The sequence below is a fragment of the Chenopodium album genome, chromosome 3, assembly GCF_948465745.1.
Source record: "Chenopodium album chromosome 3, dcCheAlbu1.1, whole genome shotgun sequence".
NCBI classification, from domain to species: domain Eukaryota; kingdom Viridiplantae; phylum Streptophyta; class Magnoliopsida; order Caryophyllales; family Amaranthaceae; genus Chenopodium; species Chenopodium album.
In genome coordinates this window covers 85,184,207-85,256,295 of record NC_137836.1, presented here as the reverse complement: position 1 = coordinate 85,256,295, position 72,089 = coordinate 85,184,207, and the positions used below count along the sequence as shown (strand labels likewise).

Below are 72,089 nucleotides of genomic sequence, written 5' to 3'. Positions count from 1 at the left end.
ATAAAATAAAAAATAGTGGGACTTCTGTTTTTGAATGCTTGTGCAAACGTGCCTCCATCAAATGATTTGAAAAGAAGAGGTAATTATTTTTTATAAAAAAAAAAATAAATAATAAAAAAAAAATTATCCATCTCAGGTATCTTAGACATAACTTTCATTATCTATCTCATGTAATAGAAGTATAGAAGCAAAATAATAAATAATTTAATATAAAAAAAAAAAAAGAAAGAAAGAAAGAATAAAAAGGGTGCTTTCTCAATCAATTGCTTATTTTTGTCAGTGATCTCAACAAAATAAGATCTCCTCATAGAAATAATAATAATAATAATAATAAGGGGAAGCCATCTCTCTATCTTTGTCAGAAACTCCATTTTATAGTCTCTTTCTCTTTCTCTCTCTAATCTACATAGGAATAGGAAGAGAGTTGTTTAGTATATTTCCCCAAATCACTTGGAGAGAAGTTGCTGCACATCAATTTCTTTCTGACAGAATCATCTGATCCCCTTCAATTCCTTCTTCTTACCTTTTTAAGGCATGTCACTCTTCTATTCTCCTTCTTTCTTCCTCTATTCTCTTTCTCTTTACATATATATATATATATGTACATACTATTTTTATTTTCTTTATTTGTAATTCCACCAATATAATTACAATTCTTTTTTACACTAGATAGATCCATATATATCTTCATGTATATTTTCATATTCACATACTAATATTCTTATATCTTTTGATCTACCCTCTCATTGCATATGTATACAAATATAATCATGTATTATTGTATACTTGTATGTTTTTTAGATTATTGAATTATTATAAATATTATGAGCTAATATGTTATATGGAATGGAATTTGGAATCATAATGCATACAATTTGCTCTTTTTTGTTCTGATTTTTTCATCCAAACTTTTTTTTTTTTTATATATTTTTACAGGATATATAGCTCACAATTCACAAAGAAAAGGGGGGCCAGTAATTTGTTTCAGCATCAAATTATTCCAAATCAAATAAACGACATGGGAATAAGTTATCCAGCTTTTTCATGTTACTATACACTTTTGATATTATAACTTATAAATAAACAGATAGATATAGCTAGAATTGATATTTTCAAACAAGATTTGATTTTTTTTTTAAGAATAAAATTATATTGTATACTCAAGAGTTCAATGATGGCAACATACTTTCATGGAGGTCCAGAAATCCAAGCAGCAGCAGCAGCAGCAGCAGCAGCAGCAGCAGGAGATCATAACCTTCAAACACTTTACCTAATGAACCCTAACTTTATAACCACTGCTTATTCTGAAGGCCAAACTCCTCCTAACATGCTCTTTCTCAACCCTGCCAACTCGCTCTCTCAGGGTAACCTCCCTCACGCGCCCCCACCGCAGCAGCAGCAGTTTATCGGGATCCCGCTTAGTGGTTCCGGTGGCCCACACCCTTCTCAGGATCATGGCCGTCCATCACCAACCTCCTCAGGCTCCCAACATCAGATCCCTGCTGCTTTGCATGGGTTATCAGTATCTAGAGTCCATCCCAACCTCTGGAGCCCGGCAGCTAACCCGGGTTCTAATCAGCCTGGCCCAGACATGGCGGACCAGATGGGGTTCCGCAGGCCCATGGCTGCTCAACATCAGGGTCTATCCTTGAGCCTCTCTCCAGGTCAGCAGCAGCAGAATCAAAGTCAGCAGGTGACAGTAGCTGGAGTAGGAGGGTCATCGCCGGCCTCGAATGGTGTGATAATTGGATCCAAGTACTTGAAACCGGCCCAGGAGTTGCTTGAGGAAGTGGTGAATGTTGGAAGTAATAATAGTACGAACTTCAATGATAAGGCCAATAGTGGGGGTGATAATACTACTACTACTAATAATAATAATGGTGACAACCGCATTGGGGACTCAAGTGGGGCCCACAAGGATAAGTCGAAAGCGGCTGCCAGAGATCATTCGAGTGTCGGCGAGGGTACGAGTCGCGGTGGTAGTGGTGGTGGGGAGAGTAGTAGTGGGGGTACTAAGAAGGCGGCAGCAGCAGAGATATCTACTGCTCAGAGACAAGAACTACAGATGAAGAAGGCCAAGTTGCTTAACATGTTGGATGAGGTACATACAAATTAACTATTGCTATTATTATTATTATTACTCCATTTACTACTCCCACTTTAATTACTTCTACTCCTTAAATTTAGAGAATTTTGGTTTCGATTTAATTAATTACATCATATCAAATTGATTATTATTCATACAAAGTACATACTTGTCAATAATTTAGTAACTGTAATATTAATTAATTTAAGCTATAGATTAAACCTAACGTAGCTACTATAGGATTACAAGGGGATGTTTTCTTTCTTTTTACCTTACTCGTTTGACTTGTTTTCCACCATGCAAAGGATAACTATTACACATACACTCTGCTTTTTTGAATTAATTGGAACTACTGCATGTTTAACTAGTAACGGTTCCTTGTGACTAGTGTACCACCAATTATTATATTCACATAATACAATTCCTATTTCATCCATTTTGAAATATTAAATCCACACAATTATTAATTAAAATTTCATACTATTTATATACGATCGATTATCTTTAACACAAATTAACAAATTATTATCACCTGATTACAGTACTTAATTTTTTTGGCTTGTCAAATTGTTTATTTTTTTAAAATAAATGTTTTCTAAATTTGTGGATATAGGTGGAGCAAAGATACAGGCAATACAACAGCCAGATACAAGTAGTGGTATCATCCTTTGAGCAGGCAGCAGGAATTGGATCAGCAAAACTGTACACATCTCTAGCCTTGAAGACCATCTCAAAACAATTCAGATGTCTTAAAGACGCGATTATGTCTCAAATCAAGGCCACAAGTAAGAGCTTAGGTGAAGAGGAAAGCAATAGTAATGCTCTAGGGGTGAAGCTCGAGGGAGGAGCCGGTTCGAGGCTGAGATTTGTTGATCACCAGCTAAGGCAGCAGCGTGCCTTACAGCAGCTAGGTATGATGCAACACAACGCTTGGCGTCCTCAGCGAGGCTTGCCTGAGCGTGCTGTCTCCGTTCTTCGTGCTTGGCTCTTCGAACACTTCCTTCACCCGTATGTTCATTTCTTGTACTATATAAAAAGATACTTACTTATGTTGTCTCCTCTTGCCTAAATATGTTTAAATGTATTTTAGTACATACATAATGAAAGTGTGTTTGTTTAATTTATACAATTTCGTATTTGCATGGATAGGTACCCGAAGGATTCAGATAAACACATGTTGGCTAAACAGACAGGGCTTACAAGAAGTCAGGTACTTATAACAATTCATCATTTATTCTTCATTAACAACTAACTTTACACATTATATTCTCATCATTGATTATCATGCATGCATATATGTAGTACACTGTCTAGAAATGCTTAATTAGATGTGTTTATTAATCAAGCATGCATGCATGCATGCTACATTGATTAAACAATTGGGAATCTCTTAGCTAGCTTGAATTTCATCTTAAATTTAAGCGTGTAACAAAATAGTGTTAGCTTATGTGTTGCTAATGTACATATTTTAGGTTATTACCTTAAGTAATTATTTATAGTCCATTTAAAAAAAAATAAAAAAAATTCCAAACATATTAATTAGACTAGTGTATACTTACATGCATGTCTTAGGTGTTTAGTACTTTAATTATGCTCAATTGATACATTGTTATATGCAAAAATCAAGAGCAAGCTATTGATGATCTATTACATTTATATAATTGGTTCATTACAATAACTAATGATGGCAAAGACACTGTTACGTGAGGCGGCTAATGGGTAGGTTTATATATATTACTCTATAAAGTGCATATATATTATATCATCACCCTTGAATCACAAAACTAGCTACTAATACTTATATTTTTCGTCATATGTTAGACTATAGTGGTGGATAAATTTATTTAGTGCGTATATTTATTATATTTTTTTTAATAAGGGGTTTTCTATGACAAACTATTATAGGTGTCAAATTGGTTTATTAATGCTCGTGTCCGCCTATGGAAGCCAATGGTGGAGGAAATGTACTTGGAGGAGGTGAAGACACAAGAGCAAAACAGTGGTAATTCGGAGGACAACACTACAAACGCAAACAAAAATGGCAAGTCATCAAAGAATGACGATCACACCACAAGTAAAGAAACAGGAGCGGGACAACAACATGAACAACAAGATCACGGAGGTGCAGTGATCCAACCCCACCAACAACAGGCTGACCACACCACCAACGACATGATATCCAACTTATCAGCAATGTCGGCGACCTCATCCCAAGGCTTTACTCTAATTGGATCATCCTCAGACATGGAGTCTCTTATGGCGCGAAGCCCAAAGAAACAAAGAAGCAACTCTGACATACAAAACTCCCCAAGTAGCATCCTTTCCATGGACATGGAAATGAAACCGGTTGATCATCATCAGAGACACTCTTTCCTGATGACTAATCATGGGGATGCCGCCGCACCCACTGGATTTAACCCTTACCTAGTGAATGACATGACTGGGAGGTTTAACCCGGACCAAATGACCGCGCACCCATACCATGGGAACGCGGTCTCCCTTACCCTAGGCCTTCCTCATTGTGAGAACCTATCACTTGGGAATCATCAGCAGAATTTCCTTCCAAACCAATTGGGAAGGCACCTCGATATCGGACCTGGAGAGGCTGATTTTTGTGGGATAAGCATGGCTCAACCTTCTCACCCTAACAATGGGTATGAAAGTATTGACATTCAAAATCGTAAGAGGTTTGCTGCTCATCAACTCTTACATGATTTCGTTGCTTGACGATATATATACTTTGGATTTCCTATGTAACACCAAAAAAAAAAAAAAAATCCAGCATAATTAAAGCCGGCCCTCATGATACTAGCGTCTATCTTTACTTTTTTTTTTTTTTTTTCTTGATGAAGAAAAAATAATTAAAAAAAAGGATAAACAAATTTAAACAAGGGGGATTTGGTATAGGTTTATACTTAGGATTTAAGTATATTATTATTCTTGGTACGTAAGTTTGTAGCTTACAGGAGAAGTAGGGATTGTTAATGCATATGCAATTGGAATAGGTGGATATCGAATTATCGATAATGATTATATATGTTGTAAGGGTTCGTAGACACAATAAACTTGAATTTGTATATATGATGGGTTGTATAATATATAATTTTGGTGAAATTAAATCTTTTGAATTTATGTATGATGTTTTGTATACTTTCTCTTTTTATTATTTACTGATACGTTTTTAGTTAGACACAATTCATATAAATTACTTTGGCTAATTCCTTTGAAGAGTGTAATTAATAATAGGAAAATTTTCCATGACTAATCCCAACTTTGCCCCATCCGCCAATTTTAATCCTAACTTTCATTTCTTTTTTATTAATCCCAACTTTGTACCCAATCCGCTCTCATTACACCCAAATGACTTGCAACCGGTTAAGCAAGTTAACATTTGTGTGTTGGTTTATTTTTGCACACGTGTCAATATTTTTAACTGGTTGAAAAAAAAAGAGAAAATAAAAAAATGCAAAAAAATAAATTAAAATCCCTAAAACTAACCCAGCCACCACACCACCAGGCCATCACTGGCAGCGCAGCACAACTCAGCCCTTGCCCCACCTCCGACACACTAGCCCACGACTATCGAAAAACCTACCCCAGCCCAAAATGGTCGTTTCCCGACCAAAAAACAACCCCCTTTCCCCAAAAGTGACCACCAAAATTGGCCATAAATGGCCGAAATTGGCCGGTTTTGGGGTTGAATGGTTGATTTCAACCCTTCAACGGCCGATTTCGTGGCCGTTGAAGGGAAAGGCGTTTCGTTTTGATCGGTTTAGGAGGTATTGGAGGTGGGTGTGTTTCGGTGTTCGGGGTTGGGGAGAGAGGACGGGTTGCGTTGTTTGGGGTTGGGGTCAAGGAGAGCCGGAGAGGGGATGTATAACTAACCATTACAGTGGTGGTCGCAGCCGTAACATGAAATCGAATAGCAACTAGTAGTGGCCGCATAAATCGTCCACCAGAGGCAGGATAAGGAGCGGAGAATGGTGGTCGAAAATGGACAGCGAAGGGGGAAGAGAAGGGGGCCGGAGGAGGTAGGGGCAGGGGCTGCCACTTGCTGGGGGAGGGGTTAGGGTTTTAATATTTTTTAATTTAATTATTTTATTTTTTTAAGAAAAATATTTCGCACCTATCACGCGATGACACGTATCTGGTAACCTCCTACATTAGGTTGGATGACCAGTTGGGGGTGATAAAAATTAATAGGGTGCAAAGTTGGGAGTGATGGGGAATAAAATGAATAAGTTGGGATTTTTTGGATGGATCAAAGTTGGGATTAATTGTGACAATTTTTCCTTTATATTTTTTTTGAAAAACATATTTATCATGGTCACATTGAATTCTTTTCAATGTATATTTTTTAAATACCAATTTTATATTACCTTTGCATATTTATAAACGAATAAATTAGTGTTTGAAATGTCTAAGGAAATGTACCAATAAATTGAAAGAGAAAATACATACATGAACACACTACTAATTTAATGACATTGAGATGTGAAATGGAGAACACAAATTCTCCAAAAAAAGCAAGTATACATTAATTTATTATAAGACAAATCAAAGTTATCTTAAAAGTATTTAAAGTTACCCCTTATACTACAAAAGTTATTATTTTTCTAATAATAAATTGTATCTTACAAAAAAAAACTTATTATGTATTATAGATTAATTAGATTAGCTTTAATAGTATGTATTCATGAATTTATAATAAAATACACCTTAAAACATAAAATAATTACTTTAAAATTATAAATAAATTAATCGAGAACCAAAATCATAGGTTTAGACATTTAAATTTATGGGTATATAGTGAATAAAAAAATTATTCAGGGGTATATGATGAAAAATATATATTAAAACTTATGTAATTTATTTTTGTTATTGTTGAAATAAAATAATAAATAAGATATGAAAAGTTAAATAAAATACATAATATTTAAATTATTTATATATCAATAAATTAAGTGAAATTATTTATAAATTACATGAAGTTACTTAAAGACTTGTTTAACATCAATTTTGGTTTTCAATTTCATATTTTTTTAAACCAAAAAACAAAAACATGAAACAAGAAAAAGACATTTTCACTTTTTTTTTTTTACAAGTGTTATCATCATCATCACCATCTTTTTCTTCATCATTCCCAATCGCCTTCTCTCAGCTCGTAAAAAGCCCAGGATGAGGATTGTATAAATAATTTAATACTAAATTTGATAATAATAAATAAATTAATAAAAAAATCAAAAACTATCTTCATATTTGATGCTGCAGTAAAATTTTTATCTTTGTCTTTAAAAAGATAATCGGGCATGTAATACTCCGTCAAATAATACGCTGATGATGTTTCTAACGTATCTTCACCACTAGTAGTAACTTATTTTTATCTTCAAAAGCTGGAGGCGTACCGCAAACGCTAAATTGGATGTCAAGATAAACTAAGGGTAGTTATTAGGTTTGCAATCAACGATCTTAATAAACATCATGGTTTGACAAACATTATGCCTTTTGTTGAACCATAATGTTTTCTAAGATCGCCGATTGCTAACCAATTAAAATTTATTGCCCTTATCCGATTTGGTGTTTTCGGTATGTCTCAAGTTTTTGAAGGTAAAAATATGAAGAATGGTTATATCGATTATACTTGTATGTACTAACAGGTCTATCTGATTTTTCATAGGGGAGGAGAATGGGGGTACAATTATTGTACCTCTATATATCATTGATCCACCACTTATAATATAAAATAAGTGTGTGGTCCGGGCGATGCCCTGGGTTGCTAGTTTGTACTTGTTTAATTTGCTAATCAAATTTGACTGCTTAGTTAGTAAGACTTGTTGGTTTTGAGTTTAAGTCTTGCTATAAACATTTTTTAGTTGTCAAACTCAATCATTACATAATGGAAACAAATAATATAATAAGACTCTAAGTTACCTATAATAGATAAAAAATATACAATTAATAAATGATCTGACTAGGTAAGACTCTTAACTTAAGACTTGTTGGTCTTGATATAGATATTATTATTTTATTAAAAATATAATTCTAAACCAAAAGTTTTATCTTACAAATCTATTCAATTTTATTGAAAATAAAATTGTAAAATGATTTTTTTTTTATCTAGATATTAGCATTTATTGAAAATAGAATTCTAATTAAACCAAAAGTTTTATCTTAAAAATCTATTCAATTTTATTGAAAATAAAATTGTAAAATGATTTTTTTTATCCTACAAAATCGGGTCCGAATCCTTTATCCCACTCATATGTCCCATTCCATGTCCCATTCGTTTTGATTGGTCCACGTCACTTTAAATATCAATATTAATATTAAAAAAATTTAATGGCAAATTAAATAAAATAAATTTTACATAATTTATATTTTAGTCCTTATCTTTTTTTTGTTTCTCCTTTACACAATTACGTTTAATTCAATCGCATCATTTTTTTTCCTGTATACTACCTCTATAACTCTAGAAGAATCCTTGATAGACATGATAAAACAATCCGAGCATATCAATCATTATTATAAAAATTCATAATTGATTAAAGATACAACTTCATTGTAAATTCAAAACCTTTAGGAAATTGAAAATGCAGAAAACACACACACAAAAATAAAACTGATTTACTTAACCGGATTCCGAATCCAATAGCTCTAGAATATCTGTTGTAGAAATCATAAGCTATATTCTCTTATGCAAACTCCATCCCTATCATTGGAATGGCTTCATTGGGCAGCTTTGAGTGAATTTCATTCATATTTGGCAGAAAATTATCTTCTTCAACTTTATTATCTTCAAAGTTATTTTTAGAGTTATTGACCACATCATCATTATCATTCAATTGCTCATGCTCCTCAAAAGATAATCTACGACTAGTTTGTAATGACCCAATTTCTTTATCAAAATGACAATTCTGTACCACCAAAAATCGCATATAAAAATCAATAAAAATACAATCATCCATAACCTAAACAACTATATACGCAGTATAATTTTGACAATGCTATGGCTTATACTAATAGTAATTATAAATATGCGCTCTAATAGCTACCCTAATGACCAAAAACAAACAAAACATATGCATATAGTATTTTAGATACGTAATTCAATAAGAATCATACCTCGTATGGTAAATTGTCGAAATCGCTTGTCAATACTTCTCGTGGAGTATCCATTAAAGTGAATTGTAGTGCTTTAGTATTTATGGATGCAATTAGAGAAAGAATAAATTGAGGTAACTTTTTTAAAAAAAATTAGGGTTCTTCTAGAGTTATAGAGGTAGTATACAGGAAAAAAATGATGCAATTGAATTAAACGTAATTGTGTAAAGGAGAAACAAAAAAAAAAAAAAAAAAAGATAAGGACTAAAATATAAATTATGTAAAATTTATTTAATTTAATTTGCTATTAAATTTTTTTAATATTAATATTGATATTTAAAGTGACGTGGACCAATCAAAACGAATGAGACATGAAATGGGACATATGAGTGGGATAGAGGATTCGGACCCTACAAAATCTATCTAATTCTATCCAACTTTTTTCTATCCTACAAAATCGATCTAAATCTATCCAACTTTTATCCTATTCTACAAAAAAATACATTTATATTAATCCTACACGTCATACTAATCATTAAATTAATTGCGCCTACATGGCGCGACACTTGACAAAAAGTTAAAACGCCAAGTGTCGTTGTCTCATGGTTTGACTTAAAATTTAGCTTTATATATTAGTTATTAGTTTTGTGCCCGGCCGACGTCCAGATTGCTGATAAAAGTTTAGGATAAACTTTATAGATTGAATATTAAATATTGTCATATAATCCTACTTAAGTTATACTTCCTCCGTTTTTTTAGGTGACATCGTTTGACTTTTACACTATTCATACAACACGCTTTTGACTTGCTTTTGTAGTTTTAGATACAATAAAACATATTCATGTGGAATCTTGTTTGAATCGTTTCAATGTATATTTTATTAATATTCACTTTTTATAATTTTAATTACAATGTTGATAATTAGAGATGTTAATCATTAAAAACATGCGTTGGCAAGCGTGATAATAGAAATATGTCAATAAAAAAAAACAGAGGAAGTATTTTATTGAACTGATTAAAACTTATTTTCACTAATTCTCTATTATTTTTGTAAATAAATTAAATATATTATAAATGAATCTTATTTTAAAAAACTTTTTGGAATAAATGTTATGATGGAAATAGATTTGAGTTATAGGAAATTTATTAAAAGTTATGATTAATTTAGTATATATGAAATATTAGAATTCTATCGATATTAAAACTCTATATAACAATTTTATCTCAAAAAATCTATCCAAAAATCGCTTACTTAGCAACATGTGTCATAATAATACATGTGAATGACCTATGTGGCGTGACATTTAGCGAAAAATTAGAATGACAAGTGTCGCTGTTCCGCGTCTTGGCTAAAAGTTTAGCTATAATCCATAGTTGGGATTATTTTAAACGAATGGACAAAATTGATATTATTTTTATCAATTTTTTCTAAGTAAAATAGTCCACCTAACTTACTAGTTATCCTTCTAACATGTAGATATTAGCTTAATATTGAAGCATTCCTATAAGTATATATTAAAAACTGACCCGACTTAATTCAAACTAACTTCAAAATGACTCATTACATATTTCAACATGCATGGACACCATGATAATTTACCTAACAGAAACTTGAACTAGACCCCGCCCGATTAGATCTAAGGGGGCGTTGTTTCAAACCCATACCTCAAACCCCAAAGGTATGGGGTTTAGAAACCTTGGGGAGGAGGTGGGTTTGGCTCATTCCCATACTTTTAGGTATCAAATAAAAGAAAAAATTGCATTCCATGAACATACCAAACATATGATATTAAGAATCAAGTTCCAAACCCATATCACTATGATTTCATTCTTGATTCCAACCTCATACCAGTTTGCGAACCAAACACCCCCTAAGTCATCTAACCAAACCTGACCCAGCAGTCACCTCAATTGGCTTTTTTTTTTTTTTTTGGTTGAACGGAGTCACCTCAATTGCCTTAGTCCTAAATATTTTGCACATTGGTCCAGTTTAAGAAAATCAAATAAGGGAAATTCTCACTGGTAACCACTAACTTTTATTTTTTCTCAGTGGTAAATTGTAAAACTTTTGATTATTAATGGTAATCACCAATTAATAATACTAAACAAATGGTAACATTAATGATAATAAAACATCATTAAACAATTAACTGTGGTTAATCTTAGATTAAGTTACAATAGATTTACATTAATACCCTTCAAATTATTTTAAAAAAAAAAACAAAAAAAATTCCAAACCCCTCCCATCCACCAGCCAACCGCCAGCTCCCCTCCTTTGCCGGCGCTCAGCTCGGCTCGGCTGACGGTGTCTCGACACCTTCCCCCATCGGAGACTCCATCACCGACACCTGAATCCAAAACGAGCACCCCTCCCCCTGTTCTCGACCCACCCTCTTTCTCCTCTCATCACCACCAAAACCGCTTCCCAGGGACGCCGGAATTAGCCACCTTCCTTGCTCGATTCCCTCTGAAATCCTTCCCCGATTCCCTTTCTTTCCCCGATTCCATCTCCTTCGCCGATTCCCTCACTTTCCCCCGATTTTTGGTTGAAATTTCAATGGTTTTGGGGTGAAATTACCAGCTATTCGAATCGTTATTTGCATAATTGAGGGTATTTTAGGGGGTTTTGGGTCGATTTTGCTCGAAAAGAGGGGTTATGGCTTAGATTTGCTCGAATATGGGGGGTTTTGGCTTACATTTGCTAAAAAATGAGGTGTTTATGCTTAGATTTGCTCTAGAATAGGGGGTTTTTGCTTGGTTTTGTCGTTGAATTTGCTGGGTTTTGCTGTGTTGGCCGTCCGGAGGTGGGGCAGGCTCGACGCCGATCGACAGAGGGAGGAGGTGGCTGGTGGCTGGATGAGTGGGGGGAGGAGGTCCGTTGGGGCGGGGGATGCGGCGGCTGCTGGCCGGAGGTGTAGCGGGGAGGAGGAAAGATTAAGGAAGAAGAAAGGTTTTCAAAAAATAGGATGAAGAAAGAATTGGTTAGGGGTAACTGTGTCTTTTTGCATCTAATATCTAAACCATAGTTAAGGAGTTAACAAATTGCTTAAGTTAAGTTACCATTTGCTTAATAATATTAATTGGTGATTACCATTGATAATCAAAAGTTTCAGACTTTACCACTGACAAAAAATAAAAGTTGGAGGTTACCAGAGAGAATTTCCAATCAAATAAAAGCACACCCAGATACAATGTCTGAAGCCCCCAATCCTTTTTAACCGACTTTCTAATTTCTCTCCGACGACAAATTCTCCGACCTCCGGCAACCAGTCATCGGAAATAGTTAAACGCCGCCGTTTATAAACGTATTACGTTTCATTCTGATTTTCTTAGTGGTTAGTTTATTTCTTCCCTCTTTTAGACTGCGAATTACTGTATAAATTTCTTTTCTAATGTTGTATGTTCTTTGATTCTGCTTAAACTTTGGATCGTCGTTTTGCACCTAATTATATGATAGTATTATCTGAATTATGTTTGTTCTTCTTGAATTTATTGTTGATTTTCATGTAATTGCCTTCAATTAGTTTCAGTGTTGAAAATTGTTAAATTCTCAAGGCTCATTGCTAAATTTCAAGAAAAATTACCGAAATTGATTTAGAATTTCTACTTAACAATTGATATATACAGTGATTTTAGCTCTTTTATAGCTAAATATTTGATTCATAATACTTCGCTTCAATCTTGGATTGGTTTTATTATTTGCTTAATATGGCAAATTCTTGTTTTAACCTAGATTAGATTACTATTGTTCGTTACTTTTCAATTCAATTTGCAATTTATTGTGGTGAAAATCAATAATTCTCACATTGATGTACTAGATTCTGTATGCTTCAATTGATTTATATCATCTAAACTTATTTATTGATTCACTGGTGTTTTTGGTTTATTATGCTGTTTTTGGAAAAGTGAAAGTGGATTTCTTATCAGAACTAACTTTTACCTGTCAAAATTAACTACTGCTGAAACTGATTTTTATTAATTGAATTGAATAAGGCCTATTTTATTACAAATGTCAAATTTTAGTGAATGAGTGATGAAAGGGACTTCTACAACAGTTGCATTTTAAAAAAGTGGTCATTAGAGAATAGATTTAATCATAATATTGGAAGAATATAATGATAAAATCATGTTGAGTAAATTAATTTAGTAATACTTGATTGTTACGATAAAGTATCAGGGCCTCTTATGTCAATTGTGATTATTGTCTAATGTTTCAGATAGGAATAGATTGCATTTATTTTACTGTCAAGAAGGGTTTCCGTCACTTGCCGAAATTTTAAGAACAGAAGAGGACATGGAGAGTGAAGCAGAGAAGAATTGGAGTGAGCAAGTGGAAGATTTAGTAGATTCCGGAGACATAGAGGCTGCAATATCCCTCCTTGAATCCCTAATTTCAAAGCTCGAGACCCTAAATTCATCAGATTCACAGCCCCAATTAGCCTCTGCACTCCTTGAAGTGGCCAAGCTTTACTCCTGCAAAGGCCTCTCTCTCAAATCTGATGACGCTAGATCTCGTGCTTCAGCCATCAACCTCCGCTCCCTCTCACCATCTTCTACTTCCTTTATGTCAGTATATCCTTTCATTTTACTTTTAAATTGAAATTTTATAGATTATAATTGGATTGGTATTGATTGTTAATCTTTATTTCAGTGAAACTTCCACAACAGAAGAAAAATCTAGGGTTTCCAATAGTAATAATTTGCCTGGGAGTAATTTAACCAGAGATGGTAAAGTATTTACTTTGTTATTTGAAATGTTAAATTTCCATGCGGCTTGTGCCTCCTTTTAAGTTACATATTTGATTGATTGATTATATGTTTGCTTTGATGGCAGGGGATTATGACCCATGTTCAAAATCTTCAACTGACAATGTAGCTCCTCAGGAGTCTTCAGATGACGGTATAATTTGCTCCCTGCTATCAACCTAATTCTGTCGTTTTAGGTGCTATCTTAGTCTCTGCAGAAATGTGCTCTGTTATAAATGCAATTTGTTGTGGTGACCATAGTAAAATGACTTAAACTCTTAGCCCCAACTCCGGAGGGAGTATGAAGACTATGAACGTAGTTAGCAAGGACACTGAAAGTTATTAAACTTCTTTATAATGCTGAACTCAAACAACTTAATTATACAAAATTGAAGTGATTCCACGCAAACAGAATTATTCTCTTTGTTACCTCCATGCTGGATTTTATCCACACTAAGTTGCTTATGCTTATTGATAAAGAAAAATCAGATTAAAAGGGGATTTTATCACAGATTTCTTGAGGAAGAACTAAAAATGTCTAAAGAATGCTGTGGTACACTTCAATTTCTGATTTTGAATTCTAGAACCCAAATGAAGCTTAATTAGGCTAAGCTTTCTTGAAAATAAACATTCACTGCTGATAACATTAATCTTGAGTTTTGATCCTAGATTTGGCCTATCCAGGATTTTTCATTGAACTGTGTTATGAAAGAGACTCTCCTGTATTGTGCTGCTTAGCTTAGCAATTGAAGAAAAGATACTCAGTGTGCTTAATAGAGATCTAAGAAGTGTTAATGTTGGTATTTGGTTATCCTTTTCTTCTATGACACTGCAAAATATTAAATTGCATTATTGCTCTATGTAAAAGGTATTCAGTTTTTTGCTGAAGAGGAACTTTATAAATACTGCATTTTTTTTTCATTTTTTTTGTGAGTGCTCCTTAAACTGCTGGAGTGTACTAGACTACTAGTATGGTAACTAAATCCATTGTCTTAATACTTGCATTTTCTTTTGTTTAATCATGTATCTTAGTTTCAACTTTTCAAGAAATCTTATTTCAATTATTGTGGATTTATACCATTTTTTTGGTTGCTTTTGGTGACTCAAATAATTTGCTTCGCTTTAGTAACATCTTAATCCGGCCTTGCTGCCAATATATTATACTTCATATACATTGATGTTATGACAAGTAATGAATTTGGGTATGATCCACAATACCTAGGAAGGTGAAAGATTCCCAACGCCTTTAAGGACCCCGGGATGCCAAGTTGGTGATATAAACAGCTATTTATTGCGGCTCTTCACCACCAATGCCACATAATTCCAAAATAGCCACAAAGCTTAATCAAAGTACCAAACTCATTCTCTAGATTTTATATGACTATTGATATGCCTCTTATGGCTCCATATCAACTTATATGACCCTAGGTGATAGAGGTGTTAAAAAATATCTGATACGAAAATCCAATGATCCAATCCGAAATTTCGGATATCTGAAAATTATTTCGGGTTATTGGATCAGATACGGATCGGATTTTGTCCGAAAATTTTAACTAATCGATCCGAAAATCTTGTGGTCCAGTCCGAAATTTCGATTATCCAATCCAAAAATTCGGCAAAATTTAGATATCCGAAAATTTCGAATCGGATTCGGATCGCAATTTCTCTGATCCGAACATTTCAGATATTCGAATTTTTGGACCGAATACCCAAAAGTGAACATCCCTACTAATAGACACCTCACTCATTCACTTCAATTTTGGAAAAAAAAATTCCAAAATTGGCTCAAAAGCAGGCATTATATAGTCTTTAGGGACCAATTTTTAATTCTCGGCTAGAAAAGACAAGAGGCCATGGTGCTTCTCTTGGACCCCTCGATCTTAGAGTCCATTTGGGTGGTTGGAACTATCGGGTTTGCATTTGATCTATCAATTTAGCTGTTTTCAACTTAGGTTTCTATGAGACTTTATATGACGCCGTATATGCTTCTAAACAATATTATTTTACCTTGGTATGCATTCCCTATATTACGAAATTTTTTGACACCGAGTCTCCAAACCTCTTAAATTGGTCCAATTTCGTGAAATATAGCCTTTAGTTTTGAACATTTTTTCGACTTTTTTTTTTCTTTGGTAAGAAAAGAAGAGGTTGGAGTAATTCCTATGTTCCCAAAACTATCCATTATTTTGCCTTCAAACCGTCAATTAAGCAGTAGTGTACAACTCTACTGCATACACCTGACTCTTAACTAAGTCAAGGTTACTATGGGCTTATATATGACTATCTAGTGGGCATATATTGTTCCAAATAACATATTTGACCCTGGGATGTATCCTCTACTTTCCCCGTAAGTGTTAAACTTTGGTCCTGAAATTGGTCTGAAAGTGTGCATTATAACCTTTAGTTTTGGACAGTTTTCAACTTTTTTCGGATCCGGAAAGTAAAGAGGTTGAGGTGATTCCCATGGAACCCGGGACAACCTAGGAGGCTATCCGGGTGGTTAGAACCGTCTACTTTGCCTTTAAACTATCAACTTACTAGCTTACAACTTATCCCTCCTTTGTTTGACTTTAGGCCACCATGTGGTTTTATGTGATTGACTACTAGTCGTTTCTAGTCGTTTATGGTTCCAAACAACATTGTATGACCCAAGCTGCGTCCTTTATGATCTTGTGACTTTTGAACACTACGTTTTGAAATTTTCGAAATTAGTTTGTTTTCATGTATTATAGCCTTCAAATTTGGCTTCTGGAGAACAATCTTTGACCCAACAGGATTATACATTGAGGTTATTCTCGGATTTTTTAAAGGACCCCGGAATGCCTACTTGGTGTCGAGAATCATCTCATTCATGTCTTGACCCACCTTACGTTATTATGTTTTGTGATGCCTTGGCTTGGCCTTGCATTGTCTTTTTAAGGTTGAGGTTTTTTTATGCCTTGTCTTTGTGCATGTCTCTTGTCCATGCCCCATGCCCTATGCCTACAACATGGTCATGCCTTGGAGCACCAACATCACCGCCCTTGGCCCTATCCCGTACTTTGTATTTTTTAGCACCAAAGGAACATCACACCCTCATTTAGCAAAATTTTAGGGAATAAGGAGGGGGGGATACTTTAATAATCTATCACTAAAATTACTCTTAAAGTTGATATTTTGATAATATACATTAAGACTATTCCAATGACATTTTACATAAAAACATTGTTGTACATGTTGGTAAAATAAAGAGGCAACAATTTGTGTATTAATAGTGCAAAAGTCAAATTGTTGCTATCAATTTGGGACCAAGGGAATTGTTGATAAATTTTTCATCTTTTGTTAATTGGACTTTAGTTTCCTATTGTAGAAGGAACAGTTTGCACTTAGCAAAGAAGATACTTCTATTTTTTTATCAACTTGGGTTTAATTGGTGATATATTATGGTAAACTTTGCCTTGCAAAAGACTTGAATTTTGTAAGGGACTGATGATCTTGTATTCTATTGTTGTTGATACAATTTTCTGTTTGATATTATGTAGTGAATAGTTATTGATAATGTTGTTGTCCTTGATGATAAGACTGGGAAGCTATAGCGGATCGTGCACCAGATGAGTTGCTCCCTCCACAATGCTTGCCAGAGGTGTCAAAGCTTACATTGTATGACACGCAGGTGGAGAAGAAGGTCCCAAACAGACGTGGGAGGGGAACCTTCACATATAAGAAACAAGGAATGTATAGTGATGAGCAAATCAACGACTCTATTTCCTGTGACACATCAGATGAGAATGTTCATGAAAAGTCTGAGAAGATTTTGGAAGGAAAAAAATGTGAGTGAGACTTCTTTGTTGATTGTAGATAAATATTCATTTATGGTCAGCTATTTTACTCTGATCTAGCAACTTGGAAGAGAAAGGAAGGGGAAGGAAAAAGGAGGAAAGGGAGGGAGGAGATTGAGCTCCATTTTTAGAGATATATTGTTAGTTGAGGGAAAATGGATCCCTCCTCTTCCCCTTCCTTCCTTCATACAATTCTTTATCCAAACCAAGGGATTTGCTCCCTCCTTTTTCCTCCCCACCCTTTCTCTTCATTTCCTTCTATCCAAACAATATGTTAATCTTTGTTATAAAGTCTTACGGAAAAAGACAGAAGTTTCAATTATGCATGCCTACAAGCTTTTTTTTTTATTATATGCTATTCTGTTTGCTTGATATATCACTGCAATTTATTATTTATTGGTATATTTGTGCTGCATGTTAATATTGAAAGTAGCTGCTTATTTTTTTGTTACTTTGTGTTAGCTGTATATGGAACACATCATGTCCTTGTCTTGGATGGATTCCACCCGAGTACGACAACAATAGATTTGGAGAGACTTTTCGAAGGCTTTAGAGACCGTGGATTTGCAATTCGTTGGATTAAAGATACACTTGCTCTTGGTGTATTTCGAACTCCATCAACTGGTATGCGTGGCATGTCTGGCATGATATTGTTTATTGACATTTTAAAAGCTATTGACACCCTGGCAAACATACTCTGTTTCCTGTTATTGAACCTTACTGGAACAGTATAAATCATCAATGGTCATTATTTTGATAATGAATACTGTAATTTTTCTATTTTATGATGAGGCGATACATGTTAATTATGTGAATTTTTTGCTTATATTCCTTTGCATCGGATTCTTTAAGAATTAGAATAAGAATTATGGTGCTATTTTGAGTGCCCAGTGAATCATTGATGTAAGAAGATGCCTGTAATACAAAGATAGATTTGCCCCTTTCTGCTCAACTTCATCTGCCTAGGTCTACTAGCTGTTGTATCCCTCGAATAAATATACTAGGAAAGCTTTACTAGCTTATCTGTTGCAGTAATTTGTAAATGTACTTTGGTCTATTTTCCTATTCTCTGTTTTATGGCAGAGATAAACTGTTGGAAAACCGACTGTGTCCTATATGAGGAGTTACATGTCAGCTTGCTATCAGAATACATTTTGCTGGGTTCCCACTCCCTCACCCCCTCTTTGGGCCCTTGCATGTGTTCTTCGTGGAGATAATCTGATTCAAGGTTTATGATTCAATCACACATGTACAAAAAAAATTTGTTTGGAAATCAATAATTTCCCAGCTGTGCATCTTTGTACATTTATGTATTATTATAGTATGATAAAGTATTTATATTATGCATCTTTAGTTTATATCTTTAGATCCACGGTTAATATACTTTTCTTATGATCATGAAAATGCAGCTCTTGAGGCCTTAAATAGTGTTCGTTGTTCTTTCAAAGTTCGGGTACTTGAGGAAGATGACCCCATGATTGGCTCCATTTCAATCAAAGGTATAATTTTTTAATCTGCAATTTTTCTCTAGATGAGTAACTCGATACTTCAATGCACTCTCACAATTTTGCATGTACCATGCTCATCATCAAGCAGTTTTCACTCAATGTTCAGTGTAGTTTCATGCGTCTAGTTTGGTTCTCTTCTATCTTGCTGTTTTTGCTGTATATGCTGTTATACTCGATTGTGTGCTGTTAGTACTCTGTTTGATCAGGGTGAGTGAAGGGCAAAAGTGTTCTGCTAACTAAACGTGTTCATTATAATGTTAGACCTTGATCCACCTCGGCAAAGACCAAAGACATCTGCTAGAACTGCTCAGAGGTTGATTGCTCAAGAATTGGGGGTAAAGTTGCCATCAACCTTTGGGTCTACAGAGCTGAGGAAGCAAGAAGATGCTAGAAGGAACCGTATTGTTACAAGGCAAAATTTGAGGGATGAAGCTTGGGGTCCTGATGATACGAATTAGTTATGTGTTTCTGTAGGTGACTTAATGTTGTATGATTTATGAGTTTGACTTGTGTGATGTTACATTGTTACTTGTTCTACATAGCGTTGATGAATTAGGGCAGTTTTGTTGTTAACAAAGTGGAGAATGTATATGTTTCATACACAAATATTCTTTGTACGATGGTAAATTAAAGAGTGACAACAAGAATTACAGCTACAAAATTTGCTTTCATACGTTGCATACTTGCAGCTGAGAAAGGATTTCCCTATCTTTGAGAACGGAAATTTATGTCTGCTTTTTGATGCTATACTTTCCAATGTGCTTCTTATTTAGTCAGGCAATATAAAACCATATTATACGGCTATGCTAAAAATAAACCAGAGTCCAGAGGTTAGACAAACTGTCCATAGTTTCATACTAACTTATCTATCACGCCTCGACCCTCCTTGTAAGTCGTAGCAAATTACGGGTTTCCAACTATAGTGCTCTTATGAGCAGACCCAATAGCAAGTTCTTCCAGGTATCAAAAAGTTTGCTTAACATTACAGGGATAAGTTAACTTTGGAATTTCTCTGTTTGGTGGGCACCATTTTCCATTATCCATTATCGTCAAACAATACAAGTACTACATAGTTACATGACAGCAACTGTGTCAAACACTCAACTCTTGTCCAAAAAAAGAAGAATAGAAAAAGAGCAAAACTTAAATGATGTTTCCATTTTCACGCAAGTAATATGCAAAATTGAATTTGGTTGCAATTGAGTCCATGTAACATGCAATGGTTGACTAAGGAATTTTAAGTGGGTGGGGGAAGTGTAAGCCGTGAAGTATATTGCCTTCTAGACTTTGTCAAAGATCGAGCATAAACCAAATTTAGCGTTTACCTTTGGTTAACTTATATATTTGGAGCCATTTGCAAATGCATTTAATTATAGTACTTGTTTTTCGACTATCTGACACTTGGACTTTGGAATATAATACTTGTAGTGTCAAAAGCTGATCGAGGTATATTCTAGGTCGTATTATTTTTTTTTTTATCTAGGTTTAGATTAAAGAGTACAGTATATATTATTCATAAGTACACAGGAATCCACTTATGTAATTTTATTTCATTATTGTGAATAAAATATCAATTTTTTTTATACAAAAAATACAAAGTATTATAAGATAAAATGATAATGATGAGGATTACAAATGAAATACAATAAGTAGAATTTTTTTAACCTTGAAAAATCGATACCTTAGCATTCTACATGAACACATAACATGGAGTATTGACTAGAGCCGTCAAAAGTTGACCCGACTCAAAATACGGACTCAAACCCGATTATTAACCGACCCATCTGAACCCGAAAAAATGGTGACCCAAACTCGACCCGACCAGACCTAAAACCAACCCTAGACCCGAGTATGTGAGACTCGAACCCGAACATGAACTGACCTGGAGATGACCCGACCAGAATGTAACCCGTAAATCATTGACCTGAACCGAACCCGACTTGAATCGAAATTGACCCAAACCCGTTTTAACCCGTCAAAACCCGAATTTAACCCGACTTGTTACTAACCAGACCTGAATTCAACCCGACCCGTTCCTAACTCGAACCGAATTTAACCCAACTTGTTACAAACCCGACCCGAAATCAACCCGACTTGTTATTGACCTGACCCAAATTCAACCCGACTTGTTATTGACCCGACCCGAATTTACCGGTTTACAACTTGCAATTTCACTAATTCAAGCAAACCACGAACATTTATGACAACAAATAATGATCATATATGGTTCCAAATGACATTATATGACCACGATATGTATTCCCTAGAATTTCAAGACTTTTCGACACCGGGCCCTGAAAACTCAAAAAGTTCTCAAAAAGCATGGATAACCTTCAATTTTTGAATTTTTTAACTTTTTTCGCCCAAAAATAAAAATTATCAAAATAATTACCATGCTCTCTAATACCCTCTGGGAGTCCAATTGGGTGGATGGAACCATCCAACTTGCCATTAAACGGCCGATTTACCAGTTTACAACTTGCGCCGATTTCATTAACTCAAGCCTACCACAAACATTTATGACCACATATAATGATCATATGTGGTTCCAAGCGACATTATAGACCCCGAGATGTACCCCCTAAAATCTCAAGACTTTTCGACACCGGTCCCCGAAACCTCTAAAATTTCTCAAAAAGCGTGGATATTAACCTTCAATTTTGGATTTTTTTTTAACTTTTTTCGCATGGAAATAAAAATTGCTGAAAAGTTTACCATTGTCCCTAATACCCACCGGGAATCCAATTGGGTGGGTGGAACCATCCAATTTGCCTCTAAACTGCTAATTTACCGGTTTACAACTTGTATCGATTTCATTAATTCAAGCCTACCACGAACATTCATAACAACATATAATGATCATATATATATGGTTCTAAAAGGAATTATTTGACCCCGAGATGTATCCCCAAAAATCTCTAGCCTTTTCGACACCGAGCACCGAAACCTCCAAAATTTCTCAAAAAGCGTGGATATTAGCCTTCAATTTTGGAATTTTTTTACTTTTTTCGCCCGAAACAAAAATAACCGAAATAATTACCATGGTCTCTAATAACCTCTGGTAGTCCAATTGGGTGGGTAGAACCATCCTATTTGTCTTTAAACGGCCAAATTACCGGTTTACAACTTGTATCGATTTTATTAATTCAATCCTACCACGAACATTTATGACAATGTATAATGATCATTTATGGTTCCAAACGACATTATATGACCCCGAGAAATATCCCCTAAAATCTCATTTCTTTTCGACACCGGGTCCCGAAACCTCCAATATTTCTCAAAAAACGTGGATATTAGCCTTCAATTTTGGAATTTTTTGACTTTTTTTCGCCCGTAAATAAAAATTGCCGAAATGTTTACCATGATCCCTAATACCCTCCGAAGTCCTATTGGCAAGGTGGAACCATCCAATTTTCCTTTAAACGACCAATTTACCGGTTTACAACTTGCACCGATTTCATTAACTCAAGTCTACCACGAACATTTATGACAACAAATAATGATTATTTATGATTCCAAACGGCATTATATGACCCTGAGAAGTATCCCCTAAAATCTCATTTCTTTTCAACATCGGGCCCCGAAACTTTCGAAATTTATCAAAACGTATGGATATTAGCCTTCAATTTTGGAATTGTTTTTACTTTTTTTCTACCTCAAAATAAAAATTGTTGAAATGTTAACCATGGTCCCTAATACCCTCCAGGAGTCCAATTGGGTGGGTAGAACCATCCAATTTGCCTTTAAGCGGCCAATTTACCGGTTTACAACTTGCATCGATTTCATTAATTCAAGTCTACCACAAGCATTTATGACAACATATAATTATCATATATGGTTCCAAACGACATCGTAAGAAGCAGAGAAGGTTCCCCTAAAATCTCAAGCCTGTTCGACACCGGGCCCCGAAACCTCCAAAATTTCTCAAAAAACGTGGATATTAGCCTTCAATGTTGGAATTTTTTTGACTGTTTTTCGCCCCGAAATAAAAATTGTCGAAATGTTTACCATGGTCCCTAATACCTTTGGGAGTCCAATTGGGTGGGTAAAACCATCCAATTTGCCTTTAAACGACCAAATTACCGATTTACAACTTACACCGATTTCATTAACTCAAGCCTACCACCACTATTTATGATAACATAAAATGATCATATATGACTTTAAACGACATTCTATGACCCCTAGATGTATCCCCTAAAATCTCAAATATTTTCGACACTGGGCCCCAAACCTCTAAAATTTCTTTAAAAACGTGGATATTAGCTTTAAATTTTGGAATTTTTTGACTTATTTACGCTTGTAAATAAAAATTGCCGAAATGTTTACCATGGTCCCTAATATCCTCCGGGAGTCCAGTTAGGTGGGTGGAACCATCCAATTTGCCTTTAAATGGTGAATTTATCAGTTTACAACTTGTACCGATTTCATTAACTCAAACCTACCACGAACATTTATGACAGCATATAATGATCATTTATGGTTTAAAACAGTATTATGTGACCCTTAGATGTATCCTTTAAAACCTCAAATCTTTTCGACATCTGGCCCCGAAACCTCAAAAATTTCCCAAAAAGCGTGGATATTAGCCTTCAATTTTGGATATTTTTGAATTTTTTTCGCTCGAAACTAAAATTTGCCGAAATTTTTACCATGGTCCCTAATACCTTCCGGGAGTTCAATTGGGTGGGTGTAACCATCCAATTTGCATTTAAACGGCCTACTTGCACCGATTTCATTAGAACAAGCCAACCACGAACATTTATGACAGCATATAATGATCATACATGGTTCCAAACGGCATTATATGACCCTGAGATGTATCTCCAAAAATTTCAAGGCTTTTCGACACCGGGCCTCCAAACCTCCAAAATTCTTAAAAAACGTGGATCTATCTTAGCCTTCAATTTTGGAATTTTTTGACTTTTTTTCGCCCGGAATTAAAAATTGCCGAAATGTTTACCATGGTCCCTAATACCTTCCGGGAGTACAATTAGGTGGGTGGAACCGTCCAATTTGCTTTTAAATGGCGAATTTACCGTTTTGCAACTTTTACCGATTTAATTAACTCGAGCCTATCACTAACATTTATGACAGCATAAAATGATCATTTATGAATTAAAACAGTATTATATGACCTCAAGATGTATCCCCTAAAATCTCAAATCTTTTCCACACCAAGCCCCGAAACCTCAAAAATTTCTCAAAAGCGTGGATATTAGCCTTCATTTTTGGAATTTTTTAACTATTTTTCTCCTGAATATAAAAATTGCCGAAATGTTGACCATGCTCCCTAATACCCTCTGGTAGTCAAATTGAGTGGGTGGAACCATCCAATTTTCCTTTAAACGGCCAATTTACCAGTTTACAACTTGCACCGATTTTAATAACTCAACCAACCACGAACATTTATGACAAAAAATAATGATCATAAATGGTTGCAAATGACATTATATGACCCTGAGATATATTCCCTAAAATCTTAATTCATTTCGACACCGGGTCCCGAAACCTCAAAAAATTCTCAAAAAACGTGGATATTAGCCTTAAATTTTGGAATTTTTTGACTTTTTTTCGCCCGTAAATAAAAATTGCCGAAATGTTTACCATGGTCCCTAATACCCTCCGGAGTCCTATTGACTGGGTGTAACCAACCAATTTGCCTTTAAACGACCTATTTACTGGTTTACAACTTGCACTGATTTTATTAAATCAAGCCAACCACAAACATTTATGACAGCATATATTGATCATATATGGTTCCAAACGGCATTATATGACCCCGAGATGTATCTCCAAAAAAATCAAGGCTTTTCGACACCGGGCCTCTAAACCTCTAAAATTCTGAAAAAACGTGGATCTTAGCCTTCAATTTTGGAATTTTTTTACTTTTTTTCGCCTGGAATTAAAATTTTTCGAAATGTTTATAATTGTTCCTAATACCCTCCGGGAGTCCAATTGACCCGACCCACTCTTACCCAACCCAAACCCGACCCGTTTACTCGAATTGACAGCTCTACTATTGACTATACCAATCAAATCGAAGTGATCTAGATTCTAGACTTAATTCTTTGACAATTAGTTAGAAAATGAGGTGGTCCATAGGGAGAAGAAAACTTTTGCAGCAAATAATGTTAGAAAATCATGGATAATATTTTAGACATATACTAACTACATTCATAATAACGTTTATCATTTTGATTGGTTATACTATAATCCATAGTCAATATTTCAGTGCTTCCAGAAATCATTTTTACAACACAGGGAGAATAAGATGCAGTAAGTACATGATATTTCTGTTTCAAATGAATAATATGTACTACCATACGGAGTATTTAATTTTCAATATGTTATAATGTTATAATTACAGAGTACTCCGTGTTAGTTTAATTTGCCTCTAAATTTGCTAGGACTGTCTTTGGCAGACTGCCTTATACATAACCATGTGATCATTAGCTTATAACGTCGATTTTGTTGAGCTCATTTCACAAACATATTATTTCCCGAGGTTCTCATTAATCTCATACTAGTTCTTAACTTCTTAAGTTTGTTTCCTTTCAAAAAAAAAAAAAAAAAAAAAAAAAAAAAAAGAAAATTCTTAAGTTTGTTTAACTTTAATTGGTTGGAATGTTGGATTTACATTTAAGCTACTCTTATTGCAAGAATTTTAAAACTAGGAAGACCAAATAAAGTAGTGTCCTTTTTTTTTTTTTCCCTCTTTTTTCTCTTTTTTGAATTGGCTGGAGTGTCTTAAATTTTTTGCTGTACTTTGAACCAGATAGCAATTTAAGCATCAGATGGGAAAAAGTCTAGATAAAATGTGTTTTAAATTTTTTTATGTAATACTCCCTCCGTTTCATAATGTTAGTCCCATATACTATTTTGGGCGTTTCAAAAAGTTCTACCCATATTGAATATATTTCATTTATGACTTGATTTTTTTTGGAATTGATTGATTGTGGATTGATGACATGACTCTAAGCAAGAAAATTTTTACCTTAAATTATGCAATTATGACTTGTGCTTTCCTAATAAAAAATAAAGAAAAGTTAAATAAGGTAAACTAATAATGAAATCTGTTATACTTTAATGTTAGATTCCAAATATATTTGTTTTCTTATTTTATGTGATTGATTCCATATGAGACTAATATTATGAAACGGAGGGAATATTATTTAATAGTTTATTCTGTATCATACTATACAAGTATGAATGTTTGAATATGAGTTGAGTAACAAGTAGTTAAATTAAATGAAATGTGAAGTAGTAGTTAAATTAAAATTTTAATTGTACCACAAGGTTGAGATCTAGCTAGCTGTTTGTCTCCATAAATCTAATGAGTGGGCCAATGCCCATTTGCTTGGACTGAAAAACTTCAGTCAGTCTTGAATCTTGGGTGAGTTTTTTTTTTTTTAATTTATGTTTTAAGCAATTTGGGAAGAAGAAAAAAGGGCCAGAAATTAAAGAATTCAGGTTCTTTTACTTGGACAATGTATGTGATTGGCTGTACTTTTTTTGCCTGTACTTGAATAGTTTAATGATTATTCAAAACCAATTAAACTGTGCTAGATTGAAATTAACATATCACCGAATCACCCTAAAGTCCCTTAATTACATTAGTTTAATTAGGAGTTCAATGATTGAAATAATTGTTTATATGGCGGTGTTGTTTCTAAAATCTGAATCAAGCTTTTCAATATTCTCTTTCTCATTACTCTATTACGTTGATATAATTTATCAGAGGAAATCTATCAATGAATGTCTATTAATAACATTTTTTTGGACATATATTAATGAAAATCTATTTTTAATACTAGTTATTAGTATGTAAATTATATGCATTAAAAAGTACGTAGTGTAGTATAGTACAAATTCTAATTCTAATTTTTTTTTTTTTTTTTTTTTTTTGAAACCAATTCTAATTCTAATTTAATTGAGTCAATCTAGTCTAATCTAATCGCAACGCGCATATAAACAAGAAAAATACTAGAATGCCGCAAATATGGAATGTTTGAACTTTTTAGTTATGACTAAAAAAGAATAGTAGCAAACTCAACTTAAATATTATGCTATATTGATCTGTACTAGAATAAAATTTTAACCTGGTTTATAAGCAATTAATAATATGGACCCTTGGCATAAGTAGTAGGCCATGAAAAGCCAAAATCTTTTCCCCTTTAATCATTTTAAAATACGAGGGACCAAATGCAATATCAATATATGAATGAAGTTCTCTATTACTACTGAGGTTATTTTGATTATTAAATCACAATGTCATTGTATAACTAGCGAGTAGCCCGGGCGATGCCCCGAGTTGCTACTTTTGTAATTGTACAATTTTAGTTTTTTTTTTTTAAGGTTTTTGTGTTTTTAATTTGGCATTGTTATAAGGTATGCAATTGCATTGTTGTTAATTTTGTATTCCTTTTTTTTTTTTGTCAAAGCAAACTTCCCGTTGTTTTTTTTTTAAATTTTATTTAGCCATGTATTTTCGTAGCAATGCAATACTATTGTTGTCTTACAAAGGGACTTTAATCTTAAAATCGTTCTACATCAAAAGAAATAGCAATGTAAATTTGTAAAACATTAGTTCTTTATTTTCTGTGTTGTTCATATTTTTCAGTCCTGTTGTTCCGTTGATTGGTCATCAGTTGTTGCCGTGTTGTTGATTTGGTCATTGCCTTTGTCCCTGCATTTGAAATATTGTTAATGTCATTATTTTTTCCATTTTAGCCTGGTGTATGGAGATAATTTATTTTGGTTTGGTTTGTTACCTTTGTTGTGTGTCTCCTGTCTTTGCTGCCTTCTGTACTTGGTCATTAGTTTCCAAGCTTTCGACGTCCAGTTGCTATATACTCCATGATTCATGATCTATTTGATCCAAAACACATCAACCACCTTATCTTAAATGTAATTTTTATAATACTATAATTTTCATATATAAGTGAAATCACAAACTTATACTACTACTGTTCATTTATAAGTCATGACTCATGAGTCTGATGAGGCAACTCATAAATCATTCACAACTTCAAATTTTGGACTATATACTCTTTAGCAATTGATCAGTTTTACTAAGAAAGAAAAATACATTACTTTGTATCATGAATCATTTATTCTACAAACACATTCGGAGGGTTGATTAAATTGTTTGCTTATGCTCAAGGATTTTAAATTATAGCCTTAGAGGTCTTACTCTGTTTGCCTTTGTACATTTATAATTGAGATTGTGAAACCCACTATTCAGAGCATGTAATGCCAAAAAAATTCATTTTTTGCTACCTCTATTCTCAAAGACTCAATTTCTTATTATAGTTAAGAAAATTGCTTGCCAAATTGCATGTGAAATTGTAATTGCTATTCTGCTTCAGAAAAGTTGACAAAAGGCAAAAAATGGATATAGACATCATTGTTACCTTGAATAGTTGCTATTTGTCTATTTGCTCAAATCTCTTCCAATTAGTGCGAACCTGCATCACAACATACCCAAAAAAAAGAATTTAAATTGCATTCAAACAAAGATCTCAATAACAATTGCATTTTTGTTTCATCCAAAAAAAAAAATTGCATTTTAATTATAGGGAAAATTAATCTGAATAATAATTAACCTTCTCAAGGAAAAATAGCAAAACTAAAGGGTTAATGAGTTACCCAGTTGTTTGACGGCATATATATATATATATATATATATATATATATATATATATATATATATATATATATATATATATATATATATATATATATATATATATATATAGATATATAGATATAAAAAATACATAAATGCTGCATATTGGAGCTTAGATTCAAAACGCCAATCTAAATAAACATACAACATTTCTAATTCCCTGAAGAGTTAATTACCAATACTACCTCTATAATGATAATTCAGACCTTAAATGCTATACCTTTGAATATCCAATTACATGCAATTTCAGTTACCATCCAAATAAATTTAATTGCATTGGATGAAAAATAATGATGATTATTTAAAGTTTAAAAATAAATGGAATATCAATAGATTTTTCATTGGTAATTATTGAATAAACATACCAACAATTGTCGACATTAATGTCGGTACAGCGGACGTCGGCGGCAAAAGTGAAGTCCACCAAAGCCTTCAACAAAGAACCAATCTTCTTGATCATGGTTACTCCAACCATGTATTTAATTGGTACCGCCATGGATGTTACAAATTTGTAAAGTACTCCGTATAGGATAGCTCTGACTCTTCTTCAATTTTGCAACAAGAATAAAGGTAGTCTGCTATTCCTCTTTCTTATTTTTTAAATAAATATAAATATATATATGTAAATAATACGAAGTGGGGAAAAAATATGTGTATTTTTTTTAAAAAAATCAAACCATATCATTTAAAGTTATAAATATTTCTTTTTCACAATTATATCATGTTTGATAGTTAGCTTAGATGGTTATATACTCAATTTTGTTGCAAGTGGTATGGGGTTCAAATCCTCTTATAACATGTTTCCATATAAAATTTTAATTAAAGAGAATGGGTGCTTTTCTTCACTTAAGAAAAAGCAAAAGGGAGAATTACTCGAACTCCCAAAACCCGTCCCCATGTCTTAGCCAAAGTCTCCCAAAGCCAGCCCCCCTCTTATTCTTTTTTATTTCTTTTCGAAAATACCCTCCTATTTCTTTTAAATTTAATTATGGGATTTTGCATGAAATGAAACGAATCCTTCGAATAAATTGGATCCCAACCCAATCAACTCTTTCCACGTGGGCCCAACACAATTTATTCTCCAATCACATAATTCCACGTGGCAATCATCTTTCTCTCCATCCCAAAAAGTCTCACAAAATATGATACAAATTTCGCATGGTCTTCTCTAAGAAATTTGACCAAACATGAAAAATGAGAAAATATGACCAGTAAACACAACTATGTAAATTTAATCAAAAGACAGCGACATCCCAACTCAGTCCATATCCCCTATTTAATCATACTTATTACTAATCAATCAATTAATTAATTAATTAATCATTCAGTCAATAATCTCCATTTATTTATATAATAAATCATACGTTACATTCAAACCTCATCATTGATGAGATACTCCATATCACATCAATTTTCTCCCTTTTTATTATAATCTTCTTCACCAGCCGCTAATCTTTACCATATATATTCTATCCTACACTATTTATTTATAACTTGTACTCTTTTATTTTATTTTTTTGTTTATTATTCAACATCCTCCCATTTTATTTTATTTTTATTTTTTCTAAAACCTAGAACATGGATGACCATGATGAAGTTGAGGTTCCACATTATTTTGTGTCCAATTTCCCTACAAATCATGAAAGACCCCGTCACGACCGCCACCGGCATCACCTACGACCGCTCTAGCATCGAGCGGTGGTTGAAGGAGGCGGTCGTGAATGAGCCCGTATGTCCCGTCACTAAACAACCACTTCCTAGCCAACATTTAACCCCTAACCACACCTTACGACGTCTCATCCAAGGTTGGTGCGTAGCCAATGCTAACCTTGGTGTTGAACGTATCCCTACTCCTAAACCCGTCCTTTGTCGTGCCCACGTATTGAAGATCCTACGCGGTCTTAGCGTGCCTCGCTTGCAGTCTACCTCTCTCGATCAACTCCTTTCGTTGATTTCGACTTCTTCAGGAGATGAACATGCCAAGGATGATGATAGGAAGCTCATGGCGGAGTGTGGGGTCGTTAAAGCAATGGTTTCGTTGATTATCACTTGTTATAAGGATAACAAGACTACGTTTCTTACCGAAGCCTTGAGAATTCTTACAGTGGTTTGGGTACCGGCTAATGTGTCCTCTGAGGTGAGGTCTATTGTGGCGGACAACATCGACCTAGTCGATGCCATCACGTGGGTCCTTTTCGACAAAAGTGTCGAAAGAAGGACCCTCGCGGTCAATTTGATTAATGAGGTGGTCAAGGTTGCGGGCTCCAGCCTCATCGAGAGGCTGAAGCCCGAGTTTTTCAAAGGAGTTGTGGGAATATTACTGGATCGTCAAAACAATGATGATAACAATAATAAGAATGTTAATGTAGGCCCAATGAAAGCGGCCCTCCGGGTGTTACTCGAAGTGTGCCAACATGGGAGGAATAGGCACAGAATAATTGAGGCCAACACCATTTTTCACCTTATTGAGATTGAGTTAGAGTTGGGCCTGGCTCAATCCGAGAAGAATAAGAAAATGAGCGAGCTTATATTTTGTCTCTTAGCCCAACTGTGCTCTTGCGCTGATGGGCGAGCCCAATTCCTAGCCCACTCCGGAGGGATGGCTGTGGTGTCCAAGAGGATCTTGCGGGTGTCAGCAGTGGTGGATGACCGGGCGGTGCATATATTCGGGTTATTAGCAAAGTTCTCAGCCACCAAGGAAGTGTTGCATGAGATGTTAAAGGTTGGTGCAGTCTCAAAGCTATGCATGGTGTTGCAAGCAGATTGCGCAAAATATTTGAAGGATAAAGTGAGGGAAATGTTAAGGATGCATGCTTCTGCTTGGAACAACTCACCTTGTATTCAAGTTTACCTTTTAACAAGGTATCCTATGTTACAATTTTGATAGTATAAATGATACATATTGATGATATGTAGTCCGACCCACATTTTTTTTAGTATACAACTCTATCAATTTAGCAATGGTAGAAGTCAATTTTTAGGTTTTAGCAAAGAATTGGGTGGAAATTAAATGTGGTACTTTCTTTTACAAATTGTAAATTATCATATAAAATAATACTATATGATTTGAGCTACATATATTATACATTTATACAGGACTTACACATTTGTAAAGATTTTTATGTCATTGCTATTGTTTATTACATTTATCAATTTCATGTGTTGTACACTATTTCTAGTTTCTCATACCGGCCGATAATAATTTAGTCGGTATTCGATTTCTTACCGTATAAAAAAAAAAAAAATGAAAATCCGAAACAATTATGATAAATGGGATAATGTGTAGAATCGGACTCAAATCCAACAACCATAAACTAAACTTATAACTCCGGCCTCATTGTCATTCCTACTGGGAAAATTATTTTTCAATATTGTGTCCAAAATAATGATCCTAAAATAGTTTTACGTGTAATAATTTTGAATAATCTTACAAAATGTGGCTCAGAAAACCAGATATTGACTTCAATTACGCATTCTAAGTTTGACAAAGTGCTTACTCCCATGCCTTTGATCCATCACGAAATATGGATATAAGGGATAATTAATGTTAATGTTTGACAAAGTTACAGTTGACAAATTCAGGGTAATGCTTGGTAGATATGTATGGCTGAGAAAGATGGATAGATTTGATCAAATGTAAACATGTCATACGCACGTTTTCAGTAATTGCATGTAGGATGTTTTATTGATTGGTTGTTATAGACTAATTGTTGGAGGATCATATCATCATCAGAGAATAGATGATTGTGCTGACTAGTTTGGCTATGCTTTAATTTGAAGACCAAATTTTTATATGGCTGATAATGAAGGAGATTGTCTAGAATCAAAATTGTCTTAAATTATACTCTTACCAGATTAATACTCTAATACATAATCATGATATGAGATCAAATCTTGTTTATTTGCAATATTATTCTATACCAACTATTTTAATATCAATAGAGGATTAAATATATGTGGTAATGTGTGGTACTCGTATCTCCTAATACTGGAAAAGAATTTGATGATTGTTACAGAGTACGGTATAATATTATTCTCTCTTATATTCTAGTATATGTTATCCGTCCATATCAAATCATATTTCCCGGCCTTATTCCGAAACATAAAGAATAAACTTGTATGTGTGTGTATAATTGTATAATGTAATATCCACATATTCCATCAAATTAGATGATAATCCACAATAATGAAAGTAGGTATTGATCTATTGATCTATCCCTATTACACACGTATAATCTATAGTAATAGCACCAATTTAATAGTTTCTCCATCTTTTCATTTGGGACAGTTTTGCAATGCCTACAATAAAATTGTAGCTATTATTGTTAAACTGAAGGCACCAACGATGCGCACCAAACCAGGAAATAAACGAACCAAAATAAATTAGGGTTTGTGAGCCCTAATTATGAGCAAACTAAATCGAATTTGCAATAAAAAAAATCTGGAAAAACAAATTCGAAGCCTAATTTCTCAAACAAACAATTAATATGCGGAATTAAACAAGAACTAACCAAGATCGATGAAAAAAAAATCTCTAGGAATTAGAGAGGCCTGATACCATGTTAAACTCAAGGATATTGTGGAGAAAACGGCTTAACTTTCGTATTGATGATAAACACATATATATACACAATACATAAGGAAACTTAGTTAGCCTAAAACTCCTAACCCGATAAACATAACATAAATACAATATTAACATAAATACACCAAAACCAACTCTAATAATTATAAAAACAAAATCTACACTGTTGATTATCATAATGTAAATAAGGGCCATTGATTTATGATAGAATATAAAATAATTCTGGGCCTCAACCATCAGTTTAAGCTTTTGGTTGAGTTGATCCTCTAACATGGTATTAGAGTCAACGTGACAAAAGGTCAGAGGTTCAAATCCCATCCACCTGGTCCACTAACAATTTAAGTTGATACAAAAAATACCCAAAAAAAAATTTGTACTCCGTAACTGTTTTAAGATTGAAAGTAATTATAAGACTACATTTTTTATGTAGCCATTGAAAAGTCTTCCAGTTGAGTTGACATATTTATACTCTCTTGTAATTGGACGTATGTGAAAGACAAACCAAAGAATTGATTTTCTAAGAAAAAAAGCTAGGAGCACTAACCTAGGATATTGGACATCACATCATACATGTAATTATAATACGCATATTATACTCCAAGTAAATCCCCCTTGGGCAGCTCACAAATTAAAAACCATGGATTGAGAATAAAGAGTAGAGTGAAACTTTTTGACTTTGCTTCGTGTTCATGAGTCAGTTATTCAGATCAACTGCCCTTTTAGTTCGGTTATTATTCAACAATTAATTAAGACTAGCTACTTTATGTAAATATTTATAGATTTAATTGGAAATATATTGATCAAATGTTCTATGTATAATTGTCTAAACCACATGTTTTATTATCGTCAAACCCAGTGACCAGAGAATAGCATACGTAGCAGTCCATTATTTCTTGTGGTGGTAACACATGCAAATATGCAATTCCATACTCAGATTTATTTGATTTAATATGTCTAAAACTAATCCGATCAAAGATCTAATCTAGCTTAGGTAGCTGAAACTCAATCGTAATCTAGAAACAAATAAAATTTAAAAACATTCTTCAAACTCGCAAGTTAAGCTAATTCATCAACATAATCACACACACAACTCGACTTACTTAACATAATGTAAATATATACTTAACACAATCACGTTTTGTGCCAAACTCAAGAAAAAAAAAAAATTTCTCAGGCATTTAGGACACATTGTCTGGTGGATAGAATGGCAAAATGGGACACTAATACATAACATTTTTTTTTTGTTGGTAAGGAGAAAGACCCTACCAGACCGAAACCTCTCACAAGTCCTCTTGCTCAGGTTAGCAGACTAGGCATTTTGGGAGTGGGGGAAAGGAAAAGAGAATCCCCCCACCAAAGTGTCTCTAATGGGGTTTGATCCCATAAATGCTAGACAGTAGATACATAAGTACATAACATTGAATAGGTAAAGAGTGCAAGTGTTGACAAAAGTAGAGAGAGGTGGTTCAAGTCTTCTGCTTGCTTAACTGCAAGTGGTTAGTTAGCCACTTACCTGGGAAGAAACGGTCCAGTCTAAATTTTATGCGGCCGCCATAAGTCAAATTTATAAGCCGGGCCCAGGCCCACTTATATTGGCCCCGGCCCCCAAGTCTATTCTTATTTATTTCCATAGCCGAAATAATTAAGTCCAGTTTACGTAAACATGTCTTTTCACCCTCCACAAAAACGTTTTTTTATTCAATTTACTACTCCCTTATTAATATGGTGGGATTTAAACTAATTAATTCTACTTTTAGTATTGGAACTTTTATTTTTCTAGTTACGGATTAGTTATTTGCTTTTTATGTAACCCAAGGAACATTTTTTATTAAAAGTTGTGTGCATGTGTTTGATGTGTATATATAAATCAACAAAATTGTATGTAAGTCATTATAGTACTCCATAGTAAGTGGTGTAGAATTCGGGTACTCTTTGTACGTACAAGTAGCCGAAGTAGGCAAATCTTACAATTGCTACATTGTGCTCGAGTATTGGGTATGATGCAACGATATGTGAAGAGGTAACAATGTGACATGTTCTAGTAGGTAAAAAAAAAAAAAAAAAAAAAAACACAGGATCGTCTTTGAATAACAATGACCAACAATGTCTTGCAAGAAATCAGAGAATAGATTCGTTAGAACAAGCTAGCTTAGTTAGGAATTACTATATTGTTATATTATGTACATAAGGAGCCATGCTAAATAAGCTACAAAATATCTCTGTTATAAGTACTAACTAAAATGTTTCAAAAGAAAAAGTAGTTACTCAAATAAGGGATTAGTCCGTATTATTTTTGTCTTAATCTAAGATGGTGTAAAGTGTAATAAGCACATGATCCGATGATATATAGCTGGACAATGACATGGCAAAAGCTGTATTTACATTTCTTATACTTTGTGTTTTATATTTGTCAACTATTCAGGAAGGTGCTAGATTGTAATGTTAAAGTTTGACTTCTTTAATAATTTGGACAATCCTTGCCTAAAAAAATGAATTGGACAACATGATGAATGATGATAATGGGTTTAAAAAGAATCACTCACATTAGGTAGATATTCATGATGGAGAAATTACATGGAATAATGTGTTCTAATAAATCTTGAAAGTTAATATTTTATGTTTATATAATTATATAAGTTCGATCTAAGTCTAAACTATCAATATAGCTAAAGAACCCAATAAATATTAAGGCCGCCATTTTTTCACAACAAAAAATTACAGTAAAAAAAAAAAACACTAGTAATAGATAGGGCATCTATAATTCTATATGTATAAAGAAAAGTTGTGATACACAAAGTATATATATACTTGGTATAATAATGTCCACTTGATGGGAATAATACGGAAGGAAATAGCCTGGAAAATAGGTAAATTAGGTATGGCTACCCCTTTCCCTCCTTCAAGAAATTAGCTAGCAAGTAGCAACAAGATCACGATATACTATTCCTTCAACATATACATACTGTATTAAATATGTTCAATATAATATAGTTGACGTCCATAGTATTTTTAAAGTATCACCTCTCATTTTCCCCAACAATATTACACCAAGTATTGTTCAAGATAAGAACAAAATTAACACAAATAAACAAGACTTAGATCAGAGTATAATATATCAGATCATTTTTTATACATTAAATTGTGGAAGTACTACAAAAATTAGCACTACATCTTTGTACAACTTGCGTGCATTTCTTGATCTTTCTTCCTTAATAATAATAATAATGTACATAGATGTATACAACTTTTCGTCCATCTGCATTTTGATGTCGTCGTATTAGCTAGTTGTACAAATTAGACTCAGTATAATAATATACATAGTGAGCAATGTTCACAAACATCAAAAACCATATATATAGTATATTTTTAAGTGTTTTCTCACCAATGATAATGTTAATGACTAAAGACGATTTTAATTTGTGTTGTGTAGTGAATTTAAATTAATTAATCGACGATTTCACAAAATTTTTGAATCTCACATTGAAACCAGTCGTTGACTAAGATCGATCTAATCAATTAGTAGGATATGAAGAAATCAAATGAGGAGGGATGCAAGGAGAATTCTTCCAAACCCTAGAATGCAACCTTAACATTTCTTTAGCCCTCTCTTTAGTCTTTGAACTACAATCCACTTGTATGACCAAGCACAACTTCGCCACCACCCCTACCTCCATCATCTCCCCAACCACCTTCGCCGTTCCCACGTACCTTGATATCGACGACAATATCCTTATTGCCCGGTCACTCGCCACGTGGGACACCCGTAATATCTTCTTAGACACTACCGCTAACCCTGCACCATGCCCTACCAGATCCGCCCTTCCCTCCGCACATCCACATAACTGATCCAACACCACCAACGCCAACTCCGAGATTCGTCGATCCAATCTCTCATCCAAAAGCAGCTCCACCAATACATGGACTGCCCCCGACCCGACCGCCTTGACCCGATTTCTCCCCCAAGGGTTTAACTCAACAACCAACTTCAACGCAGTTTTTGTAGCCTCTTTCGAAACCTTGTCTCTTAAAACCCTAACAATATGCGCAAACATCTCATGCTCAACACTACCCAACCGAGTAGGATCCGCTACACTATAAACCATCTTCATCACCTTAATAGCATTTTCTCTCTCTTGATTAGACGACGATTCACTACTTAACAACCCAACTAAAGAATCAATAAACAAATCAGCATAATCATCATTTCTCAAAACCACACTCTTAAACTCTTGATCGTAGCCGTCCATTTGTGCTAGAATAAACACCGCCTCTTCCTTTTCTCTCCTCGTTGCATCCTTCTCTATTAACACATTTGCAACGTACTGGATACCTCCACAAGTAACTATAATATTCTTGCATCTCGACGAGTAATAACGAGTGGTGGCTGGAACAATAGAGGACCGAATTCTCTGCAAGCAGGTGTACCTCAACTGTTGTGGTGACTTGCTCGCATCGGAGATTAACTTGCTGATGTTAGACTGTGTTATGGTAGGGGGTTGTGTTGGAGTAGGGATACGCTCTACGCCGTAAGATGCGTGAAGAGTACACCATGATTGAATCAGACGACGGAGAGTGTGGTTAGGGGTAATAACGAAGCTAAGATCATCATCAAGGGGTTGTTTGGTAACAGGACAAATGGTTTTATTACAAGAGAAAAGCCATTTTTCAATAAAATCTCTATCAAAAGTAATACCAGTTGATATTGTAACTGGATCTCTCATTAATTGGAGCGAAATTGGGCATAGGAAATGTGATGGGATCTCAATATTCACCTCCATTTTTATTTATTTTTTGCAGTGATATAAAATAAAAGTATATATATACTATACTGTATATAATAGTAGTAATATGTAACGGAAGAAGCAGATCGAACTTAATTGGGTGTAGGAGAAAAAGAGGTGAAAAGGATGAAGTTATATATATGTGAAGAAATGGTAGGAGAGAGAATTTAATATGAATGAATGAAATCAGGCCATGTTTACAACTTGTAATTACAGAAATCAGATGCAAAGTCAAACACGTTATTTTTCAATCCGGGAGAATTGAAAGGAATTTTTTTTTTTTTTTAATTTGTTTTATTTTTTTTTTTTTTTTTTTTTTTTTGTGTAAGTAGACGACTTTTTATTGGTTGGGCCTTGGGAGGAGAAAAGCTAAAATTTGACCTATTGGCAGCTCAATAAATAATAAATAAAAAAGAAATGAAAAAAATATATGAGTAAAAAAAAAATGTAATTAAGAAAAGATTAATGGAAAAAAGTGGAAGTTAATATAGGGAGGAAAGAGTGGCCACATCTCTTGAAAATGGGAAAAATGGCTCAACGGTCGGTGTAATAATGTTAATTAGAAGAAAGAAGAAAGAGGCTCCTTTATTTTGACTTTTTTAAAAAGTCCAAGGACTAGCTCCCATAAGTCACGTTCATTGGTTAGTTCTACAAGGTTTTATTATATCTACTCTTAATTATTATATGGTCTGATTTTCCTTAAAAACTTTTGCATGAACTAACTCCCATCAACTTCTTCTTCTTTTTTTTTTTTCTTTTTCTAATGTAGCTAGAAATTAAAGAAATAATAATTATCTCTAAATAAAATAGGAAATAATAATTCATAAAATAAATCATTTTAGCCGTTTTTTTAAAAAAAATTTTATTAAAAAAAAGTTATAACTCAATAAAAGTGTTAAAGTTTCTTGTGGTAATAAGTGTAGAGTTTCTTAATTTAACGTAATCAATTTTATACATACATTAGCATGATAAATAGGAAGCCATGGTGGCCTGATATCTACCCATGAGACCATGATGATACTCATTTATTAATCATAATAGCTTTTGAACTATTAAGCCCTTCAACTTGAGTAAATTCGATTATTGATTCAATTCTTTAAGCATATGCATGAGACTTACTTTTAAAACTTGTGAATTTTCTTGTCTAAAATGGTTTATCACACCAATCTACTGTGGAGTAGCTACTAAGAACCTGTTTTTTTGAGCGACTACTTTGCTCTATTTTGATATTCTAAAATAGATTTATGGAAGTTTATATGATAGAGTTTATATTGTGTAGGTTATCTTTTGTAGGCTATAAATAATAGCCAAGATCATCAATACAATTCAAGCTATTCTCTCATAAATAATTTAGCATGGTATCAAGAGCAGGTTAAATCTTGGGACCGTTCACACAAATATTCCCCTGCCGGTGGGTTAGCATATTAAACCCACCGGTGGGATTCATAAATTTGCTTCCGCTTTGCAATAGTATTGCTCTTTGAAATTTCTATTTTTTTTTATTTAATCTTTTTTTCTTTGGAATAACCATGTGATACGTGGGTTATTATTGGTGTATGTGATCAATATGAATGATCATATGTGATTTGGTTAGGTTGTAGTGTTTGAGTGTGCTTCCTCCATTATTGCATCTCCATGGAGATGAAGAAAAGCCACGTTTGGCGAATTGTTTATTATTTAAAAAAAAAAAAATTGCAAAAGACCACGGACACCAGCGAAGGGCCTGGCAAAGAAGATCACGGACACCAGCAAAGGGCCGTGGCAAAGAAGATTATGGACACCAGCAAAGGGTCGTGGCAAAGAAGACCACGGACACCAGCAAAGGGCCGTGACAGAAGACCACGGACACCAGCAAAGGGCCGTGACAGAAGACCATGGACACCAGCAAAGGGCCGTGGTAGCAAAAGTTCGTTTTTTTTTTTAAATAAAAAAATTTGAAGGTGGCATCAACAGAGAGGTGCAACTCGATCGACTTCAACAAAGTGCGAATTTCCAATCATAACGTTCGTGTTACTGCCGTTACGATTGCGGGAGGGTGTTAGGAATATAGGAAAATATATTATTGTGATATATTTTCCATATAGATCTCATAATATTATATTTAGGATAATAATATATCTTAGTGATATTCTCTATCACTGCTAAGCCCTTGCTCTGCTGACATAATTTTCCCTGCTTGTTTAGAAGCTCAAAAGAATAGGGCCTAACTCTATCACAAAAGAAATTCAAATAGCTTCGTTCTTTATACTCTGTAGTAGCATAATAGCATATATACTGATTCTTCCATGCTATGAAACTTAATTGGCCGGCCGTCATAACTTCTTCTAGCAAAATTAATCAAACTTTATATTAGTCATATTACCTAGCTATCATCAAAATACCAGTACGTAATCTGGAGTATCACAGTATTAATTTAGCTTAACGTGTATACATGATATGATATCCGATCCGTTCAACTTGGTGCCAAGTTGGTTATTGTAGCGAAGATTTCATTGGGATAGGCACGCATATTCATGTAATGTAATATACAAATACGAAATACAAGTGACTTGTTAAATGTTGAGTTGGTCCATTTAAACATTTTCATCATCTGCCATTTTCCACCTTCCTCCTGTGATTGCTATTAATTCCATCTCCTTCCTTTTTTTTTTTTGAGAATAAATTAAATAGGTTTTAAATAATACAAAGTAGTAATTTGTTAGCAAATGTTGGATCATTTATTAATTTTTTTTTTGTTACATTGACTCTCCTACCCAATCAATAGCAAGTTGGCAGACTGACAGTTTGTGGAATTATATTTGTTGCTCTGACCTGATCTCCCACAACTTTGATGATACTTAACCCTTTTTTTTTTAAATTTATTATCTAAGTGAATAAAAGAAAAAATTATTATTGTTTTTTTATAGGATAAAAAAAAATTATAAGAGCGGCAAGCCGGCTAGGGTTAGCAACAGATGATGTACAGCCCATACAATTCTACTGAACAAATCTACATTTTGTACACTATTTTTTATTTATTTTTTCCTTGTTCGATCAAGTCAAGAAAAAAAAAGGGACATACTATCTAAACTTATTATGTTTAAATTTGTGATAATATACTCTAAACCGCTTGTTGAAATTTTATAATTTTAATTATCAAAACTAAGTTTAGAAAGATATGTAGCCAGGTACATACGTATCTTTCTATTTGTGATGCGTAAATTTATAATTAATAAAAGTATTTTTAATGCTTATATGTAGCCCTAAGGGCTATGTATAACATTTTCCTTATTAATAAAATACCAGTGCATACATATATTGTATATATTGGTACTAATTTCACCCACTCTAATCATTCCATTACGTTTGAATTGTTTGTTTATCCTTCTCAAGGGTTCTTTTGAATGTATTAGTTGGAAGTTTGGAACTATTCATAATATTATGAACAAAGCAAAGAATAATTGAAAAAAAAATTGTATTTACACTGGTCAAAATCGTTTAGTCAACTAGATGATGTCGATGCTAGATAACAAATAGGAAAACTAGATTAGCTAAGATCCAATAAATTGTATAGAAATTAGTAAATTACCAATTATATTTCCGCTATCTTTGCTGAGCGAACATGCATGCTTACATCTGATTTCGATAATAATTATTTAATTACTTAATTAATGGCTGAAAACAGATCTTATTACGCTAACCAAGTAGACAGTAGGATAAAATAATTTCAGATTTACACATAAAAGTTTTAAAATTTAAATAAAAATCACGTAAATTAAGATGATGCCGTAATCTAATGTAAATATTTTTAAAAAAATAACAATTCTTACTCCATATTTTTTTTCCCTTTTTTTGAAGGGACAATTCTTACTCCATATTAAATTACTGTATGGATTACTCCGTAGTAGGTGAATTATAATCTTCTATAGATTAGATTAATGATCCCGTCAAAAAAAAAAAAGATTAATGAAATTCTCACTCGACCATTTTAAAGAATCTCGTTTGATACACAAGCGATATATTTGTATAAAAATGAATTGGGCCTAAAGTGCAGTAAAGTTGTCGTTGCCAAATTGATATTTATGGGCCTGGTCTTTTCCCCACCTATTGACCCATAAACACATATCAACCAATTATTATTAGTGTTATTATCCAATTAGCTAGGCCCATGTATTATTTCATACTTACACCGGTTTTCCATAGCTGCATCGCCGCATTGGTTTGGCCGGTACATAATTTTAAAAAGGTGAATTGAACGGTGTTAGGCTTTGTTATTTCGAGCTTCTGGACAGAGCAATGCAAAGCAGATTTTAGCAAAGCAGAGCTTTTAACATTGCAGGCTGAACAGCTAAAAAAAAAAAAACAGGTCCTTAGTGGAGTTTGTTGGAAGTAAAAGAAATAATAAAATAATACTACATAATTTATTAAAACGCAATGAGTGTGAGATTTAAAAGCCTTTTAATTCATGGAGAACTCCATCAAAAGCTCTAATTTAAAGCTAATACAAAGTTAAAAAAAAAAAATCTATTAAAAAAAATTACAAAATACTCATATTATTATGAAATTTTCATCATACACCCAGGTGTACCATACTCATGATACACCCACTTAGAATACAAGAGTTATATAAACGCGGAAAGAACATCGTGTGCAAGTACAAAGTACACGAGTGGAAAAAAAAAAAAAAACGAATCTCTCCTTGATTTAAGGTATTGGTTTGTGACTTATATTCCTTGATTTATGAAATTAATTTATTATTTACATTCAATATTATTTTTGGAATATAGAGTTTCTTTTTTTTTTTTTTTTGTGAAGAGAGAGAAATGGGGTTTTTATAGAGATCGAAGCTGTGATAAATTTTGGATTTCAAAGTGATTTAATCATTCCCATGAATCTTATAATTGAAAGGTGTAATTGACGAATTCGTTGTTGAAGAGAAGTATTTTTCAATTTTTTTTTAATTTTTTTTTAATTGTTTTTTTTTTATCTATTTTTCTGTTTTGGTAATATTTTCAAAGGTTGAAGATGATGTTCTTAATATTGATGAATGTTCTTTTATCATTTTTAAAAAAAAATGGAATCAAATATGTTTTGGAGTCTAATCAATATGTTTTTTGAGTCCTAACTATATGTTCTTTATATCAAACAATGTTCTTCAAAGTATATAAATTAAGTATGTTCTTTACACTTGAATAATATATGTTCTTAAATTTTGAATTTTGAATTTTTGAAATTTAAAAATGAAATTTTGAATTATATTTGGATGAAAATAATTTTGGATAGAGAAATTCTTGATATCTAAATATTTTAAAATGATTTGAAATTAAATTTTTGGTAAAACTCAATTAGTAATTATCTGTTACTTTTTTTTTAAATACCATTTATCAGAAATTACTTTGTTCTTTATATTTCAGTAATATGTTCTTTTATAAATTCATGATGTTCTTTATAACTATATATGATGTTCATTATGCTTTTATCCAAGTGATCCAGGTGTACCCTGCGCATGGTACACCTGGGTGTATGAACCACTAATTGTATATTGTCGATCCAATTTCAATCGTTTCTTAGATGAGGAATAGGACCAAGTATAATCGATCAATTGTGTTTTCAAAAAAAAAAAAAAAAATCGATCAATTGGATTTAGGATCGAAATATTATACTGTATTTGTTTTAATAGCCGTTATACATAAAACACAAATTTTCCATTAAATCGGATGTTCACTATTTTAGTGAAAATCGAAAGAAGACGTCAGTTTGGTGGCCCAATTTTGGCAAGGAAAAAAAATTCTTATTTTCTCTCTCCTCTTTATTCAAGTGGTTCTCTTTCTTCTTCAATCTTCTTTTTCTCAATCTCTCCTCTACTTTTCATCTTCTTTTGTTTTTTCTCTCTCCTCTTTTGGCCGTTTTCATTTTCTCACTGTGTTAGTTGATTTCTCCGCGTTACTCAATTTTATTTTTCAATATTGTTAATTTTTAGTGTTTTGATTTTTAGGATTTTTTGTATTTTTTGCAATGGTGAAGAAGAATATTTTGGTTTCTGGTGATGATTGATGATGTTGATGTTTCTGCTCTAGATTAGTGTTTGCACTCTTTTTTTGTAAATTTTTCGTCGCTTTGTGATAAGTGTTTTATTTGTCCACTTATCATGACTTTCTAAACACAATTTTGTACTCTTTCCCCTACTTTAATCCCTTTTTCTAACTCCTCTTGTGCTAATTTGCATCTTTTGGCTTCCCTGTTTCTTTTTATGTGTGTGCTCGTGCTTGTAGGTACAATGAAAAATGGGCTAAATAGCATAAGCATGAAGAAATACTCTTTGGAAGCAAAGGAAAGCAGGAGCGGGCGTGCACCTAAGGAGCGGGCGCTCCTACCTGAACTGCCACATTCTGCCTCCCCCTGCACATATAGGAGCGGGCGTGCAGCCTTCAAGGAGCGAGCGCTCCTCCCTGTTTTCCTACATTCTGCCCTAAACTGCTGCAAGAGGAGAGGGCATGCAGAGAGCCCAGGAGCGGGCGCTCCACACAGAGGAGCGGGCGCTCCTACTTACTGGAGCGGGCGCTCCTCCTGTTCTGAAGCCCGATTTTGACGAATTTTACGATGTAATTTTTGGGCATATAAATAGGACGTTTGACTTCAGATTTTGGGGATCTTCTTTCCCTTTTAGTTTTCTTAGGCTCTTAGTTTTTCTCAACCCTCATTAATTAGCTTAGATCTTCTCAAACTCAATCATTGTAGTAGATTAATTGAAGATTGTTCTCTTGAATTCAACAATTTCTCAACTTTGAAGCATTTTAAGTAATCTCTTTCCTCTATCTCTATCTCTTACTCTTTAATTTCGGTTTTTATTTACTTTGAATTGTTAATTCCTCTCTTAATCTTGCTTAATTGTTGTTGCATGTCCAATCTACCTTATTCTTACTACTCCTCTCAACTTGTTAATTTAATGTTTGAATTGGAACTTGTTATTTTGATGTCCTTCACCATGTTTAGTGAGTAGTTAATTAGCTAGGGGTTGGGTGAAGACCCAACCAAGCCATGAGTTGATTGATGTATGTGCTTGCATGTTCATTTTGGGTTGATGATTGATTGTTAAAGAATTAGTTAATTGCATGTGTAATTGGATGGCCACTTATTGCTCATGTATTCACTTCTATGCTTACATTGAGAGATGGAGTCTAGTTGTGAGCCTTTTCTTATATGATTATGCTAAATTCCTCTTGATTACGGTCCCTTGTTTGAATGATGTAGTAGTGTTAGTTGCAACAATTAGGTGAGAAATCTCAATTGCTTGTGCCTTAATGCTTTCTTGGACCGATTGAAAGTCAAACCCGAGTTAGTAGTCTACTTCTCATCGTTAAGACTTGGTTGGCCTATCTTGTTAGTTGATTTGGTTTAGGAATGCTTAGTGTTGTGGCTTCGAAAGAAGGCAATGTTGAGTGCCCTCTCTATCACCCAACTTGTGTTCATGCTTGCCTATTGTTTCGATCCGTTGGTTTGGTTGGAGTCGATCCCTATTTCCCCCTAGTGTTTGTCTCCAAAGTAGTTACCTAATCAAAACCCCCAATTTGTGACCGAACTAGATTGCAACCGTTTCATACTCTCGGTGTACTTACCCATTCCCTGTGGATACGATCCTCTACTTACCCTAGACTTTTTTTAGGTTGGTTTAGGTAGAAATATTGTTTGGCTTGAGGGTGATTGTCCAACGACCGATTATTCCCTCTACCACTTTGCTTGATGAGATGGTCGGAAATGGTGGAATCAACAATGGTTTCAGCGCGATCGGCGTCGCTAACGGTGGTTCCGGCGGTGACTTTTGATTTGTTTGAGTGACTGTATTGTTTTTTATGACTACGGTTAATTTTGTGTTTGTTTTGTTGATTTTGATACTCTATTTTGCATAACTTAATTACTTTTGTGAAAAAAAGGGTTACTTTTGTGAAAAAAAGGGTCACTTTGTGAGGAAAAAAAATTCACTTTTGTAAAAAAGGGTTATTTTTGTGTAAAAAAGGGTCATTTTTGTGAAATAAAAAAGGAGTCACTTTGTGAAAATATGGAACACTTTTGTAGAAGAAAAAGGGCCACTTTTGCACAAAAAAGGGGTCACTTTTCGCAAAATATTCGATGTAAAATAAAATTATTGTAAAACGGGGGCATGCAAAAGTTTTTTAACATAAAATTAAAAAAAAATAATAATAATAATTGATGACAAAGGCAAAGATCTATCCAAAAGTGGCAAATTTAGGTTGATTCATTATGTAAGTGTGTGGTGGTGCTTTTACGTTAATGGGTCGCCTAATATAAAAAGTCCTAGACTTAATTGCTTAGTTAAGCCATTAATACAGCAACATGTTGCATTGTTGCATCAAATTGCAACTTGGTTCTGATCCCTAATCCCTACTACTAGTGATTAGTGACTTAGTGAGTAGTTATATCGTGTTTTTAAAAAATCAACGGCATAATAATCTTTTTTCTACACCGACAAATTAAAGCAACGATATCAATATATGTCTGCCCAAATTATGTGAAAAAAAAGATAAATTTGATTACATCACTAGACAAAAAGGTAACAATCCACACAAATACAAGTTATTACTTGACGTACATATTTCTTCATGATGAAAGTTCATGCATCCAATTATGATCAAAATATATAAAGTTCACTTTTTTTTCTTCCTTATGATTAAGATTTAGGAAAGAAGTATAATTAATCGAAGTACTTATTAATAAAAAAAATTTAATTATTGCATATGTGGTTTTTTTTTTTTAAAGCTTTTGAGTAGAGCATATCGCAGATATCAATAGAGCAGAATAGGTGTCAGATGAATAGAGTAGATTATTAATATTTAGTAGAGTAGATCATTGGTTCACAGTAGCTCAGAACAACAGGGTCTTAAGTGAATATATATACAATCATATTTATTACGAGTAACATTATATTGGTTCACAGTAGCTCAATAGGGGCGCATGCTTTTGATATCTAAATATATATAACAAATTTAAATATATATATATATATATTATGAAAACAAATTTAACAAAATCAAACAAGAATTAATAGGGGAAGGGCTAAGAATCCAAAGACATAAATATAACAATTCGGCACATTCTCGATTTGTTGTCTCATACATTTTTTTGAGTGGATCCGTCGTTGCTTCACAATTTTGTGAGAAAGTAAATTCCTGTGCTGATTCCAAAACCCGAATTCGAGCCATAATCAATAGTAGCCCCGCACAACTAGAGACCAAATTAAACACAAACAAAACCTTGTCGATCTTTCGAAGGAGTCCGAAAAACCTTGTCTTTCGAAGGAGATCGAAAAAACCTTGTCTTTCGAAAGAGATAAACCCTTTCTTTTGAGGGAGACATTATTGTAACCTAAGAAACAAAAGGCAAAAATAAAGATTGGGGCTTTCCACCGGTGAAATCCGATGGAAGCCCCTTCAAAATTGACAAAGGAGGCTAGAGTTTTAGGAGAGAGAAGAGGCTAGGGTTTTGAGTTTTGGATTAATGTAGTGTTTTTATAAAAGATAATATAAGTAAATTTTGAATTAATCTTTGAATTTTCAATTTCTCGTAGAAATTTGTGTCAACTATCTACAACAAAATAGCTACAGTACTTTGATGGGAATTTTTAAAATTTACGTACGAGTTAATTTTGTTGAAAAAAGCCCAAAAATTGTGTAGTTAAACACATTTAATTTGGCTAGCCTACATTGTAAAGACCATCGGCCACCCTAGTACTCCACGTTACCATCTGGTATGCCTATAAACAAACTACTCGGATAAGGCATCTTATTATACAAAGTATGTTTTTTGCTATAAAATTTCTGTGTTCACTCAACTTAAATTGGTTAACATTTAGGGTTAAATTTGTATCTCTTTCGTAAGTTACGAGAGAAAGAGCAAATTAAACTCCCCCGGCCCACCCCAGGCCACTTCATAAGATGATGATTCTCGTGAATTTGTCGACCTTAATAGTTATGAACCATCTACTTTTACAATAAAGGGATTAACATTTAATTAAGATTGCACATAACATTCTATTTCCAAGTGTTAACAACTACACGAGTATAAAATTTGCCATATGCTCAGTAATGTCCGATCATGCATTGAATTAAGTAAGGTTAGCATCTTTTTATGTGATGCCATCCTATAGATCCTTCCCTAATACAGCTAAAGTTCATTTAGTGAATGTGACACTAAAAATATCATTAACTAATGGGTAATATTACTAGCTATTGCATATTATTAAAGTAGAATAACATCGGGCCCTAGGAAGTCAAATGGAACACAAATTACTGTTTCGGATGCCTTATATTTCCAATTTTGCATACAACTTTATCTTCTAATCAATAAATAAATTTTGAGACAGTGGGTTTCTGGTGCGGCTGGCCGCACCATGCGGCAGGTTGTCAAATCAGCAAATGACAAAAGTAACCCCCAGATAAAGTAACCCCAAGACAAAAGTAACCCCTGACTGACTTAGTAATCCTTGACCAAGTAACCCTGACTGACCTAATAACCCCTAGTAACCCCTAACCGACCTGGTAACCCCCGACCTAGTAACCCCAAGTAACCCCTAACCGACCTGGTAACCCCCGACCTAGTAACCCCTAACCGACCTAGTAACCCCCGACCTAGTAACCCCAAGTAACCCCTAACCGACCTAGTAACCCCAAGTAACCCCTGGCCGCCGACCTAGTAACCCGAAGTAACCCCTAACCGACCTAGTAACCCCTAGTAACCCCAAGTAACCCCTGACCGACGACCTAGTAACCCCTAACCAGACCACCTAGTAACCCCGGATCTAGTAACCCCTTACCCACCACCAACAAAAAACTATCACCAACAACCACCACCAACGAACCACTACCAACCTAAACGCCTTGCCACTAGCCCCTAACCCACAAACAAACCCCAATCCAACCAAACCATTAAAAAAAAAAATCAAATCAAACAAATACCTTAAAATGTTAACAAAGGTTTCGAATATCACTTCAAATTTGGCTAAAAAGGCCAAATTCGACCATGAAAATTCTAGATCTAGAGTTTTCATGGCCGAATTTGGCCTTTAAAAGTTTGAACTTGTTTTCCGACAACGGAGTCACCAAATCACCACTACCCTCCCAGTGAAACCACTACTTCCGACGAACGAACCATGAAGACGACTATTGATGACGATTGCGAAATTTGTGTTACGTTCTCTGAGAAAATTAGATGAATGTTCTGGCTTGAAGAAGAAGAAAAGAGGAGAGAGAAAGAGAATAGAGAGGAGAGAGAAATAATTTTTTTAAAAAAAAAAAAAAAATTGTGGCTGGCCACACCGTGTGGCCAGCCACATATGAAACTTTGTAATTTTGAGAATAGGATACAAAAAAAAAAGGGAGGAAAATTAACTAAAAGGTTAACCAATTAAAATAATCCATAATTAATTAAAGGTCCTTTTAAAGAAATAAAAGTGGTATCATATTATTGTAGGCAGCCGAATGAGCAACAATTACGTGTAACAATAAAATGATAATTGGGCCTAATATGTCGGACCACACATCCATGTTGTTATGCTTATGCACCCTACCTAAGCTCCATTTTGCTCCTAGGACCTTTTCAATGTCCCTAAGTTTGGTCTGCCTTGGCTTAGTGTCTAAGTAATTTATTCATGCTTAGTACTCATATTAGAGGGAGGGACCATGTTCATGAGCTCATATATAAAGCTAAAGATTCCATGAATAATTTTTCTAGTCTTTTATGCTATTTGTATGTATTAGGGTTTGTTCTGTTCATCTTATTTTCACTTATTTCAGGTCTAATTAATTCAAATAAGTTAATATAAGTTCTGATAAGTTAAGTTTAGGAACAAATAAGTTTTGATAAGGGTTATCCCAGTTCAAATTACAACTAAAATAAGTTTTAATAAATTCAGATAAGTGAAAATCGGGTGAATATATAGAACACTTTAGTCTCCCCGTTCTCTTTTACCTTTCTTCTTCACATTTGAAACCTATTCTGATATACTGAAATGAGCAGAACTGAACTGAATTAATTGAAGCTAAATTGAACTTAACTAAACTGAACTGGATATTTTATGAGAGAAGGAAATTAGGAACTGATGAACTGAACTGAATTGAATTGATTGGAGCTGAACTGAAAATTAGCTAAAGAGAACAGGTCCTTAGCTTGTACTTAAATGAATAAATGGGACTTTGTTGTGATACTGATGGTAAGTTTTTTTTGTTTTGTTAAACGCAGCAAAGACTAATGCATAAAGATAAATTAAATGTATAAAAATAAGTAAATAAAGAACTGAGTATTAATTTTAATTTTAATTTTCATATCACATCATAATTACGAGTATATTGGTATGTGACCGACTCACAATTTCCTTATTGTCCAAATAAATACATATTGTTGCGTCTCAATAGGCCGCATACAAATACGAATTGTAAATAATTTATAGTTGTAATAAGATGATAATTCAATTACCGAATAAAATTTTACTCATAATAAACATAGTAGTAATTTAATCTAAATAAAACAAAGCATGAAAATTTGTGGTCCATGGAGAAAGGGTGAAAGACAAAAGCTAGCTAAAAGATAAAATTTAATTCATTCAATTCCTCAATAATGATGATATGAGAATAGTTAGGACTCCATTCTATGTAGTAGCAAAGAGTTGATAATAATAGTACACAGTCTATCAGATATAGTGCGGAAAGAATGAGATATTAGGGGGGGTGTGCTGGGTTCATATCATTGCGCCATGCATGCAAAACGAGATACCATGGAAATTGGACCCTCTTCTAATAATTCTTCACTTTATCCTTTTTTCATCACGTATTACGTTACTTTCTTTTCTTTTCCAGACCCTTTTTCTTACTGTTTTAGTCACAGCAAATGAGAGAGCAACAATTAGCACTGTGTTTTTTTTTTTTTAAAAAAAAAAAAAAAAAAAAAAAAAAAAAAAAAAAAAAAAAAATTGAATTCGCCTTTCAGACATGTTTATGTCTTTTCTTTTTATTAGTGTTATTTTATTATAAAAAAAATATGAACGTGAATTTAGGTGGATCAGCTAAGTAGGACAAAAAGAGGAAAAAAAACATTAACAATTAATAAATAAATAAATATATATATGAAAAGAATGTTAATTAATTAGTAATGACCTGAAACGAAAAATGTGAAGAACTACAAGGAATCGAGAGAGACAGAGAGTATGTACTCCTACTAGCTAGTAACTCATCAATGACTTACTAATGACTTTAATTAGATTTTTTGTAAAAAAATAAATAATTTGTTGTTTTTTTTTTATATATATATTTTATAGCTTTAATATATATAATTATTTATTCATAAAAAAATTAAGTTGTTATTATCATGATTTTAAAATTGATTTTGATTTAGAAAACAATTCTAGTTTACTACTCCGTATAATTAAAGCTTAATTCATTCTATAGTTTATATTATTATTATATTTTTTGAAAGAATACTTTATACTTCGTATTTCTTAAGAGAACAAATCAAATACTCCGTATAATATAATGTTGTGTATTACAAAGCACATAAACTATATTAAGGCTACATTCTCTTCATTTTACAACAATAAGTTTTATGGCTGATTTGGTGTAATCAAGTTGACTATCTAGATCAAGTCATGAGATATAATATGCACCCTTAATTATTGTTACAAGCATAGTGTACGTACATACTTCTCTCCAAATGAAAATTTTCGTGCGTAAAATATTCATTAATTTAAAATTTAATAAACAAAAGGAGATTATAGTAACAAGTCAAATCATCATAAAGGGAGTAAGAAAAGGTATCAATTTCCTGGACTCCAAAAACCACATACAGTAACAAGGATAGACATGAAAATGAGTTCCTTGAAAAGGATATGAGTATGAAGCACAATGATTCTACTTATCATACGAATAATTTTTTGTGGATGGATTTTATCAGAAAAATCCCCAACCCTTAACTATACAAACATATAATAATCATATTAACCAACTAGATAGAAAACTTGTTGGGACTTGGGGTGGGAGGAGAAAAGAAAAAAAAAAAAATTAAGTGAGGAATAGGTTTTGTTTGGCTGGATTATTCCTTTTTCTTTGGATACGTGTGTTAATTGTGAGAAATTCTAGAATACAGTCAAGGTAGGTTAATTAGTGAGCATGCTAATTGTTGCATATACCATAAATTATGAAAAAAATGCTATATTTAAGATTTACGCCGTTTAAGACAGATTTAATAAAAATTCACTCAATTTTTACGTTTCCTCACATAAAACTACGTCATGATTGATGGTCAAAAGATATGCTATACAAGTATGTAGAGATTGAGGTAAAGGCTACACATACAATTGTTGTATGTGGTCCCTACATACAACCTTAATTTGTCATGTTTTTATTGGCTAAAATTATGGGTCCAAGTTCCATTTAAATTCAATTTATATTTGAATCCTAGTTTTCTCCCCTTTTTAATGATGTGTCAAATTTCTAATGGTGTTGTATGTAGGGATCACATACAATAATTGTATGTGTATCAGCTCTGATTGAAACCTAATTATTGGAATAATAAAAGAAGGAAAATGACAAATGCAACTATAAGGAGTAAATATAACAAGCAAAAATGAAAAGAAAAAAAAAAGAGAATAATTAGTATAAATCCATCAATTCATGCACGTTTTTGTCAACAAATCACAAATTCTTACTACTATTTCACGAAATGCATATATTTAAAACGCAAACTTATAAGCAACTCTAATTACTAAGTGTACTTTATAATAAGTTAGAATGTTTGTTTAGTGAAATAATGCGATTAAGAATTTCTCTATACGGAATATGAGTTTCTTTGTGAGGTAGAGATAGACAAGTGGAGAGTTAAAACTTAAAACCAAAATTCTTAAAAAATAAAATATAAAAAACAAAAGTTCCAACATTCTTGCTAGGCTGGCTGCCAATTTCCAAAAAAAATGAAATTCAAGCCAATAACATCCACTGGTCTCACCATCATGGGCTTAGCTTAAAAAAGAGGCTTGGACCATCGAACCATAAAACCCTTAGCCAAACAAATCACCTACTTTTTTTTATTAATAAATATAAAATAAGAAGTGATACGTGGTCCATGCCTTAACCGAAACGTGTGTCACTGTCATTGGATAAATGGAAATAAGAAAATGTGTTTAAGAAAAAAAGAAAAACCATATAGTCGTCCTTTGCATTTGTACCATGAGATGGGATGAATAATGATCCAATCAAAATTTGAAGGGAACGAAGATCTTCTCAAGACTCAAGCTAAAAAGAATGACAGAAAGGTGTTTGTTTTAACAGGCTTTTGCTATAAAAATAAAAATAAAGTTTCTTCATCATCATTTTTTTGTTGGCTCATCCGAATATCTTTCTCTCTTTCAATCTCACTCACACACTCTCTTACCTCACACACTTGACACTACTCGTACTAGTTACTTGTCTTTTTTTTCCTTCCCCTTTTCTCCTTTTTATCGGAGGACATAATTGTACTATGCTACCATCCAGTTCCCAGTGGTGTACATAATTGTACCATTCTATTTATTTTTTGTCTTCTCAATTTATATGTCCCATTAAAACGTTAATTGATATATATTTTCAAAATTAAAGTTTGTGTAAAAGGTGTCTTTTTAGGTCATATGGACTCATATCTATGTTGCTTGGTATTATTAGGTGCATTGGCATGCTATTTGCTCAAGTAATCAATAATAATATGCATTTTATTATGAGTGATTAGGCTCTATTCTCCTTCCAATTGTTGTTGCGGGAGATTAATCGAACACTCGGTCTTTCCTACTAAGGGTCTGTTCTGATTTACTGAACTGATCGAGCTAAACTGAACAAAACTGAACTGAACTGTTTATGAGAGAGGGAAATTAGGAACTGAACTGAACTAAACTTATCGAAATTAAGTTGAAGAGAACAAGTCCTAAGTACAGCTCTAATCACCACGCCATTCCGAGTACTCTGTATAATTTAGTTGATTTCTCCTACATACATAAGATACATTCCTATGCAAATACATGTTTCGTGACCTTTGATGAAATAATATTGCATATTACTTTTACCAAATTAAAAGGGCATGTTACATGTTGATAATGGACAAAGAAAACTTACAAATAAAATATAATAAATAAATAGAATATGTCTTGGAGCACAAATTAAAGAACATTCAATATCTTTGATTAATGTGTGTTCATAGAATTCTATTTAATTTGACCATCCCTTTCTCCACCGCGAATATTGCAGGAGGAGGACCGGTTATCACACTAGCCATTCTGCCATTGTCAATTTGTCATGCATAAGCCCCTCAATAACTAAAATATCTTTTATGGTATCATTTATATATTTAAAATAATTAACTAAAAGCACCCCTAAATGAAGAACAAATTCTCAATTCTTAATAAGGTATTAACGTGCATAACCAATGCCATCACAAACCTCACCTATGTAATATTAGAGTGGGTTTTGGTTGTATTTATTAATATTGTATTTATGTTAAGTTTATCTTAGCTTGTTAGGAGGGAAACGGCTTATAATCTTGTGATCAAATACCACGTAGTATAGATACTTTAGAATCAAGATTTCATTATCGATCTTCACTAGTCTTATTTATGGATATTGGGTGGAAGCACCCGATAAATACTTCATTGTTGAACTTTACCAAGTTACCATTATTTTATGTTAATCATTTGTGTAATTTATACGTACTTTGTATTAGTTTTAGCTAAATACTTCCACCTTGCTATAAAGGCATTATTTGTGTAACATACTTTAATACTTGGTAGATGTTGCATAAAATGCACGGAAGTAAAGTACTGGTAGCATGCAAGTTGAAAAGGTGGGACAGGCCGCACATAAAAATGTGAATCTCATACCCCCTCCTCACTCCTCTTACCTCTTCTGTAATATTCTGAACAAGTGCACCTTAGAATATTTCATTTTTTTGGGGCTAGTGAAAGTTAGTTAAGATTATGTGATGACTCAGGAAAGTATGACTTTTTTTCTTCTAGGTTGCCATATTTTGGATCCTACAAAATTTAAACTTTCTACCAAGAATTTAAAGCCTTCCAATTTTGTTGTTAAAAAAATCCTTCACATAAGATATGTAATTGTATAAGGGTAGAAATAGCAAGATTAATGATACAATTTAATCTCAAGAACACCTCAATTCAAATTACAAACTCAGGAGTTACAATTCTTGAGCTTGGCTCGAATTTGATTTGAATTTAGCTCTAGTTTTCTTGGAAATCTATATGGTGACAACATTCCTTTTATTTATAAATTAGTGATATATAATTAATGGTTGAGATTTTTTAAACTTTACTCAAAAAAATGTAATGGGACAATGTTTACAAAATAGAGGGATCTAACTAGATACTTTGCAATAATTCCTGAATACTCATAATAGTTTGATTGGCATATGTATCAATGCTCTAGTAGACTAGTATAATCTTAAATAAAATATTTAACAATTATTATGTAGTTTATTGATCAAACTAGTATAGCTAATAACACATACCCTTTTTTTAAGGAAAACATTAGGCATATTATAAATCAGAATCCGCTAAAAAGTACTACAAGACTCTGTGGGTATAAACCCATATAAACAAATTTCAAATAACCACGAGTATCCCACCAATAGCACACTGATATAGGACAATAGGAGCGCCACCCCAAAAGCTAGCTCAAGGGGAGGAGAGCCCATTATCCTATGTAAATCCCACATCAACCCTCCATATGACCGATGTGGGACTCAAGTCTCATACCTTGCAATGGATAGTCCTATAACATTCGTCCCTCCCCGACGTCCTCGTTGTTCACGGCTGGCTTCATCCATGCCACCAACTTCGTGGGCCACCACTTCGAGGTTGGCTCTTTAAATGACCAATATACTCGTTGGTCACAACTCGTTTCTTCCAGGGCACCAACTCCATGGGCCACCACTCCGAGGTTGGTTCTTTAAGGGACCAATGTCCTCGTTGGTCACGGCTGGTTTTTTCCAGGTCACCAACTCTGAGGTCGGCTATGATACCATTGATATAGGACAATAAGAGAGCCACCCCAAAAACTAGCTCAAGGGGAGGAGAGCCCATTGTCCTATATAAATCCCACATCAAACCCTCATATGACCGATGTCGTGGGACTCAAGTCCCATACCTTGCAATGAATAGTCCTATAACACACACACCCGTAGTGATGCTTAAGCTAACAATGACAATAACGTAGCTTACTGATCGAAAAGGTAAAATTTAAAAATCATTCTTAAAATGATAGTTGTGTGATACGATAAGTGATAACTAAATTTCTTAAAAATGCCCAGCAATCGATTAGAGTAGTTCAACTAGTAATGGTGGGAGAATCATTCTAAAAAACTTTAAGTTACCAAGTAGATTAGAATACTCTTGTTCCCCAAATTGTGCAATGTTCTTCCATTTACTCTCCCTCGAACATCCCCAATATAGGAAGACATTATTGAAAAAAAAAAAAAAAAAAAAAAAAACATTAATTTTGAAGTGAGTGCTTTTTGTTGGCTATCCTAGTCGATGTCCATTGTCCCTAAATTTCATGTCATCGATCTCTAATTCTCTGTATATGCATTTTTATTTGGAGTAAAAAACAAACACCAAAAATGAGATTAAATTAGGAAATAACTTCTTAACTAATAATTCGAATTATAAACACATAATGCATGATTTGACACAATGAATCAAACAAAACAATACTAGATACTTTTACCGGTTATTGTACATTACTACTTGTAAAAATTAAATAATAAGCTAAAATACTCTTTAGGAATAATAATGGAATATTGAACATAAATTTAACTTTTAAAAATAATGACTACTGTTGTAGAATTTTGAAACTTTAAATGACATTTCATTTTCAAACATAATAGTAGTAATAGAAATAAATAAAATATGCTTTTCCTTTCCACAGCACCAATAATACTGTCCATTGATGTCTCCTTTAATAATTTCTTTGCTTTATATAGTTGTAACTTACTGCGACTATATAACTTCTATATATAACAAATATTATACGCGATGAAAGGAGACCAAATTGAACAAACTATCCTCTATATAGCTGGTGGTTGCGATTTATTTCAAAAAGTAATTCTTTAATTAATGTCTAAGCTATAAGAAATTAAATTCTTGCATATATGCATGATTTTTTAGTTTAAATGAACTTAAGCAGTTAATTACTTATGATATGGAGTTCTAAATAAAACGAATTGCGGATTTACAGAGTGGAAAAAACACTACTCCGTGTAAGTATTGTACTTTTTTGGTGTATGAGAACCATAAAGGATATAATTTATGCGAGATAATTCAAACACATATTCACACCCTTTTACTTTAACCAATAAAAAAGCTAGTTAGAAAAATAAATAAAAAAAAACTGCAGTAGTTAACATTTACTTTTTTCAAGTTCAGTTTGATTTTGGAATGGTTTGCATCGTTTTGTGGTAGTAAACTAAAAAACAAAATTAGCATTTTTTTTTTCACAACATTGTTAGTAATTGCTATATTCTCTAATTCCTATATACACGTAAATGTTAAACAAAACATATAATTCATTTTTCTTACTTTTCAGGTATTAAATTTTTTAAAAAGCCGAGTCATTGGCCTTTGGACCGCAACTTTCCAATGGACCAAATCGAACAAAAAATTAAAGATGAAAATCAAGATTTTTCAAAGATTGGAGAATGGACCGGAATCCTTCATACTAGAACAAAATGAGCAAACCCTAAATATCAAACATGAGTTAATATTAGGCATTGATATAAAAAAAAGAAAAAGCTTTACGAGTATCAATTATCAAGGGGCAAAAGTTGCGGAGTACGACCCTGCAATTGCTAAGGAATACAACGATCAATATGCGGTGAACTGGTGATGGTGCGTAGTCTTTGATTTATTAACAATTTTAAACAACTAAATATCATGTCCTTTTTGATGCATGTAAATCACATACTTGGACCACTTATACAATAATTAAGTGTTCGATTAAGCTGGAAATAGTACGATGGTCAACACGGTAATGGAGTTATGGTTAAAAAAATCATTAATTTAGGTCCTTTTAATAGTTATTTATCAAGTCAAAGAACCTAATAATCCACCAATTAAAGCAATATATAATAGATAATGTATGTTACACCACTCTTTACCTCATCCTCTGATTTATGTCCCTTTATCATTCATTTTAAATTGTGCTTCATAGTTCATATCACTTTAATTTTAAGAGAAAATTAAGCCATTATTAATATTTTTTCTTTTTATATAAAGAAATGAAAACGGGGTGACACATATTACAGGGCGGCGATCAAGATCAAAATTAATTCCCGTACGTATGGCTGAACCTATAGCTAGGGATCATATAATAAGGGATGACGAACCATGTGATGAGGTTTAATTTGTTACTCTATTAGAATTGTTAACTAGAGCATACACATACAGGATAGTTACTTAGTTAGTTAGCTTCAATATCGGTGAGGGTTTCCTTACCATGCATATACCCGGCCTAAGGACATTAGTAGTTGTTAAAGGATCATTTCAACCAAAAGATTAAACAAATAATGCTTTATAATCTATCCATAGTTACATCATATATAACATGTGTTCTTTTCCAATTCCAAACCATAGTGTGAAGTCACATCACATCACTATTGTCAAGTCCCATCATATTATGACATCACATCATTATAAATATAATTACATAATATGACATCAATATACTTACATGACATCATTAGATTCATATAACATCATTATTACAAGTCACATCACTTTAATATATTTATATGACATCATTATTGTCAAGTAATATCACTTACATCATTATTATATGACATCATTATTGTCAAGTCACATCACTTCAATATACTTTTATGACATCATTATTGTCAAGTAATATCACTTCAATAAACTTTTGTGACATCATATTCCAAAATTTCAAAATAGAAACATAACTCATTCTTGGTACTTTATAGACATCTTTATAGGTGTGTTATGGTTTCAAACCACCTTATATGACCCCGAGAGTCACCCCACGTATTCGGTTCAGTTTTCGAAAAAATGTCAAAAAATGACTCGAAATTGTGTATTATAGCCTTCAATTTTGGACAAATTTTTACTTTTTTTGACCCAGAAATAAAATTTGCAGAGGTGCTTCCCATGGACCCTTTTACACCCCGGGTGTCCATTTGGGTGGATAAAACCATCCAATATACCTTCAAACTGTCAATTGACCCGTTTACAACTTGCACCGATTTCATAAACTCGAGGCTACCACAGACATTATATTTATGGCAACATATAATGATCATATATGGTTCCAAATGACATTATATGATCTTGGGATGTATCCCCTGGTATCTCGAAACTTTTCAACACCGGGTCCCGAAACCTCTAAAATTGGCCAAAATGCGTGTATTATAGCCTTCAATTTTGCCAATTTTTTATTTTTTTGACCCGGAAACAAAAATTGCCAAGAAGCTACCTATAGACCCTAATAACCTCCGGGAGTCCAATTGGGTGGGTGAAACCATCCAATTTTCCTTTAAGCATCCAATTTACCAGTTTTCGTACACGCCACTTGTATTAGTTAGTATGACCTCGGGGCCTTTATGTAGCCGACTTATTGTTGTATATGGGTCCAAACAACATCATATGACCTCGGGATGCATCTCGTAAAATTCCTTGAATTTCTGACACCGGGCCCGGACACCTACTAAATTGCTTCGATTTCGTGTATTATAGCCTTCAAATTTGGCTTATGCACATCATTTTTTCACCCAGCAAGATTATGCATCCAAGTACATCCATGGGTTCCTAAAGGACCTTGGGAGTCATAGATGATGCCCAGAACCATCTCATTCATCCTTAATCACCATGTCTTAAGGCAACGATGACATACCTTCAAACGACAAAACTAGTTGTTTGTATGCGTTATCCTTGGGTGTATGCCTTGTCCTTGGGTGCACATGTCTTGAGCACATGCTACACGCCCCTTGCACCATCCCACACCCCAACACTTTGGCTTTGTCACTTGTCTCAATCCACTACTTAGCATTTTTTAGCATATGAGAAGCAACGCTAACCTCGTTTTCCAAAATTTAGGTGTTTTTAGGGAATAGGATAGGGGGAAGGACGAATCGAAGCGACATAGGTCTGAATCTTAGTGGATCGTGGCAGCAAGGTAACTCTGCCATTCATATTCATATGACATCATTATTGCCATTTATATTCATATGACATAATTATATTCATATGACATCATTATTGTCAAGTAATATCACTTCAATATACTTTTGTGACATCATTATATTCCAAAATTTCAAAATAGAAACATAACTCATTCTTGGTACTTTAATGACATATTTATAGGTGTGTTATGGTTTCAAACCAACTTATATGACCCCGAGAGTCACCCCACATATTCAGTTCAGTTTTCGAAAAAATGTCAAAAATAACCCGAAACCGTGTATTATAGCCTTTAATTTTGGACAAATTTTCACTTTTTTTGACCCAGGAATAAAAATTGCCGAGATGCTTCTCGTGGACCTTTATACACCCCGGGAGTCCATTTGGGTGGGTAAAACCATCCAATATACCTTCAAATTGTCAATTGACACGCTTACAACTTGCACCGATTTCATAAACTCGAGGCTACCACATACATTATATTTATGGCAACATATAATGATCATATATATATGGTTCCAAACGACATTATATGACCTTGGGATGTATCCCCTGGTATCTCAAGACTTTTCGACACTGGGTCCCGAAACCTCTAAAATTGGCCAAAATGCGTGTATTATAGCCTTCAATTTTGCTAATTTTTTCTTTTTTGACCCGGAAACAAAAATTTCCGAGAAGCTACCTATAGACCCTAATACCATCCAGGAGTTCAATTGGGTGGGTGAAACCATCCAATCAATTTGCCTTTAAGCATCCAATTTATCAATTTTCGTACACGCCACTTGTATTGGCTATAAGCTTCCACGGGGCCTTTATGTAGCCAAATTATGGTTGTATATGGGTCCAAACAACATCATATGACCTCGGGATGCATCTCGTAAAATTCCGTGAATTTCTGACACCGGGTCTAGACACCTACTAAATTGCTCCGATTTCGTGTATTATAGCCTTCTTGGCTTCCGTACATTATTTTTTCACCCGGCAAGATTATGCATCCAAGTACTTCCATGGGTTCCCAAAGGGCCTTGGGATTCATGGATGATGCCCAGAACCATCTCATTCATTTTTAATCACCATGTCTTAAGGCAACGATGGCATACCTTCAAACGACAAAACTAGTTGTTTGTATGCCTTATCCTTAGGTGTATGCCTTGTCCTTGGGTGGACATGTCTTGTGCACATGCCACACGCCCCTTGCACCATCCCAAACCCCAACATTTTGGCTTTGTCACTTGTCTCAATACACTATTTAGCATTTTTTAGCATATAAGAAGCAAAGCTAACCTCGTTTTCCAAAATATAGGTGTTTTTAGGGAGTAGGATGGAGGAGGGACGAATCAAAGTGACATAGGGCTGAATCTCAGTGAATCGTGGCAGCAAGACCACTCTGCCACATACAATACCCCGTCGTGTATTTAAGTCGTTTGCAAAGGATTCAACCCGCCGCTGGATAGGGATTATACTTCAAAGCGGCTCTCACGGCACATCCACCGTGCGAGCTTAGCCTACGACATGGCCTTTGGGGGTTGAATCCCTTACTGTAGGACGACAATTGGGGGGCGAGCATGGCTTTTCAACCAAGCGCGAGGACCAATTGTGTGAATCAATAGGGTAACTAACTTGACTCACGACGATATAAACCCATCTCACGGTCCCTATTGGTGGGTGAACAATCCAACACTTGGTGCTTCACAACGATAGGAAGAGCCGACATCGAAGGATAAAAAAGCAACGTTGCTATGAATGCTTGGCTGCCACAAGGCAATTATCCCTGTGGTAACTTTCCTGACACCTCTGGCTTTAAATTCAAAAGGTCTAAAGGATTTTTAGGCCACTCTTTCACAATTCGTATTCGTACTGAAAATCAAAATCAAACGAGCTTTTACCCTTATGTTCCACACGAGATTTTTGTTCTCGTTAAGCTCATCTTAGGACACCTACGTTATCTTTCAACAAATGTGCCACCTCAGCCAAACTCCCCACCTGACAATGTCCTCCGCCTAGATCGGTCCGCAAAGCAGACCTTAGGTTATGAGTAAGACCGGGCGTAGTCGGCACTCGGTCCTCCAGATTTTCAAGGGCCGCCGGGGGCGCACCGGACACCACAAAACGTGCGGTGCTCTTCCAGCCGCTGGACCCTACCTCCGGCTGAGCCGATCCAGGATGGGAAGGCTGTTAAACAGAAAAGATAACTCTTCCCAAGGCCCCCGCCAACGTCTCTAAACTTCCTAACGTTGCCGTCAACCGCCACGTCCCGGTTCAGGAATTTTAACCCGATTTCCTTTCGAAGCTCGCTCGAAACGCGCTATCGGACAGGCTTCCCCTGTCTCTTAAGATCGACTAACCCATGTGCAAGTGTCGTTCACATGGAACCTTTCCCCTCTTCGGCTCTCAAAGCTCTCATTTGAATCTTTGCTACTACCACCAAGATCTACACCAACGACCGCTCTGCCCTGGCTCACGCCATAGGTTTTGCAGTGACCGGTGCACCCTCCTACTCATCAGGGCCTGACACTTGCCCCGACGGCTGGGTATAGGTTACACGCATTAGCGCCTTCCATTTTCGGGGCTAGTTGATTCGGCGGGTGAGTTGTTACACACTCCTTAACGGATTTCGACTTCCATGACCACCGTCGGCTGTCTTAATCGACCAACACCCTTTGTGGAATCTAGGTTAGCGCGTAGTTAGGCAACATAACTCAGCTTCCGGTTCATCCAGCATCACCAGTTCTGCTTACCAAAAATGGCCTACTTGGAGCTCTCGATTACATGACATGGCTCAACAAAGCAGTCGCGCCGCCCTACCTATTTAAAGTTTGAGAATAGGTCGAGGGCATTGCGCCCCCAAGCCTCTAATCATTGGCTTTACCTGATAGAACTCGCGAATGAGCTCCAGCTATCTTGAAAGAAACTCCCCCCCCCCCCCCCCACACACACACGAGATGCAGCATGGGCTCTTCCCATACCATGCATGTGCTTAATATTCCACTTGAAAGTTAGTGGTGGATGAGATTCGAACCCGTGACTTTTGTGTCACGCTAGCTCCGATACCATGTTATAGGACTATCTCAACCAAAAGTTTAATCTGATGGTTGAAGCTTAAGAATATGTTTTATATAGAGAGTATAAAACATATTCCTGATATTTCGCGTCTCACTATACATACTCAACTTAAAACATTTTCGTAATTTTATTAAATCCGATTATTCTTGTTTGCCATTAAATATTTTTTTATTTTTTTGGTAAATAAAGCTAATATGAGTAACATTATTGCATGCCCCGATATATATAATTCACAATTTTCTTCTCATAATTTTTTTAGTTAGTATAGTATTTTAGCCCTTATTAAAAAAAAGCTACCCTAATTTAATTTAAATAGGGGTGTAGGTCAAATGTAGTGACGGCCCATAATAAGACTAATTAATAACAAAATAGTCCAGGTCATGTTCGGATAATGATTCTCAATAGCCTCCATGCAGGCACGTAATCAGTACCACAAGTTTATACGATCAATAGTAATCCAGTATATTAATTAATTATTCGCATAATTTATATTTTATAAACTTATTTAATAATAATATTAAACTAAAAGTAAAGTTAAATAATATTATTGTAGGAATAAAAAAAGAATATAAAAACAATTATGCTTTGTAGATGAAGATGCAATGTAAGCTGGGAGCGACATATTGGATTGAGAATCTGAGGCACCCAAATGCAAATTAAAGTTAGTGATTTATTTGTCATTTCCTGCTTCCGTCGTCCACCCATTTTTCACACATATTTTTTTTTAAAAAAATCTTTAATAAAACTATATATTATGCAACATGATTGTATAATAAATTATTAATATTTTTTAGAGCATATTATAATGTTTTATGATGATGTGGGTTGATTCAAGCATTACTACCCTAAAGTATTGATGCTGTTTTATTAGAATAATTATGTTTTATGAGTCAACTCAGAATCGATCCATCCAGTTGTAGTCCGCTGAATTTTGTTGTACGTATTAGTATTAATTAATCTAACCTGTTTGTATTAAAGACAAATTATGTATTTTCAAAACTTTAATTTTATTTTTTCATCATCAATCCTTTTGCGATTAAGTATAATCACATATATAAACTCTTAAGTGCGTGCAATTAGATGCGATTGTTATTATTATATTATAAATTAATCGACTTTTAGTAGGAATCAAACCGACTAATTAGCGCAAGTTGACTAAGATCATCAATACCAAAATTATGAATTAAGAAGATAGTACTAGTTCATGCTGTTTATGTACGTCAAATACTATCTTAAACGAAGAACAACTCGAACAACCATGCATATATACTAACTCCTTATTTAGGGCTTGTTTGGCATCGTTTTTTTTTTTTTTTTTTTTTTTTTTTTTTTTTTTTCAGTTTTCAGTTTTTTTGAAAACTAAAAACCAGAAACAGGAAACAAGAAAAAGGTGTTTCCACTAGCTTTTCTGTTACCAGTTTTCAAAATTATCATGATTTTAATAAGTTTGAATAATTTTTGACTCGTTATGTGACATATTTTATATGATTTTAAAAAACAAAAAACCAAAAAACAGAAAACCACAGTGATGCCAAACGAACCATTAGTAATCCGTACTAATATTTAGTTCATTAAATAATTAATTGTAGTAAATCAAAGGAACGCGTGTAGTAAAAGAAAATTCGTTCTGTTGTAGTAAAGAATATGTTGAGTGGAAATTTTTGCTTAAATATGAGTATTTATGCATGTTCTTCTAGATTAACTAAGCATTTATTCATTTTAATTTGCTTATGTATAAAAAGCTAAATACAAACTTAGGTTCCGTTCACTTCACCTAAATTTTGCTGAGCTGAAATAATTTTTACTGAATTGAAATAATTTTGCTGAACTTGAAATTATTTTTACTAATAAGAAATTATTTTTGCTGAACTAAAATTATTTTTTTACTAAATTTCTATTATATTTCTTCTTTAAAGATACTAAATTTTACTGAACTAAAATTCTTTTTAGTGAATGAACTTATTTTAACTGAAATTATTTTTACTGGAATTATTTTTTTTAAGGTGAAGTGAACAAGGCCTTACATAGAGCCAAAATGCAATAGTTTGTCACTTCTTATTGTGCATTATATATGCTAAATAATAATTAAAAAAAAAAGTAGTATATATATAGATGTACTACTAATAATAAACTAAAAGTATATTAAAATGTTAATTAATAATTCAGTTCTCGTCCTATCAATTAGAAAAATCCATATAGAAACGATACTCCATAGTAATGTAGAAAATTATAATATTGCATTTTCACTCTTTATGCATATATCCACACAGATGCTACAAAATGAAAAACTTTTCCCTTATTCCCCATTAAAAAGTGAGTGAGCCCTTACAAGTGTTGTCTTTCATCCTTTAGAAAAGACGATGCTGCTTGTTTAGTTATTGTGTCTCGAAGTAGAATGACATAATAACGGTGCAAATTAGAAAGATATTTCTTTTTATGTAAATTATACTAAAAGAATATAATAACAAACAACAAATGATCAATTAAAAAAATGGAGTATATATATTTGAACTTATTTTTCCTAATTTATGAGAAATAATACAGGAGGCTAAGAAGTTCTAATTACTCATATCATTATAATATAAATCAATTTCTTGTACTTAATCAGAATTTTCAAGTAATTACTCTGTAACATGAAAAAGATTATTATTATTATTATTAAAGGTTCAAATGTTCTTATAACCCTAATTATATTCCAATAAATAATCTACGACGATGCATGGACAAGGACAATTATGTAGCTTGCGTCTAAGCAGAGATTTCATCTTTACGCTGAAATTAGAGAGACAAGAATATAATATTATTTTAGCATGAAATTTCCATCAACCTTCTTACCTTCCTGTGATTTATAATTTGGTCAGACCAAATAAATCAACAGATTTGGTTTACGATATATGTAGCTCCTTTATTGTTCTTTTGTAAAATTTGTGAATGCCTTTAAATGTGCTTTCAAATGGATGAAAGAGATCAACATCATCATCTTTTTGTATGAGTGGACGACATAGGCAAACTATACGTAACACTACCCCACACATTACTTTTTTTCGTTTGAGAGAAGGACAAAATAAATCAGAAAACAATTGAAAAAGTTTGCCATATAGAGTTTATGTAACATATTAAACATATAATTAGTCTAAAACATTAAACGCCCGTGTAAGGTTTAAAAATTAAAAATTAGTAAAATTTCTGGACTACAAAAACAAAACTAAAACTATTTGCATGTTACTTTTCTGTAATTAAGTTTACTTGTGTGGGAGTTACATGCAAATTTATTATAGTTTTTGTATTTTTTAAAATAATTGAAAGCTCATATGAATTTTAATTATTTGTCTACTCTGGCGCTTATTAACCTAGCTAAATTAGAAATGAAAAACAAAACTAATTAAAAGCCTTCAAATATCTCAATTTTACATATACATAAATAATTTTGACACATATATACTTCTACTAGTCCGTCTTAGTTTGAATGTCATATTACTATGTATTATATATACAAATACAATTACAATATATATCAACATAACATCTACTTTGAATTGATATATATATTTCGGACCAAAAAAGTAGAAATATTCCCTTTAAATTCCCTGCTAGCTAGGGTTATTCCATTTGCATATATTGTGTAGTGCTTTATAAATTTAATCTTTAGTATGACATGAGAGATTTGGTACTATACTATTAGTAAGCTAAGGGATTAGTATAAAATTTATGGGAATTTAGCAAGGTTTGATTCTGTTTGTTAGGTCATGTGTCCATGGATATAAGCCGCCCAATCATGTTGTCCCGTTGAAAGTGATTCTTTTGCTTTCTTCTTAAGCCATTTTCAGCCAATCAGAGTCCTTCTTTTTCTCCTCCTTTTCCAAAATCCGTAAACGAGAGAATTTGTAAATTAAAGCTATCTTGCATACGTGTCTTCACCTGTTCAACTCGACTATATTTGCATGTAATGCTCTTTCGGATTATCCATTTTTGGTATTTTTTTTTTAATTAATTCAATTTTATCTATGTGAATCCAATTATCTCATCATATTCCATATTTTGTGAACACACTATTTTAACTCGGTAAATATGCTATATAGGCCATGTTCTTTTGAGCTGTTTTGTTCTATTAAAATCAACCCTGCTATGTTGTATTAACTCAATCTATTTTGCTAACACATCCCCTGCTAAAATCTGTTATGTTTTATTAGTTCAAAAACTCAAAAGAACAGACCCTTAATATAGTCAAGATTGATAAACTACCATGCATGAGAAGAATGAAGTATCACATACATGTACGTAAGGTAGGATAAAGTTGAACTCACTTTGTTTTTCTTTTAGCTTACATACATGTAACATTTACGTACTTTTTTTTTTTGACAAAACATATACGTACTTAAGGTAGGATAAAGTCACATACATCACGTACGTAAGGTAGGATAAAGTTCGTTGAACTCTAGCTCTTCGTTTTTCTTTTAGCTTACGTACACATCATAACCTAGATTTATGTTTCTAAATATACACAACATCTGACCATTTATATTTTTTAAGTTTTTATAGTTATTTTAAAAATAAATTACTGCAGATTATTTTGAAATAATCAAAGTATATGTCGAGACAAGACTAATAAAATTCTGCATAAAACTTTTGCACACATATGATCGACCTATCTATATATCGTAGATTATGGAGTAGTAAAAATCCCTAATTGACGAACCACATGTTTCTCATTTCCATGGAATAGCTAACCTTTTTCTTTAATGATAGTGATCGAAAAGGCTGCACCTAATTGATCCGATATCCAAAATACAATAAACATGCACTTACTATTTCTCAATAAGAAAGAAGCCTAAACAATTTAATAAGCCATTTGCCTCTATTAAATGGACCATACGACTATCATTATAAAGATAACCTAAATCATAGTACTAATTTTGTTATTTACCTAAATCTACTCAATTAGAGTTCTAGAAGCTAGACAAAATGCGTGTGATTTAATTAAATAATTAAGTACATTGCATTCTAAAACTTATCTAAATTTATCTTTAAAAAAAAAAAAAACTTATCTAAATTTCACTATATATTGTAAAGTGAAATTGATCAAAATCATTTATTACTGTAAATACACTAAATAGTACTCCGTAGGAGTATACCCATATTAGCGACGGTAGTCCTAATCAATCATGAGTGTTTTTTTTTTTTTTTGGACTGAATTCAACCAATTGATAAATGTTGCGTAAAGAAGCTAAAAATCACTTTTCTCTTGTAGTACAACATTGTAATGGGTGTATGAATGTTAACTAAAAAAATGAAAATTTGAGACAGTGTGACACCAAGCTTAAGCAATGAGTTGTAGTCTTGTAGATTGAGAAACTGAGGGTGCAAGTATATATTGATTATGGCCTAGTAAAGTAATAATATCATTATAGTAACCTTACTTAAAATCTACTATGTAATGTTATACTTTTATATTTTATGGCAAAGTGAATATATAATTAAGTACATACAAAATTACAAATAAAATGACAAATCGAGTAAAGTAAAAAAAGGTTATTAATTGGGCAGCAGGAGTAGAACACTAGGCAATTATAATGATAATAGCGTGGACGACGGATAAATGACAAATACTCAAACTATGTAGCTTGGCTTTCATGCCAAGTACGCAGTCATTACACCCTTTTATTCAATTTTCCAATCCACTTCAAACAAATTATGGATAGTTGGATACTACTTCTTTTAAACTATGTAACTATTGAGTAGCTCGGGCTTGTCCTGGGATACTACTTTTGTAGTTGTACAATTGCTAATTTTTAATAGTGTTATTCAATACTTTTATAGTATAATATTATTTGGTGTGCAACATTATATCATAATCGACTATTTGTCTAGATGGTTAAACAATAATATTTCTTCAAAGAGGTCAAAGATTCAAACCTGTCCCACGCTTTAGATTAAGTGTAATACTTTGACTTTAATTTATTTACTTCGTATATGTTTCACTTTAATCATAATTCTTGTCGCATATAAAAACATACGGAGTATTAGTTAAAACATCACATATAATATGGAGTACGTTGTTATTAATTAGGGATGTCGTCAGTCCATAGTTGAACTATAGATGAGTTGGTTTTATTACAATATTAAAATCATGTTATATATATAGATCCTATGTTCAATGCCTACACCACACACTTTTGTTTTCTCAATGCTTTTGTGTAGTGTATAAAAAGAGTATTTATTACTAAAAAAAATTCTAAGCACTTCGTAAGATTGTAGGATATAACAGTACTTTAGGAAATTAATTATTTCTCTTTTCCAATTTTTTTCCACTATGTAGTTTAATTTTTAACTCCTTTTTACTTTTATTTTTTAGTTTTCAATACTTGATCTCACTCTTTCTCGACCTTTCAAAACTATTATATGTTCATGAGATACAAATACATACGCATTATATAGAGTTTGGTCCTCTAATAAAAAATTTCTAGCTCCGTCACTGATTATAGCACTCCGATCCTTATTTATTATAATACTTTGTAGAGTATATGAAATGATATAACATAAATAGCTAGCCACGAGTTATTAAATTCCAAAAAAAGGAAAAAATGAGTATGTTGAGAAAGACACGGGGGAGAAGAGAGGGGGAGTTACGAGTTATGACAATGCATGCACACTTATGGAAGCTACTCAGAATAAGGATATAGTTTCCTATTTACTTCCCGTACGGTTGTGTTTGTATTAATATGCTATCTGACAATTTCATAGCTGGACTTCTCGCATTCTCACCTCTCGTATTAGGGGCTAATTATTTTATTAATTAATTATTTTATTAATTAATTATTTTCCAATCTAATCTTGGATTGGCCACATTATAAGTACCCTCTTTCCCTCTTAGACTCCTTCCTTATTGTTATTTACAAAGCATAGTTTCTGTTTTTATTTGCCAATATTTTTACTGTACATATATTTACAAATAATTCCTTTTTAGGACAGCTAGCTAAAGTCTAGTGTAACAATTTTCTACGACGTATATAATTTTAAAAGAGTGATATTGATATATAAAGTATGTGTTATCTAAATATCCGTGACTAATCTTACGAATATAATATTAGAGTCAAAATAGAGAAATGCAAAGTATAAATCATATATATAATCCCTTCAAAAGGCAAAAGTTTTCTAAAATGTAACTTCCTATTTGAGATCAATTGTAAATTTTTCATAATTGTCAATACAACTAGTTACCAAACTTATCAATTCTAACTTTAAATGACTTTTCCTATTCTTTAACTTCAAGCTGAAACTCTAACAACATAGAATAATTATCTAAATGAAAGAAGAATAATATAGGGCGACCGACCTAAATGTTCCTAACATCAATTGATTAGAGTGGTAGGGGTGATTAAAAATTAAACAAGGGAACCTAGTATATTCTTAAATTGTTTATCCTCTCAAAATTCACACTTAATCCCCTAAAAAAACCAAATAAAGGGGAAAAGGGAATCTACATTAGTAGAAATGGTTTGTTAAAATTTACCATAATACTACTTCTACTAATAGAATAAAGGAATTAGTGATTATAAAAATTCAATTAAGGAGCAACTTCTTAGTTAAATGAGAAAAGAAAAAAAAAGGTTCAACTTTTAAAATTGTTGCGTTATGTGGGACCCAATTTCATACTTTACTGGCACTACAAATACCTCCACCCCCTCATAGTTCTCACACACATTAACCAAGTTTCAAAAAATTAAAACCCCACAAAACTCAACAAAACTCAACAACAAAAAAAAAAAAAAAAAAAAAAAACAGAGTACTCTGTATTATTAGAAGAAGAGAGAAAATAAAAACAGAGGTTTATTGTTGTTGTTGGTTGTTTATGATCGAAGTAAAATAAAAGGTAAGAAAAATTTGACTGCCCTATGATTGACACCCATGTCCCAATTATATCTCTATCCCACTTGCATGTTTTTCAGAATGCTTTGTAACTTGATACTTTTTTGTTACTTACTTCTTCTTACAGTTGGCTCTCTTTAATGCTTGTTTTCCCAAATTTTTAATTTTTATTCATCTTCCTATCTCTAATAAAAGAATCTGTTTTTGTGTTGCAGGAATTCAGAAAAATTGTCCAAATTCAAACAAAAAAAGAAGTAAAAGAAAATCGAACATCTCTCTATATTTCTCTGCATCTTAAGTAGTTGCAGAAAGAAGAGAGAGATGTCAACAGGGTGGTTTGACAACGCCAGCTGCCTTCAAACCCCTTATAAAATGATCATGAATGAAGATGATTCTTTCATACGATCAAAACAGGGCATTGTTTCTTTACTTAGCTCTGATTTTAACAACTCTTCTTCTTCTTTCAACAACAATTCTATTCGGAGAACTCTCTCTGCTGCTGACATGTCGTCGCCACAAAAATGGATCACTCCTCATTCTTCCCCTTCTTCTTTCAAGAGGGTTCATTCCTCGCTCGCCTTAGGCGAGCATCATCACAACAACATTGATGATGATAATAATTATGATCATGACA

General features: G+C 33.4%; 3 protein-coding genes and 3 pseudogenes across 3 annotated transcripts in view; 4 read left to right on the top strand and 2 right to left on the bottom strand.

Moving 5' to 3' along the window:
• The first annotated feature begins 217 nt into the window (after positions 1-217).
• On the top strand, positions 218-5,222 carry LOC145624710 (BEL1-like homeodomain protein 1). The gene is made up of 5 exons (XM_081677803.1): positions 218-532; positions 937-2,101; positions 2,700-3,094; positions 3,236-3,296; positions 3,992-5,222. Exons 2-5 carry the CDS (start codon positions 1,172-1,174, stop codon positions 4,811-4,813), a joined length of 2,208 nt encoding a protein of 735 aa, XP_081533929.1. The 5' UTR covers positions 218-532; positions 937-1,171; the 3' UTR covers positions 4,814-5,222.
• Positions 5,223-12,357: 7,135 nt separating this feature from the next.
• Positions 12,358-19,937, top strand: LOC145621242 (uncharacterized). Its single transcript, XM_081675981.1, has 8 exons — positions 12,358-12,522; positions 13,405-13,753; positions 13,839-13,915; positions 14,022-14,087; positions 17,494-17,742; positions 18,214-18,375; positions 19,161-19,250; positions 19,521-19,937. Exons 2-8 carry the CDS (start codon positions 13,482-13,484, stop codon positions 19,715-19,717), a joined length of 1,113 nt encoding a protein of 370 aa, XP_081532107.1. The 5' UTR covers positions 12,358-12,522; positions 13,405-13,481; the 3' UTR covers positions 19,718-19,937.
• A 10,442-nt stretch (positions 19,938-30,379) lies between these two features.
• LOC145621231 (E3 ubiquitin-protein ligase PUB24 pseudogene) lies at positions 30,380-32,075 on the top strand (annotated as a pseudogene).
• Positions 32,076-36,605: 4,530 nt separating this feature from the next.
• On the bottom strand, positions 36,606-38,503 carry LOC145621221 (E3 ubiquitin-protein ligase PUB23 pseudogene; annotated as a pseudogene).
• A 24,020-nt stretch (positions 38,504-62,523) lies between these two features.
• On the bottom strand, positions 62,524-63,508 carry LOC145625587 (25S ribosomal RNA; annotated as a pseudogene).
• A 7,798-nt stretch (positions 63,509-71,306) lies between these two features.
• LOC145624709 (uncharacterized) overlaps positions 71,307-72,089 on the top strand; it is a 2,544-nt gene continuing 1,761 nt past the window's right edge. The window contains exons 1-2 of the mRNA XM_081677802.1: positions 71,307-71,459; positions 71,671-72,089. The exon at positions 71,671-72,089 is cut by the window's right edge and continues 1,761 nt beyond it. Coding sequence (XP_081533928.1) covers positions 71,777-72,089 — 313 coding nt within the window. The 5' untranslated portion in view covers positions 71,307-71,459; positions 71,671-71,776. The remainder of the gene's footprint in view (positions 71,460-71,670) is intronic.

Coding starts and splice junctions, on each gene's coding strand:
- LOC145624710 (XM_081677803.1), top strand. CDS start 1,172: ATGATGGCAACATACTTTCATGGAGGTCCAGAAATCCAAGCAGCAGCA. Junction 3,095..3,235: donor TTCGAACACTTCCTTCACCC/GTATGTTCATTT, acceptor TTGCATGGATAG/GTACCCGAAGGATTCAGATA. Junction 3,297..3,991: donor CAGGGCTTACAAGAAGTCAG/GTACTTATAACA, acceptor AAACTATTATAG/GTGTCAAATTGGTTTATTAA.
- LOC145621242 (XM_081675981.1), top strand. CDS start 13,482: ATGGAGAGTGAAGCAGAGAAGAATTGGAGTGAGCAAGTGGAAGATTTA. Junction 14,088..17,493: donor TCAGGAGTCTTCAGATGACG/GTATAATTTGCT, acceptor CTTGATGATAAG/ACTGGGAAGCTATAGCGGAT. Junction 19,251..19,520: donor TGGCTCCATTTCAATCAAAG/GTATAATTTTTT, acceptor TTATAATGTTAG/ACCTTGATCCACCTCGGCAA.